The 72,089-nt window shown below is 35.1% G+C and overlaps 2 protein-coding genes and 3 non-coding genes across 5 annotated transcripts; 2 read left to right on the top strand and 3 right to left on the bottom strand.

The window, feature by feature from the left end:
* Positions 1 to 39,274: 39,274 nt before the first annotated feature.
* On the bottom strand, positions 39,275 to 39,364 carry Trnam-cau. Its single transcript is given in 2 exon segments — positions 39,275 to 39,310; positions 39,328 to 39,364. It is a non-coding gene; the product is annotated as a tRNA-Met (tRNA).
* A 2,208-nt stretch (positions 39,365 to 41,572) lies between these two features.
* Positions 41,573 to 41,662, bottom strand: Trnam-cau. The gene is given in 2 exon segments: positions 41,573 to 41,608; positions 41,626 to 41,662. It is a non-coding gene; the product is annotated as a tRNA-Met (tRNA).
* Positions 41,663 to 44,984: 3,322 nt separating this feature from the next.
* On the bottom strand, positions 44,985 to 45,074 carry Trnam-cau. Its single transcript is given in 2 exon segments — positions 44,985 to 45,020; positions 45,038 to 45,074. It is a non-coding gene; the product is annotated as a tRNA-Met (tRNA).
* Positions 45,075 to 52,139: 7,065 nt separating this feature from the next.
* On the top strand, positions 52,140 to 55,634 carry LOC117344924 (calmodulin-A-like). Its single transcript, XM_033907807.1, has 5 exons — positions 52,140 to 52,393; positions 53,938 to 53,971; positions 54,506 to 54,649; positions 54,830 to 55,072; positions 55,265 to 55,634. Exons 1-5 carry the CDS (start codon positions 52,391 to 52,393, stop codon positions 55,294 to 55,296), a joined length of 456 nt encoding a protein of 151 aa, XP_033763698.1. The 5' UTR covers positions 52,140 to 52,390; the 3' UTR covers positions 55,297 to 55,634.
* A 3,479-nt stretch (positions 55,635 to 59,113) lies between these two features.
* Positions 59,114 to 70,523, top strand: LOC117344922 (calmodulin-alpha-like). Its single transcript, XM_033907805.1, has 6 exons — positions 59,114 to 59,328; positions 62,315 to 62,345; positions 62,645 to 62,794; positions 69,212 to 69,328; positions 69,649 to 69,903; positions 70,093 to 70,523. The coding sequence occupies exons 1-6, from the start codon at positions 59,326 to 59,328 to the stop codon at positions 70,125 to 70,127; spliced, it is 591 nt and encodes a 196-aa protein (XP_033763696.1). The 5' UTR covers positions 59,114 to 59,325; the 3' UTR covers positions 70,128 to 70,523.
* Positions 70,524 to 72,089: the final 1,566 nt, after the last annotated feature.

The raw sequence follows: 72,089 nt of genomic DNA, 5'->3' as shown, positions 1-72,089 counted from the left end.
CCAGCCACGTGCTGCATTCAATGGATGTATCTGTATTCAGTCCCTTTAAAAGAAGTCTGAGCTGTGAGTTCCATAAGTTCTTTCGTCTTAATCCAAACAGTGTCATCACATTTAATTTGCTGCCTAGTTTTATTAGAATCTCGTACAAGAGTGCTTTGAATGTTTCAAACATCATGGAAGGATTCCGACAATCAGACATTTTTCCTTTTGACCCCTCTGCACCAGTCGTCTGTTGTCAGTAAGGTCAAGGAGGTCCACTCTCAAAAGAAAACAAGGCAAGAGAGAAGGCAAAACAAGGTTGTAAATATCCTTTTTGATAAAAGTTCTGAAATAAGAAAGAAGAGATCAGAATAACGGGGAAGAAAAGAAAGACTTTTTATTCGACCGTATGGTGCCACTATCACACCAGATGTATGTTATTCAGAGGCACAAAAAGAAAAGAGAAGAGAAAAATCAGAGGCAAACAAGCAAAGAAAAGGAAAACCACTTTTTAACACCATTTGTTGTGATCAATGAAGAGCCAGATAAGGAAAATGCACCACCGAAAAAGATGTCTAGCAAAAAAAAGGAAAGGGACCACATCCCAATGGCAAGACTGGGAAAAACTTTGTGAAGAAGTCAACTGTTAGCTAACCCTGATGATAATGATGATGATGATGGTGATGGTGATGATGACGCTGATAATGATGCTCTGAGTGCAGAAATTGGCGGCCAGATGGGTTGAGACATGATCATTCAATGAAATTTGTTCCTTGAGGACAATGCAATAATTGTGAAAAATAGGTTCATTTAAAGTATTGTACATCTGTCGATACTCTGGATGTGAATGACGAATTCCGTTTTCCCAAATGCTCCAATGAGCATTAGATTGTGAAATGGACTAGGCTCACATTTTTGCACATTGTCTTTTATTTTTTGTTGTTGTTGGTTTATATATTTATTTTATTTTATAAATCTGTAAGTGTTTTTTTTTTTATCTAATCGTTTTATTCTATAAATATGTTTTGTAATTTTATGACAAAATCCAATGGACATTTCTCAAAATGAAATCCAACCAATTTCTATTTTAAAAGATGTTTATAAAGGAGAGCTAACATGTGTATAACCCTCCTTACTAAAAATATGGCAACAGTGATTGGACCCGAACGAGCCTCCATAACTAAAGGAGAAATTACAAGCGTCACCACTGCCAAAGATTACCGGACAGCACCGTATACCTACTATTGGCCTGTTTGGACGTCGAAGTCCCTTATCCTAAGCAGAAAAGTTTGAAAGATGAATATTTCACACATTTCCTAATAACCAATCAAATTAATTGTATTATATTATACTGGTGCTAATTCCCGGTCCTTGATTGTCCAGACCGGGTTTGTAAATCCGGTATAGACCTAAAAGTCCTTAAATGCCTAATTTACTCCGAGGAAAGTTTTTGACAATGTTTGTCAGTGTTTGATGGCGCTGTGACATTTTGTCTTTTTGCACCGACGCTTTGGTATCTATCTTTTGTTATTCCCCCGCAAAGCCGTCCGTCCGTCCGTCCGTCTGTCTGTAGACACATCTTGTCCGGACAACTCCTCCTAAATCGATGGGCCGATTCCAATGACACTTCAAAAAAAAAAAAAGAGAGAGAGGACCATGTGTATATGTGCATGCAGCTGTTTAAATTCCAAAATTTTCGTTGCCATGGTTACTGGTCACTATTTATAGGTTTTTCTTGTCCGGACAACTCCTAAACCGGTGGGTCGATTCCAATGACACTTCACACAAATAGAGAGGACCAAGTGTAGATGTGCATGCAGCTGCTTAAATTCCAAAATTTTGGTTGTCATGGTTACAGGTCACTACTAATTTTTTCGTGCCCGGACAAATCCTCCTAAACTTGTGAACCGATTTTCACAAACCTTCGCGGGAATATTAGGGAACATGTGAAGATGTGCATGTACATGCAGCTGTTTAAATTTCAGACTTGTTGTCATGGTAACTGGTCACTATTAACAGGTTTTTAATGTCCAGACTCTTCAAAAACCGATGGGCCGATTCCAATGGCACTTCACACAAATAGAGAGGACCATATATGTAGATGTGCATGCATCTGTCTAAATTCCAAAAAATTGGTTGCCATTCATCGGTCTTTCTTGTCCGAACACCTCCTCCTTAACTTGTGAACCGATTTTCACAAAACTTTACGGGAGTGTTAGGGAACATCTGTAGTTACGGGAGTGTTAGGGAACGTGTAGTTACGGAGTGGTGTTAGGGAATATGTGCAGATGTGCATGAAGCTGTTTAAATTCAAAGCGTTTGTTGCCATAGTAACTGGTCACTATAAACATGCTTTTATTGTCCAGACAACTCTTCCAAAACCTGTGGACTGATTTCAACAAAACTTTTGACTAAATTCTCTTTATTATGAACAACACATATTCCAGCCATTCTGAATTTCAGAAATAGGGTCATGCACAGGTTCTCTTAGTTAGGCTCTAAATTGTCCATTTACTCGTGCGGATTGGGGGGTATTAGACAGCCATCCTGGCGACAGTTCTAGTTTTTGTCTACCATGTGGTTAGTTTGTCGATGTTTGATGGCGCTGTGACATTTTGTCTTTTTGTACCGACGTTGTGGTCTCTATAATTTGTCTGTGTCTATGATGTGGTTAGTTTGTCTATGTTTGATGGCGCTGTGACATTTTGTCTTTTTATACCGACGTTGTGGTATCTATGATTTGTTTGTGGCTATAATGTGATTACTTTGTCAATGTTTGATAGCGCTGTGACATTATTGTCTTTATTTACTGACGTTGTGGTATGTATAGTTTATTTGTGTCTATGATATCGTTACTTTGTCGATGTTTGATGGCGCTGTGACATTTTGTTTTTGCGTACCGACGTTGTGGTATCTTTATCTTGTTTGTGTCTATGATGTGGTTAGTTGGTCAGTGTTTGATGGCGCTGTGATATTTTGTCCTTTTTTTGTGCTGACTTTGTGGTATACAATTGTAACCCTTATAAAATATCCGTGAACCTCAAAATCATCTTTTGACTACATATTGTTTCATCGCTTTCTCATCAAACGACCTATCAGGCTGTTAAAACTGATAAAAAATGTTCATGAAATGTCATTTATTGAATCACGGTAATTATAAGTTTAAATACTGCATGAAACAGAATATTGACATATGGCTTCATTGCCGAGTTACAAAACTACACCATAGATATTCTTGGCTCAAATATGCAAAATTCACATGGATATTCTTTGATAAAGACACTGTGAAAATGTAGTTTTGAAACTAACAACGGGTATTGTCGTGGTGAAAAGGGGTCAGTCATTAGACAACAATTACCTCCCTTGTCGACGTGCCGGGCACGGAAGTGTAACAGTGTGACAAAGAGATTACTGTAGAGAAAGAGGTGTAAAGCTGGGTATCTGTCTCACAGGTCTGATTAAGGGCTATTTAACTGTAAACAAACAATTCATCGAGTGCAGAAGAATCAAAACACCAGTATTGACAGATTGCGACTCGCGCGCATATCTTCCTGCTACGTAAATGACAGACCGGCACCGTTAATGATAGTTCCGGACGGACTGCTGGTCTTAAGCACTACTTATCAGGGCTTAATTTATATCTCGTAAACCGTGAAACTAGCAACAGGTAAATCATTAGCGAGATATCATCTCGGTGGAAAGGTGCTTAAAGACTTCAATGATAGTCGTTAAGCTACTTTTGGTAAATATATTGACTCAATTGGGATAGTTTAAAACTCCAAATTGATTTTTATGATTACAAAGAAGACTAAACTGTTGAAATCCTTATTCAAAAGTGTTGTGTCTTCTTGAATGCACGTTAGCATTAAATCATAACAAAATACAGGTGTCAGGAAGCTCCGGGTATTTCTCCATCCAGGTGTGTCTACAGGTAGGATATAATTAACTAGAGCTACCATACGGCTTTGGCCTCTACTTTTACAAGGTATTGAACATCAGGAAAAATTATTACAAACACCGGCAAAATCCCTCGAATAAATTTAAAACGACACTGTTAATCACCTATGAGCAGGACGTGTGTGAACTTGACACATATTTCACTGATGTGCTATTCATAAACAAAATCAAGTATATGAATTAACATTATTGTATAGAAAATATCAAATTGTAAACTTGATTCGAATTTTGATAATTTTGTGAGTGAATGTAAGGTATTCTGAAAGAAAGGTGTTTCGGAATAAAAACATTTATTTTGTCACTTGTGTCACCTTTCCAGGATTCTTCATAATCTAGAAAAAGTGTAGAGGTCAAAATTGAATATCAGAAACAGATGTTTGAATGGTAGTATGATATCAAAAGTTTTTTTTTCTACAAGATTCGTCGCCCTGTCAACAGCTAGGGTCATTTGGAACCCATTTTGACTATCGCACATCTGTCATACTGTATATCCCATAGCCTGACCATTCGGTTGTATAATGCTGTTTTGATAATAAGAAGCCTATTTTGACTGTACCTTTTCTGCCGGTTGACACAATGTTCTTGAAACATTTCAAAACGAAAACATTAAACAGTTCTCCATTTATTGAATAAATTATCTTTCGAAGTAAATTTGCAAAATGCATATCAATATTCTGGCTTATCTACTCACTTAAGTAAACATCGAAAATAGCGAAGAAAAAAATACAAAAATAAACCTAGCGGAAAATGTTCTGTTGGGGAATATTTCATTAGAATTTCCCAGACACAGAAGTGTTGTATAATTCTCATGTAATATATACATGTACATATAACCAGTAGTTCAACACTGGGTTACGGAGTACTCCTTACCGATTTGTTTGTCGCTAATAACACGCATTACTCAATTCTGGCAGAACACCTACTGATACACTTGTAACACCCACTAGACTTTCTGAATATAAATTTCTTGGGTGTGTTCTGTGAGGTCGTGAGAACACATGATGAACATATAATCACACGTTTGTTCCCTGACCAGAAATTACAGGGGACATGTATGGTAAGGGTGAGCTTGTCTATGTCGGTCTGTATCCTTGTCTAACGGTCTCCGTACATATTGTTACTGTTGTAATCATGTTGGAAAATAACATTTCGGCTTTGGAACCCCTAGTCATGTCGCATAGTAAGCTAATTGCAGTTTGGCTATCAGAGAAAACAATTAAATGTGACGTCAGTATTATCTAAATATTTTATTCTCATCCGTCCTTGGCATTCATACGGCAATGATTTGTAACTTCCATCGTTGTCATCAGCTGTTCGCAGCTCTCTTGGTCCATACTCCCTGTATCGCCAGGTATTTCTATTCTAAGGAAATTGTGTAACGATTGAACTGCACTATAGAACACACCTGGCAATTCAGTAACAAAAATAAAATTACAGGTTTCAAGCTAATGACTAGAGGAGCGGTCTCAGAATGTGTTCATGTCTAGTTGACAATCAGCGTCTGTGGACGTCATAACCTTCAATGTATGCTTTTTCATCCATATCACTTATAATCGTGTTAACAAAATACATAATTTAATATATATCGGAGTGGCAATTTGCAAAGAGCAATGATAGGGATAAGTAACTGGCTGTGACTCTGCTAGTAAGGGCATTGCGAAAGTGACATCGAGTTAACTCCGTTTGTCTCAACGCAGAGGGAGAAAAGCTTTTTAAAACGAGTATCATTAAACATGATGTACTGGAGATAATTTCTGGATTCTGGCGTTCATTTACTTACGTGTAGCCATGTAATTGTAAATCATGTTGTGATTTTATAATGTGTTTTAAAGAAAAAAATTAATGCACCACTCTTTTCGCTTTTACATGAAATATTATTGTTCTTTGTGACGTCGTAGATTTTTTTTAGAAATGTCTCTGTGCCATCATCACTAAATATCCAATTAAAAATGTCCGTGATGAAGCGAGTTTGATGCTTCGGTACGATTCTTATTATCGCCACCAGGAGCGACAGGTCATCTCATTATTATGCATCACTGAAATTTACCTATGTATATTGATATTAATATTAATCTTGATTCCTGTTTTGGAGTCACTATTTTTTCTATCTTATACATATTTTGGATTTCTTCACCCCAGTTCTATAGTGATGTAAATGAAACTATTCTAATTTTCATACTAAGTTAATACGAAGTGAGAAATATATTGTCCTAGAATGGCAGGTAAATAGCGAGTGATTTATGACGGTGAGCTGGCCGGTACTGAGGACACAGATAACAGGGGCCTAGATGTCAGAACAAACACAATCCTATCATGTTCATACAAATTCCCTATATGATTGAACTGTTTATACTAAGATTTAGACATTTGTTAGATTGTCATGATTCAGAGAACTTGACCCATCGAGAGTGAAAACCTATCTCAGAATTTTGTGAACCTCTTGTTTCCAGTGTTGTTTTTGAAATATTCAATTGCGATGAGATGTTTAGAGAGAAAAAATATCGTATTTGGTGTTTCTTATTAGTAAAATGATTTGAATACTTTTAGTGTTTTGTCGATGTCGTATAACTGAAGCCTGGCGATTCTATTTTATAAGGAAATTAATGCCGACCATGAGTTTGGTCATTTTCATTTATACTTTGTCTATTTTAGTCGATGTTTCATTATATTCTTTTTTGACTGATAAATTATAATACGTAACCGATATTAAGTATACAAGCATTATCACTGTCATCTTAAAATGGTCATTGAAGTTTATTTTAATATGTTTGTGAACTGTTTGAGTAATAGATAAAATAAATTCCTGATAGTGATTGAAAACTGCATGATACAGTTGGTTTGGGAAAAAATATATCAACATAGTATGAACGAGGCATTCCCTCGTCAATTATTTATTTTGTTTATTGACGAACCCATCAGCGTTTAATGATAGACAGTCCACGGTGGCGAAGCTAAGTGGTAAAATTCTAGTTTGGAATTTGATAACCAGGACACGGGGTGACGTCCTGAAGGGTATGGCGACCTTAATAATGTCAAACAAAGCGGACAGTACATTTAGGTCCGGATGGTACATTTAGGTCAGTCAGTATTCTTGATAGGTAGGGCGGAATAAATCATGATCGACAACGTCAATTCGTCATAGAGGGTATCGTCATGTGAAATATGACGCCACATCCAGCAGATGGAGACATCTTACTGTTAGAGTCGACACGAGCTGCTCAGAATCATCACTCTAGGTACCAGAATCCTATACTAAGGGCGTGACTTCCGGTCGAGGTCATGTCTCGTGACACTAGGGGAGTTTAAGATTAACTCGGATGGAACTACCCTGGGGGACATTCAGATATGTTTGTCTTATTTTACCGAAATGAAAGATAAACATTGCAAATAATGTGATGGCTGCTCAACAGCGTTTGGGAGGTCGGAGGTCGCAACGAGTCTCGATTCAGTGCCCGAATGATTTCTTGTATCGATATAATTCTAATGCTCATTTCCAATTGATAGGCACACACATGCCTGATAACTAATATCATCACACCTGCAAATATGCGAAGAAATGATTGAAATAAAAAAAATCATCTCCTTAGCTTTATAAACTGGCATGGCCTCTGAATTAGGTTTAAGTTTCTAATCATCTTTTCATTGATAATTTTGTGGACACTCAGTAATGGGATACTGATATCTATAATTGATATGAAGATATTCGTGACAAAAATGTCGTCAAAACGACCAGCCTCCGGCAGGACAAGCTAAACTATTTACCTTATATTTGTAGATTTGTGTTACCAACAGAGATGGATAATATATACCTGTAGACATCCACCAATTAGACGTGCACCAATTAGAAGGCCATACGTATAACACACCTGGCCATGAACGTGAGGAGCTGAAGGTGTAGACACCTTGTCGTGTAAGATGACTATTCACACTGGAGTTCAATTCTATTGATGTCCGCATGTAAATATAACATTTTAGATTCGAGTGATATGGATCATCTTAAAGGTTAAGTTTGATAATATAATTCACCGTAAACTGTCCAGTATCAGCATTGTATTAAATATACAATGTCATTTGTCGCGTCATTTGTTCTGTAACTCAGTAACATCAATCTGAATTTAGTAGAAATGCCACTTATAAGGCAATTTACATACGCACACTTATAACGTACACATATCATTACCGAAATCTCCTACAGTACAAATCACCTTTGTAAATAACCGTGACATTTCGACCGTCGTTAAACTTATGTCCAGGTGTGACTTGTTGCCTTCTCATTTGTGTACACGGGGATGTCAACAGGTAGATATTGTCCATCCCTGTTGGTCTCAAACATAAACCAATATATGGTAAAAAGATGAGATTATCGCGACAGAAATTGGTCGTTTTCTGGTTCCTCAAGTCACGAATCTGTGAAAATAAACTTTAATGTTGGGTATCCTGCTAGTGTTTGTCCTACAAGCAGAACTATTGTAAAATATCAGATTTCAAAAACAACGTAAAATGTATTCACCTTATCATTGTACCATTACATTCAATTTTGAATTTGTTATAAAGATAAAGTGCATATTGAAGCAGTAATTTTGTTTTCGCGATGTTTGTGCTGAACACTTTCTGCTAAATTAATACTGATTGCGGTAATTGTGTAGGTTTTTTTTATACTTACCATCATTTCACTTATGTTTGAATTCGAGTTTGTGATAAAATCTGAGACCGATAAAATAAGTACGATTCCGTACAGTAATTACCGACAGTATTGAGTCGACTAGTGAGTCTATAGTGAATGATAAAAATGTGTGGATCATAAAACTCTATCGCAATGAATAACTTTAACAAAATAATGTTTGATCGTTATATAAATACAGCGATGTGCCTTACACGAAACAGATTTTAAACACATTGACTTTAATCATGAATTTATTTTGGCCACAAAACGTGGGTTCTTAACTTCATTTTCAACGGATACATTATATTCATATTATAAGAAAACAGGATGAGAAAAAAATGCGATTGCGTAATATTTTAAGAATGTTAAAAAATACAGCTAAAAGTGCACGTGTCACTTAAGTGATTTTGTATGTTAGATTCCAAACATTCCCATACTTGTCATAGCAGGCCCTTGAGACCAAGGACAACCGAAGAGGAGGCGGGGCCCCTTGATGACTGGCCGGGCGGACAAGAGAACGCAGAGAGCGTGGGGATGACGTCACAAAGGAAACCCTGGAGCCCCACAAGTATCCTACCATAAGTGCACACTTGTGTTGTTTGCGAATTATTCGGCGTCAGTCCAGAAGATAACGTTAACTGTTTAGACTCCTTAATGTTACCGTTTTATATCAAAAGAAATACAATTGTTTAAATGGTTAACAAACAAGGTCTTTTTCCAACTGCTGGTGTATTTTTTAGTGGACATCGAACATGGTAATGATGGAAATTAGTATGAAAGGCCACAGTATTAATATTAATATTAAGTTGGAAAACTTGTGCCCAATCCCTTTGTAACAAATTGTAAATTACAAATAAAATGTGTTTAAATAAAAAAAGGCCACAGTATGGCAGTCATAACAAAACCACTTTACTTAGCTTCTACATGTAAATCGTTAAATCATTTACAAAATGAGCATTAGATAATTTGCATTGCCTCAAGAAAAAAAAAACAATACAAAAAGCCAAAAACGAACAAAAAGTTCCAGAACACGATTAGGAAAATGAACGAGACAAAGGAGTTAATAAAAGATAAACAAATATATATATACATGTATATGTTTGTGTAAACAAATATAAATAACTGAATGAAAAAGAAGAGGGTGGATAAAGATGATGACAATCACAAACATTCGCATGCTACGTCGAGCGTTCCATACAAACATCCATTTCGTTTCTCGGAAGGAGATCTTACATAAGGTATGTTGAAATGAGTACCACTATCAGCTTCGTCATTAAACCACAATGCGGTTTTTTGAGGAGAATACTTAAAACAAACATTTAAACACACTTTAAAGAAATTCTTGTGCAGCCCTGTTTTTACTCACTTGTCCACGTGCTCTGATCCAAGATAATAAAACTCTGTATTGAAATGATTGGTACAAAGCGTGCAGGAGACAAAGACTTTTACTCGCTATCAATGTTAAAACTTGACCACGGACCTCTGCAGCGTCAGGTTGTAAAAGCAACAACAATCAACTGCTGTTGATCGAGAATATTAAACATTTTCGTCTGTATTTGATAAGGTAGCTCTTTAAGACAGTTCAGAGAAAGATGAAAGTCTCAAAATGTTTTATTAAAGTTAAATGTCTGTTTTTATTTTGGTTAACATCCTTTTGATATCAATTGTCATTTAATGAAAGGCGGCCTCTCCTGTTGCGAGCTGCATAGGTATGGGGAGAGCGTCCTGTGGGTGTATTTTGTGAGGCTATGGGAATATATAGTGCGATCTCACTGAAGTATACTGACGAGGGCCAGTAGCAGGAAACTACACCTGGTCGCATAACACTGACATTAAACGAACAAGTTCTAGTCCTCCGCCTTCTAACGTGCTGAGCAGGAGTAGCAACTACCATTTTAGACGCTCCGGTATGCCTCGGCCAGGGGACAACCCAAAGCCATTCCACAAAGTATTCGCCTCCTAAGATCAAGCAATGGGAGCAGCATGTTCACTTCTTACTCCCTACCATCTGCATTATAGTACAAACTAACCACACTTTATCAGGGCAATTAAATCTGCGTAGAACGTACTATTTTGATACAACGCAAACTTTACAAATCATCCTTATATCGTCCGGACCTTGCATAACAATCCGTTCTTTACACATAACAACATTGGTTATCAATATTCGTAAAGTTTCCCATTTTTGGCGATTTCACTTTTAGGTCTTTGGATAAGATACAACCGCGAAAATAAAGATATCGAAAGTAAAAAAAATAAAAACATGCTAATAATCTGCTAATTTTTATTGTACGTACATCCGTTCTGCATCAACCTTTTGGTATGACTATAAAAGACGTCCAGGGTATAGATGTTCGCTGGTAGTATCTCAGTTAATTTTCCGTTTTGGAAATTATGGTTATTATATAATCAACGTTTTCTTAGTTAACTCGTTTTGATTATTTTTTGTCCCAATATTAAACATCATTAATGCATTATTCACTACTTCAGGAGAATTATTTTCTCAGATTTGAAAGATATGTTTACCATTCTGAATAAACGAGATGTAATTCGAGAGGCAATTCCTCGACCTATATACGGACGCGGGATCATTTGACATCTAGCATATTATTCTAAAAAAAACACATCGTTACAAGAAAACAGGTGACTTTTCAGTATCATTAAAAAAATTATATGTCTAAATTTTTAGATGTGAACAAATAAAGATTATATCAAAAATAGTATTGCAATATATATTATATCCAAACTATGGTATAAATCAGTTTGATTTCATTGACCACTGGAGCGGGTATCCGTGCTATACAACTAGGCAATTAAACATCATTCGTACGCGTTCAGCGCAAGCAGAACGCGTGCGTAGCTGTAACGCTGAGAGCGGAAAGGCATACACAATGATATACAAAACCTACGGATACAGTACATTGAATCTGTTTTAACATCGTCCTCTGTCACCCACAATGATGGGAGATAAAAAAAAAAGGGTCTTAACATATCGCTATCTGACGACTAATGGTACAGGTATAAAGATAGTTTACTGCCCTCCCTAATGCAATCGCCACTTTATCTAAGTAGACTTTACAGCTTGAAGATGGTGCAGAAATCGTTTTTATGATGATAACTAGGGATGAACTTCATATCTTAGATTTTGTCTGTTGCAGTTTGAAGTAATGGTGTTGATGCTATCCACTTAAGAAGCAGTTTAGAACTTTTTGGCGTAGTTTTCTGATAGATATGCTGACATAACATTAAGCAAATTGGATTTTTTCTCCTTTCAATGTAAAATAAAGTGAATTAATTATCAGATTATGCTAATTCATTGCAGAATTTTTCTAACGGTTCCCTAGTCAAAGGTGTTGGTTAGAAATATATCTCGGGGAGTTAAATGCCAGCAATTCGAATCCGATACCAACTATCTTTTTCTAAATCTTACTTAGAAATATCTATCAGAAAATTCAAATATGATCTCGGAAAGCTTTTTTCGTCTTTATAAATATAAAAGTTAATAGATAAAACAGGGATTCGATCAGCCCCGTGATTAATGCGACCACAATGTTACAGATACACTATAGGTAATGTTCATGTCGAGGATGCATTAAAGCTGAGAGTACAATTAAAACTGAGAGTACACGTTAAGTTTAGTGTATAGGTTAAGTTGAGAGTACAGGAAAAGTTGAGAGGTACATTTTAAAACGTTCGGACATAGTTAAAGTTAGGTAACAGATAACGTTTGGACGCAGTTAAAATTCGAATAGAGTTAAAGCTGGGGTAAAGATGAATTCTGGGTAAGGTTAAAGTTAGGACAAAGTTAAAGCTTGGGTATAAATAAATTCTAGGTAAAGTTAAAGTTCGGATAGATTTAAAGCTTGGGTAAAGATAAATTCTGGGTAAAGACAAACTTTGGATACAGATAAACATTGGGTAGAGTTAAAATTGAGTATGCTGAATTTTGGATTGAGGTTACAGTTGAAGTTTACAGCACACTTAAATTTAAGATACGCGTAGTAAGTGTAGATGTTGCTGCATAAATTTTAGAATATATGTGACATTGAATAGCTGCGAGTTTGAGTACAACTGTTAATATTTATAGAGAGTACAGCTACAGTAAACATTTAGGATGTTGATAATTTTAAAGTGTCCAGTAGAGCTGAGAGTGCTGCTAGAGGATAAAATAGCTTCCTAACTCAGATTATACTGGTACAATGTAGTTATTACAGTCAAACTCCTCTCTTTATTAATGAAGGAAAGCTGCTTCAATGGTTATAACTAGGACAATAATGCACACTACTTTGATTTTCTCGACATGTTCTTCAGTGATCCCTATATTTTGATTCCGATTATTGATTTCTATAGTGCTGCCCTCTAACTAAACTTCCTATTATTGATTTCTATAGTGCTGCCCTCTAACTAAACTTCCGATTATTGATTTCTACAGTGCTGCCCTCTAACTAAACTTCCGATTATTGATTTCTACAGTGCTGCCCTCTAACGAAACTTCCGATTATTGATTTCTATAGTGCTGCCCTCTAACTAAACTTCCGATTATTGATTTCTATAGTGCTGCCCTCTAACTAAACTTCCGATTATTGATTTCTATAGTGCTGCCCTCTAACTAAACTTCCTATTATTGATTTCTACAGTGCTGCCCTCTAACTAAACTTCCTATTATTGATTTCTATAGTGCTGCCCTCTAACTAAACTTCCGATTATTGATTTCTACAGTGCTGCCCTCTAACTAAACTTCCGATTATTGATTTCTATAGTGCTGCCCTCTAACTAAACTTCCGATTATTGATTTCTATAGTGCTGCCCTCTAAATAAACTTCCGATTATTGATTTCTATAGTGCTGCCCTCTAACTAAACTTCCTATTATTGATTTCTACAGTGCTGCCCTCTAACTAAACTTCCGATTATTGATTTCTATAGTGCTGCCCTCTAACTAAACTTCCGATTATTGATTTCTATAGTGCTGCCCTCTAACTAAACTTCCGATTATTGATTTCTACAGTGCTGCCCTCTAACTAAACTTCCTATTATTGATTTCTACAGTGCTGCCCTCTAACTAAACTTCCGATTATTGATTTCTATAGTGCTGCCCTCTAACTAAACTTCCGATTATTGATTTCTATAGTGCTGCCCTCTAACTAAACTTCCGATTATTGATTTCTATAGTTCTGCCCTCTAACTAAACTTCCTATTATTGATTTCTACAGTGCTGCCCTCTAACTAAACTTCCGATTATTGATTTCTATAGTGCTGCCCTCTAACTAAACTTCCGATTATTGATTTCTACAGTGCTGCCCTCTAACGAAACTTCCGATTATTGATTTCTATAGTGCTGCCCTCTAACTAAACTTCCGATTATTGATTTCTACAGTGCTGCCCTCTAACTAAACTTCCTATTATTGATTTCTACAGTGCTGCCCTCTAACTAAACTTCCGATTATTGATTTCTATAGTGCTGCCCTCTAACTAAACTTCCGATTATTGATTTCTACAGTGCTGGTAACAAAGGAACGACATTACATGATAAATTGTATGTTAAAGTGAGGAATTAAATTGATAGAATTTATTATTAACCACTATTACAATAGCAGAGCATTCAGGTATAACATAAATTTAACTTGCACAGTAACTAGAGCTATGATGTTTTATAACTACTCATGTCGTAAACATCAACTTTTGTGCAGTTGACATAAAGACAATCATTACCAAACATAATGCGCGGATAATGCGTCTTAATATACCTGCACACATAATAAAATACAAAATTATCACAGAAAACGTCTTTCGTTTTTATTATAAAAGTTCTGACCACTCAGATTTCATTTTCATTCCCATGCTTCACAGCTGCCAGTGCTGCCGTGATCTTTGACTTCTGCCCATTCAGGCACGCGCTAGGTGGCCGGAGGTCAAAGTGGGCATATTGTGATCTACCTGTGACCAGACACCGTAATGATGAGAATTGTATTGTGTCGAAATCTTTACTGGGACTTTTTAATACAGAAAGGATAGAAATTCAATGATCGTACCTGTAAGACCAGTCGTCGCCCTTATGCTGAGCGGTTTGACCCAAGCTGGCACAGACAGGTCAGGATGGTTAAACTCCTCTGTTTGGCTTGTTAGTTCTCCGGTTCACCAACATTAAACAGTTATTATACAGGAAAGAATAGTAACACATGTTTAAAACCCTTTTGTAAAAGGATATGCTCTGATATTTTTTATCGCAAATGTTTTTCAAGAGTTTGAAGTAAAAGTTACATTCCACCCGTTTCCTTTAATCACTTTACTGACACAATACCTGAACAAAAACAGGTTTTCGCGAAAGGTCATAAAACTAATTTGGTGTGAACAGTTCGGGCTGTTCACCGCGGACGAAAATCATTAAGGCAGCCAAATCACTCCTAAATGTCCAGAATGGCCCCACTAAGAGATTAAGAGAGCCAATCGAAAGACATACCTCCTAGATTTCAATAATGCTTTCCTTGTTAGGAAAGTAACAAACTCTTATTTTATTACCTAGTTAGACTCCACTAACGGTTAGGTTGATAGGTCCGTCTGATGTCAGTACGGATTGGTTGGGGCATAATGAGGCAAGAATGTGTAATATTAAATGGAATGAAGGATTTGGCCAGGTATTTTCTATTCTACCATTGATGTGGGTGTTATTATGTTGTAACACGTTGCGGCTGCATTAATCGGATAAATCGTTTTGTCCTTTTTTATTGAAAATGACTTAATTTAAAATTTTATTGCATGTAAATCCTGTCATTTAAATTCCAATTTTTACCAAATACGACTAAAATCGATTTTCCTTTATCATTAAGCTTCATCGAGCATGCGTTTATGTTACATTCTAAAGATAATATCTCCAAATTGATGGAATTAGCATTTTCGCTGTAAATGTTATGATAATGTATATTGGATATGAGGTTAAGTGAAGACAAAAATTCCTCGACGAAGATTCGATTCCATCAGATAACAGCGCATTATAATATTAATGTTGTGACTTTTGTTAAAGTAACATTCAGTAAATTGAATAATAAGCAATAGATTCTAGTCTGGTTGATGATGCATAGTGTGGTGTGTAGCTGATTATAGATGCGGTTTTTTTTTTCTCTCTCTCGACACATAATTTCATTGCTGTCATTGTGTGTCTCACAAACGGCAGTCCGTAGCTCTCAAAATACCGACGGGTTCACGAATTAAAAATTATATAACAAACTAGATAAAACGATAACGGGATAGGAATAACATTAAGATTGTTGTGGAGATTTTTTTTTTATTTGGGGGGGGGGGGGGGGGGGGGGGATGAAACCAGATGTTTCGGAAAAATCTAAGTGATTTTTTTATCAAAAATAAATACATGAATAGATAAATAATGAATAAAAATAAAAGAATACCGGCATGATCGGGGGCAACAAAAAGAAATATTTACATGGAGACCATTGAAACAAGCAGAATTAGATCGAGTGTTCCATAAGAGTAGGCGTTTACTGCCTCTAGAAGAATCAAGGAATGGAAATTATATTGATTCTCGTGCTAGACAACGTCACAGGTAGCATGTCAATGGAAAGTGCAAAACCCCAAAAAGTGTGTTATTTTACTATTCTGAGTTACCATTGCGGTTTTGTTCTATTTTACCCGTACAGTATATACTTATGTACATTCTGTATTATATGATTTGGTCTTGTCATAACTAATGCTTTATTTTAAACTTCTTTTCGGAAAGAGGTAAAAGTCACTGTGAATTGTAGTGGATAGCAATAACGGATGTATAAAGAAGGAAATATAATTAATATTTTACTTTTAACTATGTTTTAAATTATTTAAAACAGATGTCTGTTCTGTACCCACTTATCTACTAGTCACTCGCTATGTCCGGCGGCTGTGTAGACATTGATCGATCATTTTAGGTCTATTTATGACCGTCAGCTGTCATATCTTACCATCAGGCTGACCAGTGGTCAAGGGAACACCTTGTCAAAAAAAGTGTGAAATCTAACGTATTCGACGCACTTCAGTAAACGCTCCATCAACTTAACGGACTCATAGCTATCATATTTGAACGAATTTATCAAACATCTCAATAACAAAATGTATCGGCTGTTATGTGAACGGTCAAATATATGTTCACAATAATACTAAAAGTTTACTTAGATTGTTAAAACGACCGATGAGTTTAACTACATGCGTTCAGTTAGAAAACATTTAAGAAAACCATTCTCGGACAGTACTTGGCTTTTAACACCCGCCAAAAAGGCGCGTGTATCGGGAAGCTGGTCACTTTGTCCGTACTCGCAGATGGCCAGACGATCTTGATGCTACTTATATTTACATATACTTCATTTCAGTGCGTCAAAATAGATTTTTGTTTAGATATACGTACATTAAAATGCAAATATGCTAATGAATGCAGGCCTGGGGCTATCGCGGTGGTCAGTTGATACTCATTTATGCATGTCACATGTCTAGGTGACCAAATTGTATGTCAAAATGTCTTTGTCTTTGCTATAAAAACAAACTAACAATATATTATTTATCAAGAATGGCTATGGGGGATATGATCTATGTTTTTATCATAACTCAACAGAGAATGCCGACATTATAGAAATATATTCCATTCGATTTAATTTCTTCAATATAAAAAAAACCATAATTGATAACTGACTGTCCTTGAGTGATTCTGTACACAATAATATTTCAAATGATGAAGATGCCTATATGTTTTATATTTTATTATGGTTAAGATTACTGATCCTCGATATTTAACTATGTTTTATACTTTGTAACTACATACTCGTACAATATAATTGTGATATGTGACACTTAGATAAAGTAATAGATTGATTGATTGATTGATTGATTGATTGATAGTATTGCGCCATGTGGTGATAGACTGTGACACACCATGGTGTTATGATCCTTTCCTTTCCGTGTCAATAAATATTACTCGTTAATTAAGTTTTATGTTTAGCGGGTCAATTTTACAGTTGTACTACTGATACTGGTGTACGTTGAGGTACAATACCGAGTACCATTGGTAAATCAATCAATCTACGATATCGAATTTAATTGTTATTTGGTCTGTAATCAGTGTTTCGATTGATATTTATCTGAAAAGCGTCATTCAAATAATCATCCATCACATATAATAAAATATCTAAACCATGTGCTGTACTTTCATATATCAATATTGAACTTTTTTTTTTGCACCATATTTGTATATTTGATAAAGGATTGCTTATCATAATTCTTCGTGTATGTCTTAATAAACCTATTGTACGAGATTTTTTTTAAGAGACAGTCAAATCACACCAAGCATCAAGGTATTCTTAAACAACGGGAACATGTTCTCCGCGCAATGATTTTATTTTTGTAATGATGACACATCTGTAGGAGCAACAATCTTGCCTCTGGTTCACTTCAGAAAAGTGATGCCGTAAATAGTCCCTGATTGAGGCCACATCTTCCCAAAACTTGTAGGTCCCTAGTGGCCATCCCTTCCACTTGTCAAGTACGTATTTCGGCAGCAATGCCCCGACTCATTATATACATCTAACACTACGATAGGTGTGAATCTTTGTCCCGTGGTATATACCCCACGATTTCTAATGTGTACTAATGGTCGGCATTATCACATTATAACAACAGTAATAAGTGTGATTCCTGTAGCTTTGTCAGTTCATCTGACATTATGTACTATAGTATTATTAAGTAGCCACTTTAAGCCAATCCACAAAACGACTTGACGAATTGTTACACAAGAGGTCAAATTTTTCAAAAGTGCATTGTCAGGTTTGAACGGGAGGTCTCCACAGAGGGAATTTTAAATATTTAGTAATCCCGAAAGTCCACCTTTATCACACGGAAATCGCCAAGTGGTTGCGACAATCCTATGTAATCGTGATAAGCAGGTGCTATCCGGATTTTATAGCCAGCTTCCGTGTCATTGTTTGGAATATTAATCTGAATCATCCCAACGTTTGTATCATGTAACACGACAGGAAAGGTGAATAGTTACAACCAATTTCTTCACAATAAAATATAGCAGTGCGTTCGTGTAGCGTCATAAATAACAGGTTTTATGAATGAAATCTTCCGTAATTTGGAATTAAAATAACGGGTGGTTTTGAGTGGGAGGATTGAGTAATCGGACACGTCTCTTATATGTCATTATTTCTAACAACAAGGCTATAACGTAACTCAGGCAACGAGCACGTGCACAGACGGAAGTTGGGTGTTGCGATCAAGGCTTTATAAATAATCTCATTAGGTCGGATAAGATCTGGTCAGCTTATTTGTGAGAATAATAAACTGTATGTATAGAATTTAAATTAAGTTTAATTGTACTTTACGTGATCTCATAATTCCATCCTGTGTCTATGTTTCCGCTGCACATTTCTAAGAAAACCTTTCCTTAATACATGATAATATTTTTAAATCGGAATCAATTTCATTTTTTTTTTTTTTTGTTGGTATTCTGATATATTTAGAACATTTAAGTCTGAATTGCATTTTGGCAGTTTTTTTTCGATATATCTACCGCGCGGCATTCGCACGCGATTGATTTGTTCAGAATACCAACTGCATCAGAGGAATCTAATCATCCGTTTGTGGCATGTGCTTGCAAGCTTGAATGCAATTAGTATCAATGTAGCTATGCTTCGTTATTTCAAAATCATACCTCTCAAATATTTCGTAACGGTTGCAAATGTTTCAAACATTTATACATTGTAATCTTTGGAATATGACCGTTATATCTAACGGCCCTTTTACAGATCTAACTTTTTCGATAAAAAGTAAAGTATCACTATATATCTAAACACACGATGATAAGCTCGAGTTAAAAGAGGGATCGCACGCGTGTGTGTCTGCACGGATACATATTGTCAACGTTCGTCTTCGGAGGTGGGAATCAATATTTATATTGGTTGTTCAGGTACAATATTTGACTGTCAATTTATGAACAATAAGTTGCTGAGCTAGTTAAACACACGAGGGTAATCTGACCCTATAACGAGGAAATCGGTGTATGATTTTTCCTGATTGGACACAAAGCTAATGTTGATACAACGACTAATTGTCAGCTTTCCGCCTATTCTCGCTCCTGTTCAGTCAGTCTTCCACAAACACAAAAATAAACACAAACGCCCAAATCCTTATCACGACCTTACAACAGTCCTAACACTGTACTTGTTAATCTGGACACATTAACGCGACCCGAGACCTCTTAGCGGCCTGTGTCGACATTTTCCTTTGTCATTTGTCTCCGATTTATAAATACTTTTTTTTTTCGCTTTTGAGATTTCTTTGGCATGAATTGATTCCGATTGTGTTCACACCGTATGGGATCAGAGGTGTACCGCTTGCAGTCATTCTTAAATCCTCAATACGTTTTTGTGCCGCTGCAAGCTTTGGCGCCTCGGTGACAACCCCGCGTGCAGTGAATCAGAAGAACTGTTACAATTAATTTACAATCATTTTTCATGATATTTCAAAGTATTGTTGTGACAGGGATTTGGTGAACAATGAATTATAACGCCTCTGTTGTATCTATATCTACTCTGCGCGCGTGCAAACAGGGTGGTCTAATGTAAGTGTTTTATCATTGAAGTGTGCAATACCCAATGTTTGATAAGATCGTGGTGTGAGGCCCAGCGTTTGTTTGTTTAACATTTTATATGATATAATTATGATGATGCTTTGTACATTATAAAGAATGTAAGATTTATTTCTAATATCCAGCTGTAATGATCGTTTCAATATACTAAGTTTTATTCAATATTCGGCGTATATCTCGCTATAGTTTCGAAATGGCGCCAAATAAATAGTTTTGATAAGTACTGTCAGTTTAACACGCCTTTACTACTTAACCAACGTTACATGTACAGTATATACAATTATATACACGCAGTTTAAAATCACAGTCCTCTTCGGTATGTGTTTGATGTTAATTAAGAAAATTAATTACACATATTTTTCACTACCTACCTAATTCATCTTTCAGCTGGCTCATGTCAAGGGTAGAATTTCTATCGAAAGAAACCACTCTAAAAGAATAAACGGATATACTTTTTGAATGTGTGTGTGATTTTTTTTTTTTTAAATAAACAAGATGATATCTATAAATATCTTTCAGTTGTGAAAATGACATCATGCCTTAGATATTCGCTGGGTGGTAATTTCCGGCCGATCTATTACAGAAATAACTGCACATGCGTTCTCGATGTGTGGTAATATCCCCCCGCCACAAAGGGCCCTCCTGATTACACCCTATTTTGACACATTCCACAAACCCATAGTATTGTCATCTCACCTAACACTGGCTAGTTAGAATGAATTACGTTCGATTTAAAAGCAATTTCTCTTTTGTGGAGAGTGATCATGGTAACTTAATAGCTAACACAATGGATATCATCATTTTACAGGTATTTATATTGTTCCCAAAAGGGGCTGCCGTTTTAGACAATCCTTGGGGATATTTACCGCTTTGTATAGTAAAAGTAAACATGGTATAATCAGTTACGATCTAGGCTGGGTATATATTTAATTAGATGTTTGAATCTGATGATTCAGTAACATTGAAGTTTGTACTAAGCTAAAGCATAAAAGAAAACTGCTCTATTTTTCGACAAAATCCTATTTAGATCACTTTCTGTACACGATAGTTATGTTCCTCGCATTTATGAACGGAACTTATATCCCCTCTACCAATGGGTTTAATGTCGTAAATGTAAAGTATGTGAAACCGCTTTACTACGGTGGTCGGTTATTGACGTCCGCCCCAATCTTAATGATTATTTACACATTAAATATCATATTAAACAACAGCGTTTTGGAGGTTTCGGATAATGTAAATTGTACCAACCATGAAAAGACATTCCCAAAAATGAAAACAAAAAACAAAAAAAACCAAACAATTGTGAAAGAGACATAAATAAGCATTTATCAATTGAACGTCCTGAGTTTAAAACCTGAGTTTAAAACCAGAACGAAACAGCACAAGTTATCCTTTGATGTGAAATTATAGGATACCTGGAAATCACTTAGTATCAAACTGAGCCAGTAGCATTGCAGTTGAATTCACAACGTTCTACTGCCAAACACTGGTCGTAATTCGTAATATCTTTTCACGAGACTGAATACAAACAAAAACTATACAGCGGTATCAGAACGACGAGGCATCAATATAATTACCCTGTGTCATAATTTTGCAATTAGAAATTCTCGAGAATGTAAACAACATGAAGATAGGAATTCAAATGATATTAGTATATCACATGACAAAATACTAACTTCCTATTGGCTATATACATGTACATGGGGACGATTAGGCGATTATACATGTCTTGTACAATAAATTAGGTATGCATGGATATTTGAGAAAACCATTTAGTAAACTTCGGCTGTCAACTCACGATTTTAAATGTAGAAAAAGGTCGCTATCAAAATATTCAGCCAACGAAAATGGCTGACGCCGATAGGATCTTGGGTAGTGAAATATTTGTTTGAAGTTCTTAAATTAAATAAAAGTGGAATGTAGTAAACAAATTATTGCCTTATTCTGCTATCAGACCAAAGTATCCAAAGAATAATGCATAAACAGAACTAGAGATAAAACCAGTTCTACTCTCAAGACATGAAATAATCATTACAACTGTTGGATAACTTTCAGTTTATACCACACGTGTAATAAACTTGAAATGCATTTTGATTGATTGTCGTGATGACCGTTTGACTGGGACTATTTTTGATTACGTTGTTCAATGCGTTTTGATTGGCTAACACTTGCATTTTTTTTTATTATTTGAAAAGATAAAATTTGACTATTATTTGTCATGACTTGTATAAACTGTAATGTTTTCATATGTTTCCAAAATTGTCAGTTTTGTGTATTACTTAGCGGCATTTTACGTTAGATAAGCTTTTCTCTTGCGTTGGAAACAGGTCACACAGACTGGTGATTGCTGTATATGGTAATTCTTTCACCCTCGTTAGCTATTTTTTGCTTAAGCTCGTGCTTTTTGTAGCTTTTGAAAAAATAACTAACTCGAGTATACAACAGCCACTCGCTGTGTAACCTCTATTAATCGACTGGGCATACGTTACTGTTTGATGGGTAACTAATAAGTGTTCTTGATTATCAAGTGAATGTTATTTGCAGAACAAACCCTTAAGATAGCATAACATCTAAAAATATTCACATTGGAATGACGGACTTCGACAACAAAACTAAACTTTGAAAAATAAATTAACTTTTTGTACAGTGTTGGATTTGTTATGTTGTATTTTATGGCTTTTGACAAAAACACGATGCACTAAGTTTTTGTAGTTTCTTTGGGGCAGGTGAATCCATTTCATGAAAACTGACACTTCAGGGGTGCGTTCAGTATTCTTAGAAATCGTTTAATAGGTGTTGAATTAGCATCCCTTATTTGTTGTAAGACACCTAATTATATGATTCTGAGTTTCTTAAACATCTTAAATTCCATCATTGAATCCTTCCTAACGACAACAGCTCTTTTTCGGCTGTCTGTCATTATCAATACAACTTGTCAATTGATGTGTTGTTCAAAATAAATCTTGCTCTAATTATCTTCTTTATACCTGTAAATTACTTCTTTAAAGGTAACATATTTCCACTTCACAGAAATTCGAAACGAACATATTTCAACACAAGTACACTTTGCCCCTGTAGGGGGCGCGCGTAACAATGGCGCGTGGTTCAGCACGAGATTTGAGGAATGGTTCGCGTCGAGAAATGATAGCTTGATATAGCTACTTAGCACAGTGTGAGTTCATTTCTAGTTTTAGATTATTATAAATTAGTGTCCATAACATTGATTTAAAATTGAATTTCTGTCAAATTAAGTAGTCAGTCGTGAGAAAAAATCAAATGCTTTGTGGCCGGAGACTGGCGACATGTCGAGCAGGCTTGTTCCGCCATAGACCTTTTGTTATCCATAATTGTACAGGCAGAGAAAACATGGCTGTCTATTTTGACCTCTCTTGTCTCTGTTAATACTAGAGATCAGCTCTGAAAAGGAAACGAGAATACAGTATAACAATGATACATGATTCACACCATTATGCTTGTGCTAATTCGTTTTTAATAGCGTTTCTGTAAACTATGCATAAGTAATATATATACATTCAGGTAGTAGTGCATTTCATTAAAGTCAAATTGCCATTAATCTCCAGTAAAGTTCTGTAATTAATTAAGCTTACATTTTGTAATATAAGAAAGTAATCAAATCCACTGGAAACATTATGGACCACCAAACATTATCATTGTTTTATGTTTATCGTATTCGTTACAATATTAATGCGATATATATATAACTTTATGTAACAACGCTTGAATAATGTATTAAAACCACGTGTTCCGACAGGGTTAGCGTATTAAAACCACGTGTTCCGACAGGGTTAGCGTATTAAAACCACGTGTTCCGACAGGGTAAGCGTATTAAAACCACGTGTTCCGACAGGGTAAGCGTATTAAAACCACGTGTTCCGACAGGGTTAGCGTATTAAAACCACGTGTTCCGACAGGGTTAGCGTATTAAAACCACGTGTTCCGACAGGGTAAGCGTATTAAAACCACGTGTTCCGACAGGGTTAGCGTATTAAAACCACGTGTTCCGACAGGGTAAGCGTATTAAAACCACGTGTTCCGACAGGGTTAGCGTATTAAAACCACGTGTTCCGACAGGGTTAGCGTATTAAAACCACGTGTTCCGACAGAGTTAGCGTGTTAACGGTTTATTCCCTTGGACAACGGAATGAATATGAACAGTACGAATATTGATATTGTAATTCTATGGATATATAATATGAACAGTATAAATAGAGGATATCTAACAGTGTCTTCAGTAATACCAAATATATTTCACGAGTGGGGCTAATATTTTGATATTTTTCACGAGTGCGCAGCACGAGTGAAAAATATTAAAATATTAGCCACACGAGTGAAATATATTTGGTTTTACTGACGACACTGTTAGATATTCTGTTTATTACATTTTTTATCAACGAAAACCCTACCCCGTATGCTAACTAGGACTTCAGCGATAATTTGTAAACAAAAAAAGTAGTTTCCCCTGTCCAGGTGCTGACATATATGTCGGGCTTTTTGATTGTTCAATTATTTTGGTATTTTCTAATCATTAATTTTATTGGTCAAATCAGCAAAAGTGATATTTTTCACTAGTGAAAAATATCACTTTTACAGAATGAATAATGTTTGATATTTCACTGGTAAAAATGTAATAAATATTGATATTGTAATTCTAGGGATATGTAATGAACAGTAAGAATATTGATATAGTAATTACATGGATATATATAAATCGGTAACAAGAAAAAGGAGAAGAAAACGTGGATTCTTAACATTAAAGTGTCTGACGTTTTTATCACCGGAAATATCAATCATTACAAATAGATATACATTGTACAGTATTTGTGTATTGTGCTTCCATATATAAACCAGTGAGCCTGGGTGGTTATATTTAAGTTTGAATAAGAAAAGTTGATATTGTGATTTGTACAACATACTCTATAGTTGTTAACTTTCACGCTGCTAATATTGCACGACTGTTCCAGTCAGACCTAGTAAAGTCACGAATATTACATTTCACGGTGCTAATATTGCACGACTGTTCCAGTCAGGCCTAGTAAAGTCACGAATATTACATCTCACGGTGCTAATATTACGACTGTTTCAGTCAGACCTAGTAAAGTCACGAATATTACATTTCACGCTGCTAATATTGCACGACTGTTCCAGTCAGACCTAGTAAAGTCACGAATATTACATTTCACGCTGCTAATATTGCACGACTGTTCCAGTCAGGCCTAGTAAAGTCACGAATATTACATTTCACGCTGCTAATATTGCACGACTGTTCCAGTCAGGCCTAGTAAAGTCACGAATATTACATTTCGCGCAATCACGCTTTGTCAACATTCTACAATAAACACTTATACAAATGTATGACATTTGTTTGTAAATTTGGATATTCGTGCTATATTTAATGACCGCAGACATAGCGAAATTAAATCCACCGCGAATGTTACATGTAGCAACAATACATCGTGGTATTGTGTTGTTTACCTACTGTGTGGACTATTACTCTATATCAGTATATGGTTTACTATTGGTGAAAATCCTCCATGATTTGACTACTTGACGAAGAAGGGTGCACGCAGTCAAAGCCAAACAAGATAACATCATTTGTATTTTTGGCTTTTGCCATTTTCTGTAGACATTAAAGGGACATGTTCATCTTAAATATTTTAATATATTATAAATAAAGTGCAACATCCCATTACTCTAGGGAAAATGAGGCTAATTTGAAACATACATTTTATTTGAATGTGATATATACTGCATTATCGGTACATTCATTCATAACTTCATTTTCATATAATTTGCGACCCATGAAATCAAATTCATGATACAAAACTACTAGATATTATTACAATCTTGTAGTGTGGTATTTGAAATTTCAAATTACTCATATTACTGATATATGCATTAAGTTCGATGTTTTTGCCTCGGCACGTATATTGGATTGTACATGTATATAAAAAGTACAAAACTAGAAGATATTATTACATGTACAAACTTGTAGTGTGATATTTGAGCTGTGTTTAATTACCTATATATGTTTCATGTTCGATATTTTTGCCTCGGCACGTATATTGGATTGTATAAAGGATACAAGAGATGCGCATTAACATTCATTATACAGCATACCTACCTACATTTTTAATTAATGTGTGTGCCGTAATTATGCATATTGCTTATCGGTTACATTGTGTATTTAAAAGAGTGTCCTGGACTCAAGAGGATATAACATTGTTCATGTGTGGTCTATAATACCCGAACATTGGCCGAAACTGCCAAAAACGGATCAATTAAGACATAATTCAATGTTATGTTCGTACAAAATATGTATATATAAAGACTATAGATGTCAACTTAATTCTTGGAAGCGTTTATGATACATTTTGTCTGAACCGTTTTACCCAAATATGTTTTATTTCTGAATAAATTGATATCAAATAGGAACAACTCCATAACTATAATTTTATTTTTATTTTTAACTTTAATTGAACTATGTATCGTCATGCGTGACCAATTGACCCTGACCGACGATTTCCAAAGTCCAATCTAGAATTATAATGCTAACATCATATATATGGACTAAATATATCCGAAAAAACAACCCTCTCCATTGAGCAGAATAACTTCGGTCAAAGTAGTATACATGTAATTCATTCTCCTATACCTTAACAAAAGCACACTTCGAAGTTCAGAAAATAAAAAAAATGATAATTAAGTTTTATATAATACATGATCTAAAAACATAAAAAAAACTAGTTTTCGGTGTTAATTATAAATATGTACCTGGGGTTATTGTCTCATTGTTCACACTCAGGTAACGGACCCTCAGGTACCAGGCAATCAGCTCAATTCAATTTCAATTCAATTTATTTCTCTTTAACCATACATAACAGTACAGAGAAAACATATTTACACAATACAAAAGTTATATACAGTTGTTCAGCCAGTGTATAAAGTATGCACACGCAGACTGTATCAATTAGTTTATCAAAACATCTGATATTTAACCATATCGTTACGCATGATACCATTTTATATAATTTCAAATCAACAAGATCAAGTCAAGATGAACATGATGTGTAACATCATGCTATGGAGGACACATTGCTAAAGATAATACTAATGAATTTACAGAGTTTTTTCAATGTATTTACGTGGTTTGAGTTCATAAGATCTCTAAATTTTAATATGTTCGGCCTTGTATAATAATATTTATTTAGATATAATTTTCTATGCGCAGCTAATGACTGGCATTCTAGCAGATAATGGAATTCATCTCCTATTTGTTGACTATTACAAAAAGTACATATTCTTTCGTGGCGTTCAATATTATTCCACCTTCCAGTTTCAATAATCAGTCTATGATTTGTAGTTCTGAACTTACAAAAAGTATTTCTTTCTTTATCTGTAAGAACGTCTAGATAGCATTCAAAACCAAATTTGTTTTTAAAAATTCTGTAACAACCAGACTTAGAAGAATTAAATACATCATTATCCCACTGCTGTATAAACTGATCATGGAGTGTTTGTTTTACATATGACTTTATCCAAGAAGTATCTAATTCCTGGATATACTGGATATTCCACACATAGCTAATACCACATTCATCTAATAATTGTTGTATATAACGTATATAGGGAACATTATTATTACGGTATTGGTTTAGACATAACAGTTTATAAGTTATTACATTTAGTTTGTTTTCTTTTGAATTAATCAATTGAGACCAATAGGTCAACATTCTCGTCTTAACTGAGATATTCAAAGGATAAGCTCCAAGTTCACCATAAACCATAGACGTTGGTGTACTTCGTTTGACCCCTAATAATAACTTACAAAACTTTAAGTGCGCTCTCTCAATGACTTGTAGATTTGTAAAACCCCAAATCTCACATCCGTATAACAATATAGGTTTTACAATTTTATCATACAGATCATATATACACTGAACAGATAGGTTATATAACCTTCCTTTCTTTAAAACATCATACATAGCAATTGTTGCTTTTTTAACATTGTAATTTTTAGCTTCATTAAAAGAACCTGTGCGTGAAAAAACAGTGCCCAGGTATGAAAAACTTTGGACAATTTCTATGTCTTCAGTATCAAATTTGAATTGTAATCTGTTATTTAGACGACCTTTACTGAATATCATACATTTTGTTTTCTCACTGTTAACTTTCAGTCTCCATATTTTACAATATTCACTAAAAACATTTAGCTGCATTTGCAGGTCTTCTGGGGTGTCAGAAAATAAGATTGTATCGTCAGCATACAACAAAATAAATAGTTTAATATACATATGTAAATCAACTTCAAGTTGGTTTGTCAGGCACTGTAAACCGGTAACATTATTTCTAGTCATAAACTCCTCAAGGTCATTCAAATATAAACTAAATAAAAAAGGAGACAAGTTTTCCCCTTGCCTCAATCCATTATTGCATGCGAAGAATGCAGAATTCTGACCATTAAATGATATGTTAGATTTAATACCTTGATACATATTGTAAATAATTGTATACATTTTGCCATTTATATGATTTAACAACATTTTGTTCCACAGACCATTTCTCCAAACTTTGTCAAAGGCCTTTTCAAAATCAATGAAAATACAGTACAGCTTCTTTTTCATCATATTAGTAAGACTAATTAGGGAATACAGCACAAAAATATTATCTATAGTTGAATACTTCTTGCGAAATCCAGCTTGGTTTTCACATATTAGATTAACTTCGTCGGAATACTTTAATAGTCTTGCATTTAAAATACTTGTGAATAGTTTGCCGATGCAACTTACAATAGTAATCGGCCTATAATTTTTAGGGTCTGAGGGAGAACCCTTATTTTTATAAATAGGTACAATAGAGCCTCGAAGCCAGCTTTCAGGGATTTTCCCTGTGCTAAAAATAACATCAAATAATATAACATAGAGATCAATCATTTTAGAGGACGAATATTTAATATATTCATTAATGATGAGATCATCCGAGCAAGCCTTATTGTTTTTCAGTAGCTTAATAGCATGTTCCACCTCCTCTCTGGTTATATTACTATTTAATACATTATTTACAGGACCCATATCGACACTCAGGTAACGGACCCTCAGGTACCGGGCAATCAGCTCCCGACACTCAGGTAACGGACCCTCAGGTACCGGGCAATCAGCTCCCGACACTCAGGTAACGGACCCTCAGGTACCGGGCAATCAGCTCCCGACACTCAGGTAACGGACCCCCAGGTACCGGGCAATCAGCTCCCGACACTCAGGTAACGGACCCTCAGGTACCGGGCAATCAGCTCCCGACACTCAGGTAACGGACCCTCAGGTACCGGGCAATCAGCTCCCGACACTCAGGTAACGGACCCTCAGGTACCGGACAATCAGCTCCCGACACTCAGGTAACGGACCCTCAGGTACCGGGCAATCAGCTCCCGACACTCAGGTAACGGACCCTCAGGTACCGGGCAATCAGCTCCCGACACTCAGGTAACGGACCCTCAGGTACCGGGCAATCAGCTCCCGACACTCAGGTAACGGACCCTCAGGTACCGGGCAATCAGCTCCCGACACTCAGGTAACGGACCCTCAGGTACCGGGCAATCAGCTCCCGACACTCAGGTAACGGACCCTCAGGTACCGGGCAATCAGCTCCCGACACTCAGGTAACGGACCCTCAGGTACCGGGCAATCAGCTCCCGACACTCAGGTAACGGACCCTCAGGTACCGGGCAATCAGCTCCCGACACTCAGGTAACGGACCCTCAGGTACCGGACAATCAGCTCCCGACACTCAGGTAACGGACCCTCAGGTACCGGACAATCAGCTCCCGACACTCAGGTAACGGACCCTCAGGTACCGGGCAATCAGCTTCCGACACTCAGGTAACGGACCCTCAGGTACCGGGCAATCAGCTTCCGACACTCAGGTAACGGACCCTCAGGTACCGGCATAGACCAATTATGGACTATCAATTAATGCACTAATATATTTAGCTTATTCTGGACATATGTGATTTCTGTTGACAGTCCCCCTGTCACTAGAGTATCAACGTTTTAAATAAAATCGACGTTTATGATTTTGGTCCATTGGGTATGTCTGATTCTAGAAACTAAGTTTCAAATTAGGGGAAGGGGGTACTCTACAGTATTAGAATCTAGCTTGGAAATTCTTGATAAAAACGTAGGGTCTGGTGGCCAGTCTAACTGCTGACATGATCAGTGGTTTTTAATTATATCAAAAGACAATAAAACCTGCATGTTTATTAAGCGCTTTAAAATACATTTAATACATCAGTATATCACTTATTAAACTGTATGCTTTTCCTATTAGAAAACACCAGTGTATATAAGGATGATTACCATGTGTCCGCAAAACACCACCTTTGTCGTGGTTTGAAGATTTTCCTTTATATTTGCTGACCCTAGTTAATGCTGTCGTCACCTATCACCTGAGTTCAGACTATATTACACGAAGGTGATGTTTGCTTTTGGCTCAATTTATTTGTTGAAAAGGTTGAACTTATAGGATACAACGATTTGTAACAAAACCCAGTCCCACCTCTTACACCTTAAAATTGTTACATTTTATGGATAAATTAACTGATCACTTTGAAGCAACACAGATAAAAAAAGGATCAAAACATATATGGGGATGATTTTTTATAGACCGAGGTTGAGTATAGCGTTTTGCCCCGAGTTCCATTTTGATACCGTATAATTACAGAGAAAAAACGTGGACGCTCAGAATCTCTTTGAACTGGCGTAAGCGTGTGACCTCACACGAGTCCACACACACCCGGCCTTGTCAGCTTAACAAAACTTCGAGAAAGTCTTAGCATGATTTCGTGATTATTACATGCAATAGTATTTATCGAGATTGGAAATATCCTTAATAAATCATGCTTCCGCCATGTTATTTTAAGCTGTAATTGTTCAACTATACTTGGGATCAATGACATATCTGATGTAATTCAGAATGAAAGCTCGCCAAGTTATGATAATCTCTAATCGATTGATACATCTACCATCTATCCACCGTCTGTAAAAAAAACTATTTCTCAAGTACTTACAAATTCACCAACACAAAGACAGACTATCGGCATGATCTGGGAAGGGAAAAGAAAAGAAGAGCGAAAACAAACAAGTGTTGTTGGGCACCATTAATGAGGTGTCTCATTACTGACAGGTGCCCGCTTAGTTGACAGTAGACGTAGCTGAACCCTTGGGCCAGCTTACATCCCACCGACCTTGGCGGGCACTTTCTCTGGCAACAGGGCGTAACTCATGGGGAAAGTCTTTCACATGCGTTAATAAACTTGCACTCATCTCTACTCTCAAACATCTCAAACAAAATAATTTTGCAGTCAAGAAATCATTAAATCGTTGTATTTATGGACAAGTTCATATAATTGGAGAATACGGTTTTCCTATACAAACAATATTTCAAGTGATTTATATTCAACAAACTTCTGTCTAGTTGTAAATTTTTCACAAAGTTACTATGTTGGTCGAGTTTGATTATAAGTAAGGTCAAGATATTACAAACTAGTGGAAGGTGTTAGACATTGGCTTAAACAACTTACCGCGATTTCAAATTAATACGTATAGTGCTTGAAAAGGAAGTTGTATAGTTACACGTTCGTTTAGCTGCCTAACATAGACATTTTGGTTGCATAAATATTTCACCATAATTTTAAGGCATTCAGCACCCAGCATACGAAATAAAACATCTGACGTGATTATCGGCTTTGAATAGAGTTCACTTTCGACGATAATCATCTCTATGATGCCGTTTTGGAATTATTTTTGATATATATATATAAATCGAAAACAACATTCGGATTATTTTATCTAATATGTCGCAATATGCTTATACAAGTACAATTAATTTGAGTACTCCTTAAAGAAATGACGACAACGTGTCATCAATAAGCTAAACGAAGCTTTCAACACCAAGGCTGTGATTCTGTGATTCCTGTGATGGTCTTTCATTAATCATACGTGACCATACATATTTACATGGAATACTAATTCAGAATAAGATAATAATATGACCGATGAGTTTTTGCATATATAATGTCTACGGCATATTTTGTTCAAATGTGTCCTTTTATGTCCTGTCTGATTAGTGCTGATGTGTAAAACTGTTGGATTGATTGTGAGAGTATTTGTCCACATAGGCTTTGAGTATAAACGACCTCATTAACCAGGTCCACATGTGATACATGAATATCAAACTGATGTTCTGTTATTGATATAATGTCTAGTTTCAAATTTCCATTCATTACTCTACCCCTGAATTACGATAACAACCACCGGACCCATGTTGATTTCTAATCATCCCTTCCTTTCGTTTTTAAATATACAGTCATAAAAACCACGATAAATGTTCCATATCGACCAGAGAATGGTCAAAGGTAAGCTGATATGTAACTGAATATAGTACTTTTCCTGTTATCTACAAGGAAAATAAAACCGACCATTTTGTTCCGAATTAGCTAAAGGTTATGATATTTCAGTAAAATATTGGGTTTTTATTTCATGGGGATAGGAAGCTATAATTATTTATCCTGCGGTTCATTTAAATATTGAAACACAATAGAAAGAGTTGTTGATTGTCGCTGTGTTTATAACAGTTGTTTTCGTCCAGGTAAAGTACAAATACATTTTGATACACGAAAAACATTTTTGTTTTCTTCTTCCATTTCTGTGTTTTTCCCGCGGGAAACATTGCACATATTAAAGTTTAAAGCAACTATTTCAATAGCAGATTATGTAGGCACTATCGGTCTTTGAGCTTATATGTTACATTGTAATAGGGTATTGATAGTAGTATGATTTGATTCCAAACTACAAACGCATGGTTATTACAGGTGTTTGATGTAACAGTAAAATATTGACGTTTTGTTTGGTATAATGATTGCTAGATGTTAACTGGAGTGCAAATTGATATCATATATAAAGGAAGAATTAGACGCAAATGTCAACCTTGCGGTGGATATGGTATTCATATGGTATTGTCACAAGTTTCTATAACTACGGAATCCCATGAAAATACTTCATTGATACCCGACCGGTTTTTTTCCGGTAATAAATAATTGAAAATGCTGATGCCTAAGTCAAAGTAATGAGGCAAAAGAGATTTTAAATGGGAAATCAGTTTTATAAAGGAACTTACTTTATTGGATTTTTATATTCTAATAATGTTTTGTATTCATTTTGAAAACCACAAATCATTCCTATTTCATGGCCGTTTTTGCTTTATTAAATAAATCGGATATTAACATATCTTTATTTCCATAAATAGGTGAATTTTCTCTGAATTCATATTCTTTTATTCTTCGTTTAATGAGAGTGATAGTCTACAGGATATCTGTGTCTGGTCACCTGTCGTGTTAGCCTGTGAAACCTGATCTGATACTTTATATTTTATGTCCACTAGCGGTCAGCTCTTGGTCAGAAATCTGCATTTAATTTCACTTTTTGTTGGCCATGACAAACCGTTATCAGTCTCGTTTCGTTTTAACAATACTTGCCGTTGTACTCGTACCATGTCGGAGACAAAATGAACAAAGTTTATCGCGATGAGAAAGAGTTCAACTACCATAGCATATCTTTTTTCTTCGGTTTAATAACAGATACGAAATGATAAGCTGTACAGCTTGAATAATTTTTAACAAAAAGTAAAGTTTTAAAACCACGAATAAAGCTCCTATAATAATAATGCTAAGCTATAAATATTTCCAAAACTGCCGAAAACTTTGGTGCAGCTATGTATCGCTATATTAATTCATTCAAAATTGATTTCCTGACCGATAATAGAAGAAAGGAAAAGTTTCGGATCTGGCTATCAATATCAAAAGCAACTTTCTGAACACATACATCATGAAACCCTTACAAGGCGTATTGATATGTAAATGGCAGGAGTTATCAGGCTAGACGCCTGGAGCGTGTAGTAATACATTTATATTGTAAGATAAGAAAAAACATAGGACGATTACAGTTTCGATTTAAGACGTTATGTTAATGGGATACTGACAAACACCTTTATCTTTCAAATACATGTAAGGCATCAGTGTCTATTAATATCTACCCGTAATCAGATAAGTCTTCCCGGTGTAATATCAAATGTAGGGTATCAACACTGTCTGTCGTGATGACGTATCACTCGTGTGAGATGTATGATATACACACTGTCAAAAGCTGATTTTACATATTCGGTATTAATTTTAAGTTAAATATGAAACTAGGTAATAAAATAATAAATCGTTCTTATAAATATTCAAATAGGTTTAAAGTGTTTTAGATATTGTCTATGTATGGTTATCTGCGAGCATTCCTAGCCAAGTATTTGTATATGTAAAACATTTTGTATCGATATTTTTGAATAACATACCGGTATATCATGTATACTATGGTTTGTAATTACCAGGAATACCATAGCCTTTATAGTTCCAGAATTTTAATAAACCTTTTTATCCATTTATATATACTCTAATTCTTTTTAGTGGTATTATTATCATTGTTCACGATTGTGTGAAGTGGAGTAACTGTGTATAAGACCAGGCGTGCTAGAAAGCTACGCGTCTTATTATTAAACAAAGACATCTGCCTTACATATCAAGCCCATGTAACCAAAGTCAAAAGAAAGAGAGCCCGTCTCTTGACAATTGTTCCCAAAATTATCGCAATGAGGACCAAGCACGTCAAACATTAATAGGGATAAAGCTATTTCTAAATGAGATCGTGGTGGTGTCAACGGTAATTGCCTACAAAGTCCCCAGGATGCACATATATGTACGGTTTGACATGAAAGAGTTTATTTTTAACGCAGATACCTCCAAAAGTTTCAACATTCATGTACGGTTCGACATGAGAGGGTAACTTTTAGCGCCAATTGTCCCTGCAAATTCTTTAATGCGCATTCATGAACGGTTTGACATGATAGCAATGTTTTAGTTTTTGCGGTACTTGATGCTACATAGTTACGATGGTAAAAGATAGTTGAAAAACACTGATAAGCTTATAATGCACGTACAATTTATGGTCAATTGCGCACCATTCGATGATTATCATATTCGGTGCAAGTTTATATTGCCACATTTAACTATTAATACTGTTAAATGGTCATTTGTTAATTGAGTTTTCGGTCGATATCTCTCAAATCTTATTTGCTAAAACATGGTAACGTAGAGTTTTTTGTAAAAACTATCGAATTAATGTTGCTTTTTTAACGTCATAATAATTGTGACGTCACGATGTCCAGATGCATTTTTTCTGTTATTAAGATGAATATGATATACCTACCTGGTATAATCTGAAATATTGACTTCGGGCTTTGCCCTCGGTTAATTTTTTATTCTTATTCGATTCTGTATTAACGGGATTGACTGTTAGTAATATCAACAGAAACGTTTTTCACCGTACATTACCGTCAACCTTTTGTTAATTATGATCACCACCGCATTTCAGAACAAGGTGGTAATAATCCTTACGTATACTTTATTCTATTAGATAAACCTATTTGCTTTTACTTTTCCCCAATTTTTTTAAAAGAAATGTAAACGTTAAAAAAAAAAATAGATCCGTTACTATCGAGGGACAAGTGTTTCCTGTATTGATTAGGGACACGTGCCGATTTTTTGGTGGAGACTGCAATTTTAGGCCTGTGGGAAAATCACGCCCCCGTCCTAATTTTCCATGGGTCACCGTCACACTATGAACCTCGTTCGTGATAAGCACACTTTGATTCCTATCAAGTGTACAGAGGCCAGTCGGGGAAACTTCGGTATCATCTCAGGTGTAGTGAAATCATTTCAGCTTAATATGTTTTGTTATATCATAATGAATTCGTTCTTCGATTTAATAATCTCTAAGTTAAGGTTATAGATGAAATATTTGATATAAAGAAAATGTAGTTTGTAAAATAAATTTACTTGATTGCATTATCTCAACAAAAATGGTGTCTTTGTTACACTAAACAACTGAACTTAACGATTATTTAGTACGTTTATATTGTATATATATATTTATATACTCTTCGATATGTCTTGTCACGCAAACAATGATATAAGTCTGAATCTATGACAGTGCGCACGACGTTTCCCATTTTTAAGCAATCTTCCATTTATCAAGATATCAAAACGTTAATATACCGCCTCGTTACATGGAAAATACAGGTAAAAGAAACTCTACTAACCTTTCTCGGGAAACAAAACATGACACAAAATAACACAAAATGTAGCAAAAAATCAAGATTAGTATTTTGCCGCGAGAGCTCCAAGTATAAAGCTTTCCAAACTAACCAATCATCTATGTATCAGGTGTGTTAAGATGTTACTGCAAGGTTTTAATTTATATATGTTTTATTGGTAACAACTTGCTCTTATACGGAAAGTTCGCCGAAAGGTATTGCAGTATCATTGGTACCACTATGACAATATAGCTCCCATTTCAACTCTTCCTAACGATTAGTGCAATAATATACTCCTTATACGAGCTAATTTTATCCCCCACGGTCGCCCCACGCCTCAGTGATAAGTCCCGCGACAGTTCTACCCTCAACAGATTCTCCTTGTGTCCAGGTAAGGCTTCCTATTGTGCGATCTCGTGGGAAAATAACTTTAGACAGAACGGGATCACCATCTAATTGTCTGGGAACAGTGATAATCATTGAATAAATGGCCATATCCATCTGCTACTGTTTGAAAACAGGATAAAACCATCTTAATATTCTTGTCTTGTTTATCCATCTTGTTTACTCTTTCCAGTTATTCATCTTTTCCAATGTATTATTTATCTTCGGCATGTAAACCACACTAGTTAGCTTCACATCAGCTGTTTAATGATAATACGTTTATGAAAAATAATGTGAATTTCTTTTGAAAGTTTACAGTAAGGTTGTTGGGAGTTTTCGATTATATCATTGTTATGAATATCTTGAGATGTTCTTTAGGATTGCTCTTTATTTTCACCTAGGCGGCCGATTGTGATTCGATTTCCCGATCGGACGCGAAAAGGTATGGGGTCACTTGCCCGACCACGTACGTTTTCTTCGGGTATTCCAGTTAGCCCAACTGTAATACCCCTCCAACACCTGCTTCCGGGCCAACAAGCGAGTTTAATATAAGCTGATATGAATTATTATAAATATATCATTGTCATGTATATAAACAAGTTCCACGTTATTCGGTAAATGAAAATGGACGAGTGTCAACATACAATAGCACGTTAACGTAGTCCTGGAATAGATACATATGGAATAAATATCTTAGAACGTCCTGTTGGTAGCGTCATTTGTAAACATTCTACTGCAAATGAACCAATAATAGTTATTTAAATGTGCCTTAAGACAGAAAGCAACACACAGCTCGTGAATAACTACAGTACAAAGTATTAATCAATGCCAAGTATTCATAGTATTCATTATTCAATCTTGAACCTCTATATTAATATGCAATTAACGGTTATAAGTAAGAACAGGGTATTCCTGACTTTACTTTTTTGTTTCTGCAGCGAGGGGAAATGATCCTGATGAAGAAACACCACATGGTAATGTTTAGTTATTATTGGACAAATGTTTCATCCAATGTTACAGAAACTGAGACGTGCTTCTCAAAAACAACAGAGGATGTGCAAACAAGACCGCAATTCCTCCTCGAAACCGATAAGATGAGAGCGAAATACCAATCAATTATGGAATTGCATGGAGACGCTTGTACAAGTAGAAGGAGTATAAACGAGGCGTTTATCAAGGGTAAGCGTTACATGTGCCGTCGACGGCATCAAACTGGCAACCGGCCTTCTAGTTTTCATAAATAATTGCCCAGTGGAATTCTAATACAATAATCAGACATATCTTAGAAACAAAAAATTAAAATGTTTAAGTTGATTCATGATTTTAATATTCTATAGACAGGTGCCAGTCTACAACATGTAAATCTGGGTTATTTCAGGGTGAAGTCATAACCATAAATTAAGAACAATGGAACATATAAAGTGATAATGCATACAGAGCTGGATATGATGGATGTCAATATATGCTAACCTTATGAAAACCAATACTTAATTTGACTAAAGCCATATTAGAATATAAGATCTTAGTTAGTTTTTAAACCTGAAATACAAAATGCATTTTTTTATTACAGTCACGTCTATTCGCAACAAAACAAATGAAACACATAATGAGGCACAACAAAAATCATGATCGAAGGAGTCACTGATGATTTATCGGTAAAACAAGTTGATGTCTCGAGACATTATCAATTTATGTATGTGTTTATTATCTAATATCTATTATTGTATGAATGTGTGTGTTACCTGAAAATTTATATTGTATGTGTGTGTATTACCTAATAATTTATATTGTATGTGTGTAAGCGAATGGTGAGTTTCCTCCTGTATTACAGTTTCTGTATAATCACTATGCTTTTATGAGTGAAATTATTTTGAACCTAAAAAAAGAAAATAGAAATCTCGAAATATGCTACTGTAACATTCACATTTAGAAACATTACAGACCTTGCTCAGCCAATGTTTATGGGTTTATATATGTTTATGTTCATAACGCACACAGCTAATCGTTGGATGACACAACAGAGCTACAAAGTAGAGATAGATAGACGGAGACTGAGGCTGAAATAAACCAAAATAAAACAAATCAATATGAAAACAAATATGATTATTATAGGACTCTGTTATTGTAATTCTCAATATGAATGTATATCGAATAAAGAGAGATAACTCATGTACGAGTGTTAAGTTCAAGAATTTGAAAGATTGACCAAAAACACACATTTGAGAGAGAATTAAGCAACACTGTATGTCATTAGTGTGAAACAATAATATTAGTGTTGACTAAAAAAGGAAGAGTAAATAATAAAGTAATAATTGTTAGCCGAGAAAATATTTCGTAAATAAGTTCGATGTTGTTGTAATTTTGTTGGTGTTGTGTGTGTGTGTTATTTATTTATTTTTTTATATATATATATTGTGAAATCTTGATTTAATGTTGATATGTTTTTAACACTGATCATAAAAATAAATGCCCCGGGTGAGGATCGAACTCACGACCTTCAGATCGCTCTGTATATGTGATTATGAGACTGACGCGCTACCTACTGCGCTACCGAGGCGATAAATACTGTCTACTTGAATACTCATGGCTGTAAATGATTTTATCAAATAAGAAATTAAAAGATTAAAAAAACTCCCTTCCTAATATTAACGTGATGTTTAAATAATATCAAAATATAAAAGCTTAAATATGAATACAACAAGTAGTACAGAATTTATTTATTGTTTTAAACTATATGAACTAATTACATAAACGTGTAACACTTTTTGACCTATCAAAAAGTTGTCGTTCTGTACCACATGACATGAGTAACCATAGCCACATTTGTCATGTAAAATCATACACGTGAGTGAACAAAGATATTTTTACATCTGTACGTATTTTGTTTGTGTAATGTTGTTTCGTTTGATGCCCTTTTTACGCACAATGACCTTTATGACCTTTACAGTGTTGATGTACCATTAAGGGGGATCTAAACAGCAAATCCAGTCAAAACAGTGATATTTTACAGGCCTAGAAATTCTTACTATGTTGCATTTTAACAGAACTAACATGATGAACTTTTAGTATTTGTCAAGGCAAACCGTGGGACTTGCTGTTGACATGTAATTTGTTAAGCTATTTGTAAATTCCAAACAAACATACGAAAAATGAATGTTTCAAGGGACATAATTAGTTCATTTATATCGCATGTATTGCACAAAATAGCCATGTCGTTGTGCTCACAAGTGTCTAAAGCACAAAATGGAGTATTGGTTCGACATTCGACGTTAGTATATGTATAAACACTGTTTTTATTTTGATCTTGAAATGGAAATGGCGGTCGTGAATATTATCACACAAATATGAAATATATGGAGGTATTTCAAGCATCATGATACTTTTATTAAATACTATAAAGAACACTAGACATGGCAAGAAGACTGTTTTTAGAAACTGTTGTGTTTGGGGTAAAATATGCCCCTTTCAGGAAAAGGTCATAACCTCACCAGTTTAACTATTTGACTTTAAAAGGTCCTTCTTACTATGATAAAAAGTCTTACAAGTATTTTATATGAGCATTTGTATTGATTGAAATGCCTTTCTTTATGCCATATCTGTGTAATATTATTCACAGCCGCCATTTGCATATCAAGGTCAAAACAAAATAAGTGTTTTTACGTACATAAAGTCAAATCCGGTCAAACAAATGCTCCTACCTTGTGCTTTAGACACATGTGAGCATAACATCTGGGCTATATTTCAGATGTGGTCATCTTTGTGACTCCGAATCATTCCTTACTATATCTTATCACAAAGTAACTAAATGACTGACATCATCTACAGCAAGTTCTTGGTGATTGTAAGAAACTATATGTCCTAGCAAACATGTTGGTATGTTACATGACAAATTTTAAATAAATGTATTCGTGCTTGAAATTCAACATTATTTTGCTATATAGATGAACCTAGAAATTGTAATAACCGACTTATAAATTATAATAACTAACTTATCAATTGTAATAACTATAAATTGTAATGATTCATTTGTTATATAGCGGAATGTGGGAAATGTTTAAGTTTGAATGAGTTTGGTGAGAAGCAAATCGTGGTCTGGGCGATTACGTGTATTAAGTTGACTAAAGGATTGATACTAATTTCATCTCTCATGTCTTTTGGATATAGCATATACAATATGTACTACATACATATATACACGAAATGAAAACATTTAAATAAACTTTTCTGACAATATCTATGTGATATTTTCATAAAGTTAATTTATCAACTTTAAATATGGATATAAACAAAGCGGAGTCATACAGAATTGCTTCTTTCTTGATTCAAGGTAATACATAAATATGTTATTTAGCTTTATACATTTCTTAAATTTGGTGAGAAACAAAATAAGTTTGGAATAAATCTCTGGATCTGGGCAGTTTAATGTAATGAAGAAGATAGATACATCTCCTCATTAGAAAATTACATATATATACTATGTTGTAGTTGATATTGTACTATATTGGTTTAATGGCCGACAGTATATGACTAATATTGATAAATTTCGATAGGATATTTTGTTTCTAAAATAAGGATACCTTTCTCGAGAGCCACACAAGATTTTATAAAAGATTGTTTTCATTAGTGATTGCTGAGAGTTAGAAAATACTAAGAAAGCATTCCTACCCATGTTACATCAGGGACAACATTTGTTAAGGGGATCATAGCCATTAGATAAACATAAAATTCATCATTCGGAATAAAATTGTTATCGGTAAAATATAAATGCCCCGGGTGAGGATCGAACTCACGACCTTCAGATCGCTCTGTATATGTGATTATGAGACTGACGCGCTACCTACTGCGCTACCGAGGCGATAAAGACTATTGATATATAGCCTGAGCAGCACCCCATTATGATGTAATATATATTAATATTGGTAATATCTATCAAACGCTTGACGTGAAATACGTAGCCCCCCCCCCCCCCCCTCCCCCCCAAAAAATAAAATAAAAAACACCAAAAACCCACACACAAAAACCACACCAAAAACCCACAAAAAAACCCCCAACAAAATCCCCACACAAACTAATAAAACAAACAAAATAAAACAATACCGAAAAGGAAAAGAGGTCATGGACATAAAGAGAACATGGTAATTTTAAATATAAATTGACAAATTTAAGGTAAAACAACTAACAGACAGATTTATATAGAAATATTTGCAAAACGACAAAGATGGAAAGATCAGCCCGTCATACAAATCTTAACAAAATCGCCAACACCTACCATACAATAAAAATTAAGCACCATTCTTAAAAATAAGAACTAGGATAGTCACAATGGAACCACCAGACATCATATAACATGTCTGACGTCATGTTGCATAAAGAATATTTTCCAATGGGGGCCATAAAGCTTTCTCATGATCTGCAATAACCTGCATTTCTAGAAAACGTGTGTTATTGGCTTTTCTGTAAGGTATTCAATAAATCTAGTGGAAACTAACGATTTCAACCGCAATGTATTTCCTAGCGGCTCTAGTGATATGTTTAAGGATCATCCATATAGCAGAATAATATTTCAAACACGAATAAATATCTAAAGATTTGCACAAAAATAATTTGCTGTAGACGATATCAGTTTATTCTATAGAGTAACTTTGTGGTAAGATGTAGCATGGAATAATTCTAAGTCATGCAAATAACACAACCCGAAAAATAGCCAAGCTGTTATGTTCACAAGTGTCTATAGCACAGGGTAGGAGCATTTGTTTTACCGGATTTTACTTTATGTACGTATAAACGCTTACTTTGTTTGATCTTGAGATGCAAATGACGGCTGTGAGTAATATTACACAAATATGGCGTATTGGAAGGCATTTCAATAAATAAAAATGCTCCTATATAATGCTTTTAAGACATCTCATCATAGTACGAAGGACCTTAAGGGTCATCTATATAGCAGAATAATGTTGAATTTCAAACACGAATAAATACCTTAAGATTTGCACAAAAAATGTCATGTAATATACCAAAATGTTTGTTTGGACATGTAGCTTCTTACAATCACCAATAAATTGCTATAGATGCTACCAGTTTCTTCTATAGAGTAACTTTGTGGTGAGATGTAGCATGGAATAATTCTAAGTTACGCAAATGACCAATCCTGAAAAATAGCCAAGCTGTTATGTTCACAAGTGTCTATAGCACAGGGTAGGAGCATTTGTTTGACTGGATTTTACTGTATGTACGTATAAACACTTACTTTGTTTTGACCTTGGAATGCAAATGGCGGCTGTGAATAATTTTACACAAACATGGCTTAAAGGGGGGCATTTCAGTTAATAACAATACTCCTATATCATACATTTAAGACATCTCATCAAAGTAAGAAGAACATTTTAAAGTCAATTTGTTAAAATGGTGAGTTTGCAGCCTTTTTCAGAAATAGGCATATTTTACCCCAAACTCAACGGTTGAACATTTTTTCGTAAAAGTAGTCTTCTTGCCACTTCAAGAAGACTTTATATTTTCTAATAAGAGCATTTTTGATGTTTTAAATACCTCCTTATATGCCATATTTGTGTGATATCATTCACGACCGCCATTTGCAATTCAAGGTCAAAATAAAAACAGCGTTTCTACATATAATAACGCCAAAGCTGGTCAAACCAATGCTCCTATTTTGTGCTTTATACAATAGTGAACAAAATAACATGGCAAGTTTGTGTAATATATGCGATACGAATGAGCTAATTATGTCCCACTGAAACATGCATTTTTCCAATGTTTTGTTGAAATTTACAAACAGCTTAACAAAATAACATGTCCAAAGTAAGGCACACGGTTTGCCATGATACATACTAAAAGTTCATCCTGTTGGTTCTGTTAAATTGCACCAAAGAAGGAATTTATAGTCCTGTAAAATATCACTGTTTTGACTGGATTTGCTGTTGAGATGCCCCTTAACGAAATACAATCCGATATAGTTGCAAAAACAGTGTGTTGCATATCACAACTACAAATTTAAATAACCCGAGGTTTTAATACAAAGAGATAATAAACACAAAATATACATTTCAATGTTATTAATCGCGAAAAATCACGATCCTCTGCATGCTGCCACGCACGAACTGAAAAGCTTTCTTAGCGTAACCCCATTCGGCCCCATGGTGCATATGTGATTTATCAATAAGTTTAAGCTGGTGAACGATAAATAGTCACTCTGCAATCAATACATATCACGAAAGAACTCCTAACCACTGGTTCAATCCCATCATATACTTATAGTTTTCAGTAAAGATAACAGCAGATCTAGACTGAATGTTAAACTAACGTGTTTACTTTACAAACTTTCCTATCCAACAAAAAATGTGTCATTTCCGCATGTGTTCCGATTCCATTGTCGTGTTAATATAATTACACCTGTCTATGCACTCTCCGATCGAATTCCTTCCTTTATTTGTTTCATAACCTAGTTTAAGCTCAATTCCTTCTTTTCTGTGTATATTAACATTGATGGTGTTTCTCTCGTCTTAGTGCGATCGCCATTACTCGTTTGTGTTTCTGTTTTCGGCGCATGAGTAATAAGTATTTCATTCAATATGGAGGCGGAGCGAAATGGACGCGAATAATTAATTTTATCTATTTTTTTTTCTAATTTGAAAGATAAATAAGAAGATTACAATTTTCGAAGGGGGTAATAATGTAAAGTGTGTAACTTTTATTACTGAAGAAAATTACATATCTATTCGAGTTTTGTATGGATAAAAATACTATTTATCGGAGGCGTAGCATCTTTCATACTGCCGAAGAAATAACATATTTCGCTTAAGGGCCCTGTACTTCCTTTTATTTTACATACGCGAGCAAAACAGAATACAAACACATCATGTTTTTGTAGTATAACGTGCCATAGTATCATAATTTGTGTTCGTCTAACTGTTAATAACTGAAATAAGGGTTGATGTCATAAAGTAAGGGTTGTTCATAACGAATTTGGATGAAGTTGGATTTGTTTAAAAGTAATTGTAGGTTGTTTATTAATATGAAAATAATCTATCTATATTTGAGTTCGTATTGACGAGCACTTTAAACAGGTAGAGTTAAATTGTAGCCGAGAAAATCATTCGTTTTTCTTAAATAACGTATTGGTTTTATGTTGATAGATTTTGAACATTGGGACTAAAAATAAATGCCCCGGGTGAGGATCGAACTCACGACCTTCAGATCGCTCTGTATATGTGATTATGAGACTGACGCGCTACCTACTGCGCTACCAAGGCATTAAGTGTCTCATAAGAGGTGTATATATAGAACGCCCGACATAGGACTTTGATCTATCCAATCAGATTGTACGGACGTTAGATAATCGTCTGTAATCTAGTTTCTGTCACTCAGTTTACATAGAGTGGAGTGGTAGGGTGGTGTATTTAATAGCTTCAAAGCAGAAGTGGATGTTTAGATTAATGTAATTATAATCAATTATGCAAGCGTGCTTTTCTTGTGTATAATATTTGTAGATACGATAATACTAAAACAGACCGAACAGGCATCTGAACTTAATTTGATTAAGCCAACTTTTATATTAAAACATTACCAAATTATATTGTACGTCGTAAAGAATATAGCATTCAAAACCAAACACTCGACATATGTCTGTAATGTGATTTGACGTTTTAAAATAATGAAACCTGAAATAAAATTGAAATATTAGTGTCATATTGAATTATTGCTTGTTTAACTGATTGATTTTGCATTTTGTTGTCTTACAGAGATTTCATGAGTTGTAATACTCGATGGTATGGTAGTTACAATCATGATAGCCTTATTAAACCTATGACCAAATTAACAATGATCTACACATATTTTGTTGTTGTGGTATGGAATTTCGAAATAAAAACCTATTTGCTGTTATCGAAGGCATTGACTTTATATTCAGAATATAGTAAGACCTTACCTTTATGTAGAAATAGTATTGCAGGTAGCATTAGGAATTTACCTTTTATAAAACCTGTTTCAGATTGAATTAAGGCTATTCTTAAATCAAACCCTATTTTAAATTGTAGTACGGTATTGTATTAATTAAAATCTATTCCAGGTTAAAGTTAACCTCGCACCAAATGAGACGTGGGGTACGACGATAGGTGATAGTAAGGCCAAACATTATTTAAACTCTATTCCAGGTTGCAGTAAGGCAATGCATTGATTAAAACTTGTTTCAGATTGTGGTAAGATTTTGCCTCTTCAGGAACTCGTTTCAGGTAAAGTCTAACCTTTGTAAAAAAAAAACTCATCATGCTATAGAAAGGTCCTACCCTAACACGATTCATGCTATAGAAAGGTCCTACCCTAACACGATTCATCAGAGGTTGGGAATACCTGTCATGTGATGTAATATTTGCTTATTGATATTGCCTCCAGGCAGTTGTTCTCATACCTGTGATTTAGAGCTATGTATTGACCTTAAACACACATCTATGTAAGAAACGTATTGTCTTTCGTAGGCGTATGTTAATGGCCAGAACATAGCTCTTCTATATGATTGCTTTGTTGATTTTGATAGCCGCTTACTATATGATAAGATATAACATTATTCCTTTTATATAAAATTATACATATGCATGTATATAAATGGAAATCCAGTCATATTCTGTCGTTCGTGGGTCAGTTTTTATTTTCTTTAGTTATTAATTTGTTTTGAACTTGACTTTTTAATGGTGAACGTTGCAAGAATTCATATTCAAAAATCGCGAGCATCCATATCCTTTCATTTCAAAGCTTCACTAACACTAAATAGTTATTAGTTTATTTAAATTATTCCGGTCAGATGTTTTATTGGTGGTAAAAGCCCTGTGTTGGAATCGACTAGCTGACGTTAGTTTTTTGGTCATAAGTGTTCATTACTGTGGACAACTTATGCTATAAATCAAAAGTCAAACGGTCAAAACAAGATGTAGTGTCAGATAATAAACTCAAGATGTAGTGTCAGATAATAAACTGACCACAACGAGATAACGAACGGTCAAGCACAAAGTGATATACATTAGCTCTAAAATTGACAAGCAGATGTTGACAGAGCCATCAAACCAGAAACAGCAATTTCGGTTTTGTTCACCATTGTCCATATCCATGACATATAAAAATGATCACCTGTATACAATATACTGTCTGAGAATCGCACAAAAACGACATGTTAACATCAGTTATAATCTCAAGCCTGAATATAAGTCAATGTACTGTTCATGTATACAGCAGTTCAAATAGTGATGGAGAAAAGTGTTGTATTGTGTCAAAAGCTGAAATAGGAAATTGATTTCTATATAACCGATCAAGGTAAATATGATATCATTGTACTAGCACATGTCGAGATGCTTATCAGGAGGTCAGGCGACCTGACCAGGGCACAACCTGCGATGACCCAGAGATAATCGCCAGTGGCCGGAGTCCATTTAATCATATAAAACGTTTATAAAGACCATTCATCAAAGGAAATGACACCTAACCATTCATTCCCTGACATTCATTTCATACGAGTTAATGCTGTTTTATTTTTGTTGATTAAATGTCCTGACTAACCGGACATTGAAGTTAAGGGTACAGCAAGCAGCTGATTGAAACGACAACTTGACAACATAATTTTCCCACAAAATAGCATTATTGGGTGAATACTATACAGTTTGTAGATACATGTAGTTTCTATGTAAAAAATAAATAAATAAATAAATGAAATAATATAATGATAACAATATAATCTAACTTGCATATAATTGAACATATTGCACTTTCTACAATTACCAATATAGATAAACACTATAAATCATATCAATATTTGATCATGTTTAATAAAGAAATGACAATAGTTTTGCAATCATTGACTAATTCTGTCCAAAACACGGAACATTTTTACTTGTTTTCTGTCGTTATCACAATCTCCAATGAAATCATCATTTTCTGCTTATATTTATCAGCTGGTATTGTTTTGCTTTCAAGGTCTCTTCTGGCTTTACGACAGTCTAGTTATGCCTATAATGTTTTTGTTGTTACATTTTCTAGTAAAATAAATAGCAACATGAATTGTTTTTGTCGCGATGAATGTTCTTGTTCATGCTAGTTATGCTTATTGTGTTAATTGGTCGGTTTTTATCAACATAAAAAATCTAAATTCAAAATGATTTGATGACGCTGCATTAATAAACAAAAATGTGGTCAGTGTTTTTATAGCTCATCACATTACCTAAGTATTATGATACAATAAGCACGTGTTGAAATCAAGACAAACATTTTGCTCCTTTCATCCTCTGAATACGTGTTTTGTCTACTTCGATAGTTTATACTATGCACATGTATGCATAAACACTATTTATAAGATATATATTGGGGCTTATGATTATAAGTAGATGGAAATATGTAACACCAACACTAACGATTTATGGAGAGTAAATTGTACTAACTCAATTAGCACTAAAATGGCGGCATTGGCTATTGTGAAACTTTGTTCGAAATAATGGGAAAACATGTTTTGGATATCTATACTTATCAACAAAATTTGCATATATCAAATAAAAAAGGAGGCAATAGGTTTTTTTAAAATAAATTTTCTTAACTTATTTAACTATTCCATTTCCTCCTGTGGCGTTAAATGAAAGGACAATATTGTAGTGTTTCTTTTAATATCTTGATTTATGAAATAATTCAAAATCAAGCAATGACTCCAATATATTATTAGAAAAATTCCTGTACATGTATGATTGTTAGGGGGAATTATACTCTAGCAATATTTTCTTTCCAAAGTGAGATAAGTGTTTTTTTGTCGGAACTTCCCGTTTCTAATTCACACATACTTTAGAACAAATTCTCTCGGTAAATCCCTGCCGGGCGTGCTGACACCCCGACACAGGCAGTATCAACACTGCCAAAATGATCCAGCTATCAAACAAAGAATGTCAGGGATGTTATTATCAGATTAAAATAAAGCTTCTTGATTTCTACACAAAAATACAATAATACATTGTCATTCGAACCGAAAATGGAATCGAGGGCATGATTAGAGCTTTGCACTAGTCTCGCTTTTCTGTATTAACATTGAGCATGGTTCAACAGATCTGGCAAGGTAGGATGACCGGGGCTATACTTGATCAGGCCTTCAGGGCTTACTGACGTGGCCGTGTTATTCAATCCCAGTCACTAATGTTTTGTCGAAAGGTATGATATGTGAAATGGGATAAAATTTAGTGACACGTCCTAGGGGGTTGTTATTCATTTAGCCACTTTTGGTATGAAGAAGTTAAATTAAGCATGCTTAGCTATGTCCTGTTTCCAATAATCCATTATATTTTTATTGACACATTTATTTTAACAGGTACTGCGGATTAGACTTGACAGTTGTATGCATGTCTGTCAGAAAACCATTGATGTGCTATATCATCTGGTATTTCACTGACTGCACCTTTCAGATATTATATCCCTGGCCTAAGATTTGATATTTCTTATAAGATGCTACCCTACCGACAGTCTATACACTGCTTATCACAATAATGCATGAAATTGCACGACGGTATAGACAATATCTAATTCAATTATTGACTCTGAGCTTTACAGCTCATCAGTACGTATAACACACAATACAATAGATTGACGGTCACTGCAATATAGCAGTGCAGTACCAATATCTATAGAAAATGGTCAAGTCCGTTAACAGATTTAGACATTATATCATGTTTTTTTTCCTTTATTGTGTGGCGTCATCTACATATTTGATTGACATTGTTAAATCTTTAAAGTTTGTAATTAACACTATCTAATTAAAGAAAATAACAGTGCCTTAATAAAGATCGCTTATAAGTCCGACCAGAATTAGCTGACCTATTGATCCTTAATTGCTATTTTATTGATAGACGAGTCGACATTCATGCAGTGAAAATAAATGCATTGTATATGCGTATGAAGTGTATTTAGACTGACGAGTCGATTGGGAGAATTAAAAGGTTACATCGCTGAATACAGGCGTATTTAAGTATAACAGTTCGAAAAACGGTTCCAAAAGGGTTTTAGGTTTTCTTTATTACATCAATGGCGTGTTTTTTTTCCGACATGTTGTTGGCATCTGTTTATCTGTTTTCCACCTTGCTTTATGTTTCATTTCCCCCCTTACTAGCAACTTAAATTAAGCGAATATTGATATAACAAACCCCCTGGGCATGCGTCAATGTTTCTGCTGCTAGGGGGCTTGTTTAGTATACTATAAATAGTAATACTTATAGTATACTACACACGCCCCTCCCACTAGAAACACTCCAATCACTAATAACAAATATATTGACCTACACATGTATTTAGATAACCTTATTTTATTTTTAATTAATGTCATTGAACATACCCTGTGTAATGTTAAGCTTGTTTGCATTTCAACGAATAGATCTGTTACTTTCTTCATGTTACATTTTTGTACAGGCCAATTGTGACCAGACTTAGTAAGCTTTTAATTACTTTTAATGCATAATACAGCATTCAGTCATAACTTACAGTACGGTTTACTGTTCACTGCTGTCTCCCCAAATCGCGTGCATTTTGTGAATCGCTGCAGCTAGTTACAAAAGGCGTTGGTCCACATGGAATCGGTATATCAGACCAAAAGTCAACCCGACAGGTTGCTAAAGGCGAAGCACGATATAATTTCTTCAGGATAAGATTATTATTCCACTATAATACAAAACATACAATAAGACGCTGAAAGCTTTTGTAGGACGGTAATTGCGATTGATTTGTGAGTGTTATATAAAACAAAAGAACAGACTCCTTTTAATCTACCATATTTACTATTTTTAGGCACTGTCTCATCTTTACCCTAGGGACATTTCATAATGTAAACTTTTTCATACGGAAGCATCATAAGATTTAAGGGAAGTTCCTCAAATTACATTATTCCCTTAGCTCCCATTATCTTCTCCTGAGGACTATTTTTAGTTGAGAAATTTCGTAAAGTTATGGAGCTTTAAACTGGGGTATGGAATTTTAAGCTAGAGATAAACTGACTGAGGAAAGTTGTGTATGAGGTAACGGGTCGGACACAGGCGATTTCGAAATGTCCCCGATAATTTCTTTCGTACCTTTGATCAACTTATGCTGTATTTCTGTTTCTTTGGTATAACTTTTCCTGTAGTTGGTATTTATTTGCAACATCATCTAAAAGATTAATGCCCTATGGAACAAGTTTCATTTGAAGTGTTTTCGCCACTTGATTGCGACCATAAATAACACATACACAGTACAATGTTATGTTGTATTTAGTACAAACTAGTTGTGGACATAAACTGTGGTTTAATTTAGACACATCCTCCAAGCTGCATTTTTTACCTGTCCTACACACACATCAGGAGTTGTCTACCTTTGATCGTTTTGACACTGATTTTCTGGATGTTTTTTCATTCAATGATACCGTATAATATAATTATGCAGATAAATATTTTTCGTGCCAGTTGGTGTGTAAGGTAAATAGCCTAATATAGTGTAAGACATCACATTATTGATTGAGAATATATTCTGTGAGGAAGTGGTCGTTTGTATTGCTTATTTTTGTTCTAGCTATCCAGTAATGGGTGTTATATATATATGAAATAACTCTGAAACTGAAATCATTTTGGGGGAACGTCTGTCCACAGTGACGGATATAATTTTTTATATGATATATTGAATATCTAATGAGAAACACAATTTTGTGAGTTAACTGATGACGATGAATACGCTTTATACACATGGTTTATGTCTTTGTTATATATATTCTCTTAAATGAATGTAAAATATCAGAATTGTTCAATGTAATAAAACTTAAGTCATCACTGCTTATATAATAGCTCGTGATGTTGTTATTTTTATTTTCGACCAATTGGAGAAATGGTTTCTATTCATCGCATTTAAACACGCCTATTATGCTATTCCCAAGGAGGGAAATGTAAAATGCAATAGCTATTGTGCAATACCTCTCTACAGTTTACATTTTACTCATTTGAAAATAAATTTGAAACGAAAAAGTTGCTATATAACAACAAAAAACGTAGAAATGAAAAAAAAATGAAATAAATAGATAGAATGGTTTCCGTTCATATCACTTCGATTTTTTTATTTGTGTCCGAACAACGATGTTTATCAAGAGTTTGAAGTGTAAGTGAAGAAGATCGGTATATTATGTCATGTCATAAATGTGGTTTCAAAAAGAATTTACAGGTTACCTCCCCTACATCAATCCCTAGTGATAATTAAACCAAGAAGCTATTTAGGTACCGACCAGTAGATCTATTGTCTCTGGGTACCGCAATGCGGATACATGTAGTCCAGTAATATCATTCACACGTACAGTACAGACTTTTAATCTGGTATTCACAGACACCAGCCGACGGTTATCATTGTACGACGTCCTTTGTCTTTACGCAACTCGTCAATCAGAACGATGTCGTGTGATATAAATCTAAATCCATTGTCTAAGTGGTTCAAAGATCCCGCCGATTTATTTACAACCATTTAAACAACAACACTGCGACACTGGTTTATGGGTATGAATAAATTCAAACCGTTTCTATAAAGAAGACCAGAATACAATTGCAGCATGGTAAGTTTTTGGCTAACGTTTAACTATTATTTGAATAATTCTTTCATCTCGAAATATCGCCATTACCATAACGGAAGTAACTAAGCAAGCTATCAATGTAGTGATACACGTATTAGCGATAGCGCGCGGTAACTGCAGTGTCAAGTGTGACATGAGGCACCCACATACCCGCCATCTTTTTATATTACCATCTCTGGACTCGCCAACCTAGACAGCAATTGTCTCCTAGATAGAGAGATGTATTGAAGTATTCATACATATTTAAACTATGTAATTTATGTATATCTTCACTGTTGAGACATAGTTTGTGTATCTCATAACAAATCGCATATCCCGCCATTGTTATATAACTTTAATCACACTCCCAACAGTTGCTAACTTGTCCACCATCCCATAGCATACCATCATGCCACATAATGATACACCCATCATGTTTGGCTAGGATTAAAACGTTGTCATATCAAACATCAATCGCCAGTCAGCTTAGATTGTCCCTGTTTCTAGAATATTCAAACATGAATAGGGGAGGGGTACAAATGTAACCTAGATTATATTTCATCAAGGCTGTTCTTTTCAGATAAAGAAATGTTGGCTTGACTCGAGTCGGTTGCGATCTTCCGTATTCGGTGACATACAATTTTGTATTACATATACATATTCACAACTGAGGTAAAAACTCATCATTTAAACTGAAATGTGGAACTTTGTGTACACCTGGTATTGCCCTGCAAATGATGGGATGTTTCGAGATGGAATTTTGAAGAATTTACAGTAAAAATGTGATATCAAATTCATTATTCAGTTGTTGCTGGGCAGGCTGAAGGAAAAACTCATTTCAACTGTAATATGGAAGCCAGGCTCCTAACCAACCATGGTTAAGCCCTGGGTTTCCCAAATATGCCCGAAATGTCGAAGAGCATATTAAAAAGATCATACTGGTACGACATTTTGGCATTTAGACTATATAAAAATCAATCTGCTGATATCACTATACATTTTCTTATTCAATGTAGATTGCTATTATACATTGTGATTAATTCTGAGAATTCCTAGCTAGTTTCTCCTATATATCAGACTATCATTAATGTGATAACCTACAACATATACTGCCAATTTATAACCAAACATTGATCAACTGAAACGAGACTGATGGACAGCATTGATGGTGATTATTGTGGTACTCTCACTAATTTCTCAGACCACCTGTATGCCCTTATCGTGTGGAATGTACGTATAATCGATGTTGACTTGCTAGAAGTCGATAAGTGTTTTGTAATTTATAAATTGCTAACGTCTAACATCTAAGTCCCTAACCCTTACTTCGACTCTGGAACATTAAAATAGACAGGTACAGGGACCAATATCCATTTGGTTTCTGGGTTATGTCATGGTGAAATTCATGTAATAATTTTGTTTATCAGATTGCAAATGTTCGTACTATCAACCGACGACAAATAGTGTGTCTGCTTAGGATTACAAATTCAGCCATTTCTACTAATATCAGAGAAATGTTTTGTTAATAATATTATACAATTGTCTTACAGTCGATAGAACAACTTAAAGAAGATCAAATAGCAGGTACGTAAGGGTTATAGCTTGTTAACGTTTGTTGGCAAAACTCCATACAGCCGTATTATCCTCGCCGGCCTGATGTTAATATTTGTTATAGAGAAGAGAATTTAAACCCTTATAAATAGGTGTTAAACATCCAACGGGGTCTTTATTACTGCCATAACGTCTTTAATTTGATAGTCATTGATATCAGAAAAAAAAAAAAATATTCTTAAACAGTGACATAAATCAAATTGAGACGTTGCAAACATGGTAAGAGGATAAAGGGATGATCACCTGAAGCAATATCAGATATACGATATTTTCATGTCGTTGGACTATTTATCCCAGAATTATGCAAATTATGTTTTACAGAATGAAATGTTCATGACGCGCGTTATAAAATCTTGTATCAAAACGATAATGCAGGGGGGTTGCACTTTTCGGATATTATATACGCTGTATAATACGTTTTAACGAAGATCAAACATCTCTATCATTTTATATGGAATTCAAAAACGTACGATCATTTATAATATATTTTACCAATTTTCCCAACAGAGTTTAAGGAAGCATTCAGTCTGTTTGACAAAGATGGCGACGGTACGATCACATCTAAGGAACTAGGAACAGTGATGAGATCTTTAGGCCAACATCCAACAGAGTCGGATCTCAAAGACATGATTAATGAAGTAGACACCGATGGTAAGAACGACAACTCTCACAAGGAGCGTTAGTTTAAATTGACTTTTAAACATACAGTAGTATCATCAGCAGATTCAATACAGCAAAATATTTAATTAAAAAAGACATACATACATCAACTTAAACTGTTAGGTGAAAACCGGTGATGATTAAGATTTTGTTTGTCTTTGTATTTTACAGGTAACGGTACGATAGATTTCCCAGAATTCTTGTCAATGATGGCAAGACAGGTTCGGGATGGCAACGAAGATGAGGAGCTCGTAGAGGCGTTCCGAGTGTTTGACAAGGATGGTAATGGGTTTATCAGCGCATCCGAACTCCGACACGTCATGCTCAGCCTGGGTGAGAAGCTTACGGATGAGGAGGTGGATGAAATGATCAAGGAAGCGGATTCTAATGGCGACGAACAAATCGACTATAATGGTATTTGTTTGTTTTGTCATTTAGAAATATCTTATATGAAAAAAAAATATACAGTGAATTGTTTATTATCAGACAACTTCATTTTTTACCAATAAACTTAAATGAAATGCATTAAACTGAACACATTTACGTATCGTTCACATCTACTGTTGATTTGACATAGAGCTAAATGTACGTTTTGTTTATTTTCAGAATTTGTGAGTATAATGTTAAAACCGAAATGATATGGAGGAACGAAGAGGAGTTCTTAATTTACACAAATACATACATTTGGAAATATCAACATTTTATACAGACTAAGGGACATCAGTATGTGATGTATACATGATACAATGTGAATACAGATGTTTGGAGAGATGCTAGATATTCAATACGTCACAAACATTACGTCGACGTTGACGTCATCAATAACCACCAGAGTCTTCATATCTTCGTATACTTAATCAGGTGAAGTTACCGGTGTACACTGTATTTTCCATACTTGACAAGACTTTGATGACAGGAATCAGTCCATTCAATTGATGTATGCATATCATATTAAAACATTCTTTTCAAATATTTATATGAGTATTATCGTTTTAACTCCCATATGAACACGTTAATGATCACAGGTATTGATAGAACGTTAAACAATCCAAATACAAAATCAAACCAAACTGTACATACAGAGTAACAGAGTCAACATTTGTGATGAGCGTGCACTAAGGATGAACGAAAAACTACTAGGGTTCCTACCACCAGTTCATCGTTTCTACCGGTTAGGGAAATGGCATCTTAACCTGTAAAATTTCTGATATACATGTTTGTGTCCACAGCTGACAAACAGACAACATAGGCTGTTTAATATGAATAGTTGGTCTTATACGCCTAAAAAATAGAAATGGTATACCAAGATGACTGCATCCACGTGTCAGAATGGGTCGCTATCTGCAATCTGGCCTCAGACCACAATTATACTTCCGGGTCGTTGTACACGAATGTAGTGCAAAAGTACATTTGAGGTATGTTACTAAATATTTTCCTGACTTAGCTATTGCAGATATGGGCATAATTTTAACATATATTTGTAGTGCAATATATATTCTAGTGAGATAATTTTATTTTGACACCATTTCCATGTTTGTTTGTGTGCAGGGACACAAGGAGTTATAAGGCCGGAATAGTGACATTTTGTAATTTTCCGGATTTCACATAATATAGAGGGGTGGTAACATTTAAACAGAAATATCTTTCTTAAGTGCAGGTCATGAGATATTTTCCAGCTCACTGTAGATTCAGCTTGAATAGTTATAAATAATCATATTAAAATTTTGAAATATTTTAATTTTCATTTAACATTAGTATAACATAGAGGGAAAGTAATTGTAGTCTGAGACCATCTTGCATATCAAACCAAAGAACATATCAAACAAGGCTTCTGATTGGTCTGATTTCCCAAACAAATTTCAACGGAACAGATCATTTTACTGGATTTGGTTCACGAATGATTCATGAATACGAGACTTTTTGTTAACGTTCCCCCACATGATCGATCGGAGCTACGCGGAGAGATATCACATGGGTACCGACGATGATCGGCAATATATCTTTTGCTGAAACTGGGGGATGTTGTAAGGTCTTACCTACATTTGTATTGTGACATCCCATGTTAATTTTAAATGAATAATTGATCTAATTAATAACATAAACACAGAATACATGCTCTGTAAAAACACTCGATTACCCAAACTTTAAGATTATCTAAATCGTTGGCCACTTAGATTTTCATGAATTTCAGGATTCTCATTTTAACTCCACGAGGTAATCTGGTTTCCTCCCACAATAAGGCTCCTCGCATGGTTCCATCTGAGCAAAAAAGAATTGTCAGTAAAAGTTAATAAACTTATTCATTATTTATAGTTGACTTTGCCCCAATTGTTGCATGCCCGTCATATAACTGTATTCTAGGTAGGCCCGTAACCCATTACATTACGCTATACCCTTAATAAAACTGCACTATGAGTGATTTACAAATTTACATAACTTATTTTTGGTGATTTGTTGCCTTTAATATAATAATATCCAGGTTAAATTCACTACCCTCTTTATCAAGATATCCTGTTTAAATTTACGATCATATATATAACAATATCCTGGTTAAATTCCCGACCATCTATATAACGATATCCTGGTTAAATTCACGATCATATATATAACGATATCCTGGTTAAATTCACGATCATATATATAACGATATCCTGTTTAAATTCACGATCATATATATAACGATATCCTGTTTAAATTTACGATCATATATATAACAATATCCTGGTTAAATTCACGACCATCTATATAACGATATCCTGGTTAAATTCACGGCCCTCCATCTAGGGATATCCAAGTTGATCCTCTATATACCTGCAGAACCATATCCCTTTTGTAAATTGACAAACCTCTGTGTTTTGCATTCAGGTTAATTGCCTGGCCATCTGGTCTTAGTTGGATATTTTGTCAGTGATATTTATTATTCAAGTAATATAAAAACCAATCGGGAAAGGAACAGTGGGTCATACCATGTTTCCGGTTTTAATTGCCTAGTGCTGTAATTAGTCCTGCGCTTTGGCGCGTTGCACCCAAAGCAATGTTTTGTTAAGGGCACGTATGTATAGATTTTACACTAGGTGAAATGATCCGACTCCCAGCGAGCTTTTGTGTTGGTTTTCAATGGAGCCTCTTTCAATAAATGATTATCGTATATAAAACATCTTTCCTTTTAATTTTGGATTTTGTATATTTAAAATATTCACTGTATAATTAATAATGGATAGCTAAAAGGTTGGTATAATACAGCAGAACGTACTGCGTTCACCATAATGTAGGGAACACGTGTGGGCCACACACTATTCCGTCAGTTTTAAGAACACGTGTTCGCCTAACACTGTTCCGGCAGTATTAAGAACACTTGTGGGCCAAGCACTGTTCCGGCAGTATTCAAAAAACTTGTTCATCTATTACATTTTGCAAAACGCTACAGTTAACTTATATAGGAAATTGTGTAAAGTTCTGCTACTTAACACGTGTGTGACAAGTCTTCCAATCCACCCTTAATAGTTTATATGTGTTCCGACCTCTTTTTGAAGTATACGTGGGTGTTAAGTCAACCGTAACTTAATTGAGGTCCTGTGCCTCCTATTTATATAACCAAAATAAATATAATGTGATATCACTGTGTACGCGGAATAGTTTATTGCCCAACAAAATTGATGCAATATCCAATGTGTTAACGGATTGATCTAACTTCTAGGTAAATCTAATGCAACATCCCTCTGTGTTGTCAGAATGATTCACCTTCTAGATTACTCATCAGTGCTAGCGGAATATTTCTTCCTCCATGTTATTTTATACCATATTCCTCGATGCTAGCGAAATAGTTTACCTTTTATTTACATCAAACACAACATTCCTCTGGTTAATCGTAATATTTCATTTTCTTTATAAATCGAAGGCAATATTTCTATGCGTTAGCGGGATATTTTACCTTCTAGATACATTCAAGACATATACATCTATCAAAGTCCTAGCGGAATACTTTCCACTCTAGCTTAATCCCATTCAACATTCCAACCTACTAACGGAATACATGTAATTCACCTCTAGCTGAATTCAATACAATACACCACTGTGCAAGCGGAATAATGTACCTCCCTGCTAAATCCAATGTAATAGTCCTCTGTGTAAGCAGAATATTTCACTGTCTAGTTAAATTAAATGTAATACACCGATGTGATAGCTAAATAATCCATCTCCTTACTAAATATAATGCCAAACACGGATGTGTTAGCGGGATAATTCACCTCCAAGCAAAATCAGATGCAATATCGCTCTATATTAGCAGAATGATTTTCCCCTAGCTTCCCCCAATGCAATTTGGCAGTGTGTATGCGGACTATTTACATATACTCCGGGGGAACGCATTGTAATGTTTATGTCAGTAGATTTTCTATTTACAGGTTTCCTATATTCGTACATACATTGGCGGGTGCAGTAGGGCTTCCATATATTCCACCATACCATAATGATAGTCATTTGTATAGAATCGACCGACAATGGATATGTGAGATATCTTCTACGTCCTTTGTTTTGTATCTAGTGTGTATATACTACACAATCCAAGTCTCGGCGACGATCACGATGTCAACTGTATACAGCATACGGATATCCTTGTTTATTTAAAATTCTTCATAGAGAAACAAGACGGGAATACAAGTATCAACATGGTAAGACATTTTTGTCCAATTTTCTGTATATTGTCGTTATATTTGTTGTATTTTAGCTATGAATGATAGTACAGGAGTGTGCCGTTTGATGAAGATCTAGACAAAGAACGTAACGATATTCATATAACATCGGCCTAGTGGTGATAGACTGGTCGGTGGTCACGTGACTGCATTGATGATGGCAGAATGACGATATCGAAACATGTTTAGGTACATCGTTGCTTGCTAGCCTACATCTTCATAAACCTGACATAAATATAAGTTAAGTTGTATTCCCCTTTGTTTCATAGAGTTAACGGTATGGACGGCTATCAATTGTCTGTGGTAAACCATCCAGTCCGTTAGTTTAATTAGGTGGTTCTATAAGAATTTCAATGCTGCCATCAAACAGTACTACTCAATCAGATTGCAGTATTACTTACTTGCCAAAGTGGTGTTACGTTTAGTGAAACAGCTGTTTTGGCAGTAGATTACTTAAACCTTGATTAACAAGTATCAAATTATTTTTGCGTCCACAAGAGATAAGTTATGTTCACTAACTTGTGTGGAAGTTAAGTGACTATTATTGTTAAACTGTAGGTAAATGCCATATTTGGATTTTAAGATGGCCATTTTTGTTCCGTATGTGAAGTATGGGTGAGATGGCTACTATTGACATTCTGTAGTGTCCATTGTGATATATTGTGGTATACTGTAGTGTCTCTGTTGACACCTTATTGTTTGTATTCCCATCAAACCCAACAACAATGCTGTATTATATGTACATCATTAAATATACATTGAAGTATTTTTAGACAATAAGTGACCCAGAAGAAATGACTATACTTTCACCATATAATGTAACTGAAGCAGTCATCTGAATAATAGGCATTGTATTGTAAGGCTTCTTTAAAAGTCTGTGTTCATCATACTCGGTCAGTACCTTTTGTATTAGGAATGATAATTTACTTAAGAGGTAGTACTTCGTAATATGATCTTCTCTGTCACCAAGTATTAGTTATTTAAAACCAGCATGCTTGAATAAACATCTGTAATGAGATATATATAAAAAAAAAAAAACTACATTCTAACCGCATGTCAATATATTCCCGTAGTATATGTTCATATTGAAAATAAAACAATTACATGTTTGCAGTGAAACATTTCGTATCTATTCAATTAAAAGCATACTATTATGGAGTAGTATTGCTGTAATTGATATGGTTATGTAAGACTGCTAAAAAGCCACAGTTCCAAATACACGAATATATTATCAATTATACTGTGTGTATCACGTATACATATATCACAGTCAAGTGTAAATCTTTTAGATAGTCTCTAATACGCCCTATTGATTTTTCTCTTTATATGCAAGTTCCTACATATAAAGTGTATGTACAATATATCTAATATGAATGTACCCAACCCGATGCTTTATTTAAGCATTGAACGGCTTTCAGTTGGCATTCATATTGACTATGAATGCCAACTGAAAGCCGTTCAATGCTTATATTTACCATCTGCGATTTTTTATTTGTCGTGCGATTTTTTTTGTTGTTGAAATTTTCAAACTCAAATTTCAGTTTGCAGTTCATAAGCTGGTGAACTCGCAACTGAATTGGTAGGGTTATATAGTGGCAGTGCCATACAATGGTAAATATATATATATGTCTGCATTCCTTTGTACTCTACATATTTTGAGGCAATGAAGAGAACAATAATAATATTACTAATTAATATAATCATTATATCATTGTAAGTATATCCTTGTATACTATACCTGCGTTTCATTCCATAATCTATGAATTCAAAACAGACTAATTTAGACATATTGTCATTATATCTAGATATTCATCAATAGTTTTCAATGCTGTTATATCTCTCGTACAGGCTGTTTCCCCGAGTGTGATTTATAATGAACTGGCACTCTTTCATGATTGGAGTTGAAGTTTATGAATATATAAGCATTACTGATTAGTAAGGTACATAATGTCATATCAAAGAAGCCTGTATACATTTATGTATATATGCTTATATTTAGAATTCACATAGAAAACCAGCAAAGGATATCTTTTGTGATTACGGAATCCATATACAATACTCTTCCAATATAAAGACGTACTATTTGATTAAAAAATAAAGTAATTAAATTCTCCATAGAATACATTTAAACCGTTTCACCAGGCGATCAACGTTACACATCATTGTAATGTCGCCATTCCCTTTAAATAGGCCTTATACTTACCGTATTATCTCCTATCTCCGCAACTATTCTTTAACTGTATCGACCCCAGGTTCCAAACAAGAACCCTCATCACCAATTCCCTCCCACTTACGCCCACTCTCCTTTAACCAAATCGAACCTAGGTTTCAAACAAGTACCACCACCACCACCACCACCACCACCCCTCCACCTTTACTCGCCCTCTCATTAAACCATATCAAACTTTGGTCTCAAACAATTACCCCCATCTCCACCCCCGTACTTCCCCTCTTCTTTACCATATCGAACCTAGGTTTCAAACAAACACCCCCACCACCACCCCCTCCACCCTTACTTCCCCTCCACCCTTACTTCCCCACCACCCTTACTTCCCCTCCACCCTTACTTCCCCACCACCCTTACTTCCCCTCCACCCTTACTTCCCCACCACCCTTACTTCCCCTCCACCCTTACTTCCCCTCTACCCTTACTTCCCCTCCACCCTTACTTCCCCTCCACCCTTACTTCCCCTCTACCCTTACTTCCCCACCACCCTTACTTCCCCTCCACCCTTACTTCCCCTCCACCCTTACTTCCCCTCCCATTTAACCATATCGAATCTATGTCTAAACCCGGATGTTTCAAAATGGTACATCGGCAAGGATCAAACATTCTCAATGGTCTTCGTCAACCTGCATCTCTCCAATCATTGCGTTGATATTTCTCCGTCAGTAGTCGTCAACTGTCTGGTTATGGGAAGTCCATTCAATACTTTATGTACCATATGTTTTGTTAATGTTCCAGGCGGACCTGCTTGATGAAGACAAATTAGAAGGTATGTACCCGGTGTATTTGAACTTGTATCGGCCTAGATAAAACACATCGTTTAGAGACAATAATTACGACAAGAAGCAACTGAGTTAGTTAACTAAATATATGTATTATACTTCAATTGTTGATGTGGTTGATAACAGTAAGAGATATTTACATGCATTTCAATTATTTTGTAGTAGATTAATTAATGTATGTAGTTTCAGCTGGGACAACCTCAAAATTAGTCCCGCGATTTTCCCCCAACTATACAGTAATGCATCAATGTATGTCGGTAAACGATATGAATATGTTTTGTTTTAGAAATCAAAGAGGCGTTTGGTATGTTCGACATTGATGACAACGGCACAATTCCATTAAAAGAGCTGGGCACGTTATTACGAGCTTTAGGAGAACAGCCGACGGAGGCCGAGCTAGATGATATGATGTTACAGATCAACGCTATATCAACTGGTGAGATTATAACTACACTCACAACTGGTGAGATTATAACTAAACTCACAACTGGTGAGATTATAACTACACTCACAACTGGTGAGATTATAACTACACTCACAAGTGGTGAGATTATAACTACACACAACTGGTGAGATTATCAATACACTCACAAGTGGTGAGATTATAACTACACTCACAAGTGGTGAGATTATAACTACACTCACAACTGGTGAGATTATAACTACACACAACTGGTGAGATTATAACTACACTCACAACTGGTGAGATTATAACTACACTCACAACTGGTGAGATTATAACTACACACAACTGGTGAGATTATAACTACACTCACAACTGGTGGGATTATAACTACACTCACAAGTGGTGAGATTATAACTACACTCACAAGTGGTGAGATTATAACTACACTCACAAATGGTGAGATTATAACTACACTCACAAGTGGTGAGATTATAACTACACTCACAACTGGTCAGATTATAACTACACTCACAACTGGTGAGATTATAACTACACTCACAACTGGTGAGATTATAACTACACTCACAAGTGGTGGGATTATAACTACACTCACAACTGGTGAGATTATAACTACACTCACAAGTGGTGAGATTACAACTACACAGAACTGGTGAGATTATAACTACACTCACAAGTGGTGAGATTATAACTACACTCACAAGTGGTGAGATTATAACTACACAGAACTGGTGAGATTATAACTACACTCACAAGTGGTGAGATTAAAACTACACTCACAAGTGGTGAGATTATAACTACACACAACTGGTGAGATTATAACTACACTCACAAGTGGTGAGATTATAACTACACTCACAAGTGGTGAGATTATAACTACACTCACAAGTGGTGAGATTATAACTACACTCACAACTGGTGAGATTATAACTACACTCACAAGTGGTGAGCTTATAACTACACACAACTGGTGAGATTATAAATACACACAACTGGTGAGATTATAACTACACACACAACTGGTGAGATTATAACTACACTCACAACTGGTGAGATTATAACTACACTCACAACTGGTGAGATTATAACTACACTCACAACTGGTGAGATTATAACTACACTCACAACTGGTGAGATTATAACTACACTCACAAGTGGTGAGCTTATAACTACACACAACTGGTGAGATTATAACTACACACAACTGGTGAGATTATAACTACACTCACAACTGGTGAGATTATAACTACACTCACAAGTGGTGAGATTATAACTACACTCACAAGTGGTGAGATTATAACTACACTCACAACTGGTGAGATTATAACTACACTCACAAGTGGTGAGATTATAACTACACTCACAAGTGGTGAGATTATAACTACACTCACAACTGGTGAGATTATAACTACACTCACAAGTGGTGAGATTATAACTACACTCACAACTGGTGAGATTATAACTACACTCACAAGTGGTGAGATTATAACTACACTCACAACTGGTGAGATTATAACTACACTCACAAGTGGTGAGATTATAACTACACTCACAACTGGTGAGATTATAACTACACTCACAACTGGTGAGATTATAACTACACTCACAAGTGGTGAGATTATAACTACACTCACAAGTGGCGAGATTATAACTACACTCACAACTGGTGAGAGTATAACTACACTCACAACTGGTGAGATTATAACTACACTCACAAGTGGTGAGATTATAACTACACTCACAACTGGTGAGATTATAACTACACTCACAACTGGTGAGATTATAACTACACTCACAACTGGTGAGATTATAACTACACTCACAACTGGTGAGATTATAACTACACTCACAACTGGTGAGATTATAACTACACTCACAACTGGTGAGATTATAACTACACACACAACTGGTGAGATTATAACTACACTCACAACTGGTGAGATTATAACTACACTCACAACTGGTGAGATTATAACTACACTCACAACTGGTGAGATTATAACTACACTCACAACTGGTGAGATTATAACTACACTCACAACTGGTGAGATTATAACTACACTCACAAGTGGTGAGATTATAACTACACTCACAAGTGGTGAGATTATAACTACACTCACAAGTGGTGAGATTATAACTACACTCACAAGTGGTGAGATTATAACTACACTCACAACTGGTGAGATTATAACTACACTCACAAGTGGTGAGATTATAACTACACTCACAAGTGGTGAGATTATAACTACACTCACAACTGGTGAGATTATAACTACACTCACAACTGGTGAGATTATAACTACACTCACAACTGGTGAGATTATAACTACACTCACAACTGGTGAGATTATAACTACACTCACAACTGGTGAGATTATAACTACACTCACAAGTGGTGAGATTATAACTACACTCACAACTGGTGAGATTATAACTACACTCACAACTGGTGAGATTATAACTACACTCACAACTGGTGAGATTATAACTACACTCACAACTGGTGAGATTATAACTACACTCACAACTGGTGAGATTATAACTACACTCACAACTGGTGAGATTATAACTACACTCACAACTGGTGAGATTATAACTACACTCACAACTGGTGAGATTATAACTACACTCACAACTGGTGAGATTATAACTACACTCACAACTGGTGAGATTATAACTACACTCACAACTGGTGAGATTATAACTACACTCACAACTGGTGAGATTATAACTACACTCACAACTGGTGAGATTATAACTACACTCACAAGCTGGTGAGATTATAACTACACTCACAACTGGTGAGATTATAACTACACTCACAACTGGTGAGATTATAACTACACTCACAACTGGTGAGATTATAACTACACTCACAACTGGTGAGATTATAACTACACTCACAACTGGTGAGATTATAACTACACTCACAACTGGTGAGATTATAACTACACTCACAACTGGTGAGATTATAACTACACTCACAACTGGTGAGATTATAACTACACTCACAACTGGTGAGATTATAACTACACTCACAACTGGTGAGATTATAACTACACTCACAACTGGTGAGATTATAACTACACTCACAACTGGTGAGATTATAACTACACTCACAACTGGTGAGATTATAACTACACTCACAAGTGGTGAGATTATAACTACACTCACAACTGGTGAGATTATAACTACACTCACAACTGGTGAGATTATAACTACACTCACAACTGGTGAGATTATAACTACACTCACAACTGGTGAGATTATAACTACACTCACAACTGGTGAGATTATAACTACACACAACTGGTGAGATTATAACTACACTCACAACTGGTGAGATTATAACTACACACACAACTGGTGAGATTATAACTACACTCACAACTGGTGAGATTATAACTACACTCACAACTGGTGAGATTATAACTACACTCACAACTGGTGAGATTATAACTACACTCACAACTGGTGAGATTATAACTACACTCACAACTGGTGAGATTATAACTACACTCACAACTGGTGAGATTATAACTACACTCACAACTGGTGAGATTATAACTACACTCACAACTGGTGAGATTATAACTACACTCACAAGTGGTGAGATTATAACTACACTCACAACTGGTGAGATTATAACTACACTCACAAGTGGTGAGATTATAACTACACTCACAAGTGGTGAGATTATAACTACACACAACTGGTGAGATTATAACTACACTCACAACTGGTGAGATTATAACTACACTCACAACTGGTGAGATTATAACTACACTCACAACTGGTGAGATTATAACTACACTCACAAGTGGTGAGATTATAACTACACTCACAAGTGGTGAGATTATAACTACACTCACAAGTGGTGAGATTATAACTACACTCACAAGTGGTGAGATTATAACTACACTCACAAGTGGTGAGATTATAACTACACTCACAAGTGGTGAGATTATAACTACACTCACAACTGGTGAGATTATAACTACACTCACAACTGGTGAGATTATAACTACACTCACAACTGGTGAGATTATAACTACACTCACAAGTGGTGAGATTATAACTACACTCACAACTGGTGAGATTATAACTACACTCACAAGTGGTGAGATTATAACTACACTCACAAGTGGTGAGATTATAACTACACTCACAACTGGTGAGATTATAACTACACTCACAATTGGTGAGATTATAACTACACTCACAAGTGGTGAGATTATAACTAAACTCACAACTGGTGAGATTATAACTACACTCACAACTGGTGAGATTATAACTACACTCACAAGTGGTGAGATTATAACTACACTCACAAGTGGTTAGATTATAACAACACTCACAACTGGTGAGATTATAACTACACTCACAAGTGGTGAGATTATAACTACACACACGTACGTTTTAATGTCAAGGCTTTCTTAAATGTATTTGTAAAAAAAAATGAGAAAAACAGTTCAGCCTTGTGACAAGGGTCAAGAAAAATGACATACATTAATAACTTGTTATTTTGTCGAATTCCGTTTTATCGTTTACCTTTTGCAAACATGACTTGCACATCAGATCGTTATTGAAGTGACTTAGTGAAAGAAACTTTATCGTGATTGTATATCGGCAAAACTACACCAAATTACAAGTGACATAACGAAACATTACATATATATTTACATGTATTGACTAGTCTTCACACTAAACTGATGAGCGACAGAGCGAAGTTATAATGATTATATAATGTTGACAAATATTGACCAAACTTTTCACCAAAAACGATAACTCGCTTAATTCGAACACTCGGATAACTCGAAGTTTTTTCGTGGTCCCGTCGACTTCGAGTTAACGAAGTTCCACTGTATAGGTACATGAAACATTTATTACTAAGTCTATTTCATACAGAAGTTTTACTGTTCGAACAGGTTTTTTACTTCTCCGATTTGTCAGAACTCGAGATAACTAAATGTGACCATATTTGAAATATCAACACCCCCTTCTCTATAGCACGTGATTGCTGTATAGATACACCTTCATCGTTTACTGACATATCGTATCACTAAACTTAAGTCGAGGTCTACAAATTGTACATCAACCGATTAAAGTTTTGAATTTTGATAATGACCTGATGAACAGCGTGTTGTGATACATGTTGTACAAAAAGTCCATGTTTAATCGAGTTATCATACGTATGTTTGCTTCCAAAATGTTTTTGGTTTTGTTTCTTCACATGGGTTCGTTACAAATATCATTTGTAACGAACATCTGTGGTTTATTCGTACAGTACAGGTAAGGGTAATTTATAATATTATGTTTGACAATTGGTATTTTCCTCGTGGGAAAGAAAACAGATATAATTTATTAAATGAAATAGACTAAATGATTAATTAAAATTTCAAAATAATTTGCTTTACTATTTTTAATAAGATTTTTCAGTTTAGAAATGTGTATACGCTCTCTATCGATAGGCGAACCGCCCTGGTCGAGTGACATGAAAATATTCATTTTCGTCACATCATTGTACAAGTAAACAATACACAAATCGCTCACTCAGTTATAGCTTGACAAGACCAATCGGCCTTGAAACATTGCGACACGTTTAATACGTAAGTGTTTGTAAAAAAAAAAAAAAAACAACATTTTGATAACTTATGTTGCTATTTTGGGACTCACTTACTGTACAAAGAAACGTTAGATCAGCATATTTACAGCTGATTTGTCGATAACCAGGTGATTACATATACATTGTATATAGGTGCCGGACAGTATACATGCAATATTAGTTTTGATAATTTAAGTTCTATACTTCGATTTAACATTATCCATTAGGTTATATTAATGATTCGTGAAAGCTTATAAGAAAATAGAAGATACGAAAATGAAAAAGTGTCACAGCAGTTATTTTTAGATTGATAGTTTAGCTAAGTGTGTTAAACTGTGGGTGTAGTGTCGCTGGTTATCGCCCTTTACTCGTCACTATTTCACTGCACACACAATTATGAAGACCATATGATAATGAGTTTTAATGTATTCATTAAAACATATCATGCTTAGTATACATTTTGCAATTCCATTATTTATTTGTACAATTTAAAGATTCTTTATTTAAGATGTTTGTCTCAATATAGGCCAATAAACAATCATACCTCTTGTTCTTTCTAGATTTTGTACTGCAATGCAGGTTACAAGAACAAAGGAGAATTTCCTGGTTAACCTCGAAGTGCAAGCAGTACTTATGATTGAGAATATTATTAATATGTTGGTATATAATAGGTTTTAGAGCGGTAGGTGGTATATTGTCCCATATATAAACGTGTCAATAACTAAAACAACAGCTTGTCATATTCCTATTTGTTTTGTATTTTAAATTCCTTAGACTGTTCTCATTAAAAATCACAATGAAAACTATATCAATGTTTCCTGAAGCTGTCCCTCCTCCTGATCCAAAACCAGCACCAGCGGAAGGTGAAGAAGCTGCCCCGCCCACTGAGGCTCCGGAAGGGGAGCAACAACATGTCTTACCTCCAAAATCAGCGGTGAAAAGTAAGTTCAGTGAAAATTAAAAGAAAAACTAAATTTATGTTTATGATGTATTAATGCTAATATTGATGTCAACAAATGCATACAATATCAAAATGAATTCTTTTTCATTGAAAATCAACTTACCGACAAAGGACAAGCATTACACTCATTATTACCACTGCATTCGAAAATATATTTTCATTGACCCCATGTATGTTTTTTGGGGTCAATGGAAATATATTTTCGAACGCAGTGGTAATAATGAGTGCAATGCTTGTCCTTTGTCGGTAAGACATTTTATTCAAATCAATGTATCATAAATTGAATGTATTACATTGCAGAAAGTGAAGTAACAGGTACGCTAGACTTGAAGTCGTTGCTTCTTGTATGTGGAAAGAGGCTGAGTAAGGAACGCGATAAAGAGGCGGAGTTAAGGGATGCATTTAAGACGATTGACAAGAAAGAAACTGGAACAATCAGTGCTGCCGCCCTGCGACACATCATGGTGACATTCGGGGAAACGCTCGGCGATGAGGAAGCCGACGAATTGGTCAATGATGCTGATACTGATCATGATGGACTGATCCACTGGGAAGGTAAGTCAATGTGTTTAATTTTTTAAACGTCATGAACTATTATATATATTTCAGTTTAGATATTAATGTTTCGACAACGCGTTATTGAATCTGTTGTGTTACTTGAATATTTATATCAGTGCAGGTGTTAATATCTGAAATTGATATTGTGGTTTTCTTTTAAAATATAGACTTCTTTTTAAATTGCAGAATTCTGTGAGATCCTACTGGACATGGACAAATGACATGATTCGACTGATAAAGTGAATAAGTGGAAGCCAGCTTTATCCCATATCTTAACGTGGTCTAGATTTATTCCTATTCTAATTAAGACATAATTATTACATATTGGTGTAAAAACATACCAAGTTGACTACTCAGGCTCAACCAAAAGCCACACATTACCATGAAGAAGAGTACCGAGATCACCAGGAGACATTACATATACACGTATTTATCACATGTGTTAAGGTGATATGGGTGATTACTACCTTACGACACAGAAGAGTTACATGGACACATTTTATTAGTGGGATCTTATATGTTTCCTCGTTAGCATCTTATAGATGCATTATATGCATTCCGTCCAAAAATATCATAATTTAATATGAATAAAATTATTTTGCTTTTTGTAAAAGTCATCACTCTGAACCTTTTATAATTTCTGTATCATTTAAACTTCCACACATTCTAATTGTAATTTCAATTCTTACTCTAATGAAAGATCGATAGAACGAAGGATACTAAGAACAAACTAGTAACTACATGGAAAGGGACATTGCTTTCGCTCTCTGCACATCTGGATTATGTCATAGTAAAATCGAAGGCACATGACTAGGTATTTGATTGATGTCGGCAAAATACCCTGACCAATCGCACAGCTGATGCATTTATTTCACAAAAGTTACCAATCAAGTTCAAAGCCAGTCAGTTTACCAGTATGGTGGCCTTACGATTCGTTTGAGCATCAAATGAGTCTTTTAGTTTTATCCACATGGTGGCGGCGACAGGGCCTTCAATTTTGCCATGTCATATTTCCCAAGGGTACAGAGAGCGAAAATTAGAGTAACAATTCGAGTATCTAGGATGGGAAAATAACAAGACGGTATAAACAAAATATATCAGAATAGTCAACAGAATAGTCTGCTTCAGCGTCGTCATCTGCAATTTCGATCCATGTCTGATCTAATGCCACGTCCTCAAAATTTAAACTAGGGTAGTAAATGAAAAACAGACGAGCTTGCAAAGGAACCACAAGTCATAATCAATTAACGTTCAACATATATAAATGATTAAGTTTTAATGCATGTAGGAACAAATCAAATTATGTTATAAATATTTCGGCTTTTTGAAATCGCATACAATCACTTGATTAACCTTATTACCCGGTCTTAAGTTTCGATAAAAAAAACAGACAGCAGATAGATGGTGAGGTGCTCTGATAAATCTTTAACAAGATATAGCAGAACAACATACAAATTAAACATTAATAATACATCAATATAATCATCAGCTGTCGTTTTAGATCAAAATCATTAGCTGTCATTTTAGGTCTAAATCATCAGCTGTCGTTTTCGGTATAAATCATCAGCTGTCGTTTTAGGTATACATCACCAGCTGTTGTTTTAGGTCTAAATCATCAGCTGTCGTTTTAGGTCTAAATCATCAGCTGTCGTTTTATTTCTAAATAATCAGCTGTCGTTTTCTGTATACATCTTCAGCCGTCGTTTTAGGTCTAAATCATCAGCCGTCGTTTTAGGTCTAAATCATCAGCTGTCATTTTAGGTCTAAATCATCAGCTGTGGTTTTAGGTCTAAATCATCAGCTGTGGTTTTCGGTCTAAATCATCAGCTGTCGTTTTAGGTCTAAATCATCAGCTGTCGTTTTAGGTCTAAATCATTAGCTGTTGTTTAAAGTCCAAATAATCAGCTGTTGTTTCAAGTCAAATTATCAGCTGTTGTTTAAGGGCTAAATCATCAGCTGTCGTTTGAGGTCTAAATCATCAGCCGTCGTTTTAGGTCTAAATCATTAGCTGTCGTTTTAGGTCTAAATCATCAGCTGTTGCTTTTAGGTCTAAATCATCAGCCGTCGTTTTAGGTCTAAATCATCAGCTGTCGTTTTAGGTCTAAATCATCAGCCGTCGTTTTAGGTCTAAATCATCAGCTGTCGTTTTAGGTCTAAATCATCAGCTGTGGTTTTCGGTCTAA

This window comes from Pecten maximus, chromosome 16, assembly GCF_902652985.1.
Source record: "Pecten maximus chromosome 16, xPecMax1.1, whole genome shotgun sequence".
Lineage (NCBI taxonomy): Eukaryota > Metazoa > Mollusca > Bivalvia > Pectinida > Pectinidae > Pecten > Pecten maximus.
The sequence above is the reverse complement of the archived record's forward strand: the minus strand, read 5'-3'. Positions and strand labels throughout refer to the sequence as shown.

Excerpts from the sequence above, each read along its gene's own strand:
- LOC117344924 (XM_033907807.1), top strand. Across the intron at positions 53,972-54,505 it reads TAAAGAAGATCAAATAGCAG|AGTTTAAGGAAGCATTCAGT; the intron begins GTACGTAAGGGT and ends TTTTCCCAACAG. Across the intron at positions 54,650-54,829 it reads TAATGAAGTAGACACCGATG|GTAACGGTACGATAGATTTC; the intron begins GTAAGAACGACA and ends TGTATTTTACAG.
- LOC117344922 (XM_033907805.1), top strand. Across the intron at positions 69,329-69,648 it reads TCCAAAATCAGCGGTGAAAA|AAAGTGAAGTAACAGGTACG; the intron begins GTAAGTTCAGTG and ends ATTACATTGCAG. Across the intron at positions 69,904-70,092 it reads TGGACTGATCCACTGGGAAG|AATTCTGTGAGATCCTACTG; the intron begins GTAAGTCAATGT and ends TTTAAATTGCAG.